Source organism: Neomonachus schauinslandi, chromosome 1 (genome assembly GCF_002201575.2).
Source record: "Neomonachus schauinslandi chromosome 1, ASM220157v2, whole genome shotgun sequence".
Lineage (NCBI taxonomy): Eukaryota > Metazoa > Chordata > Mammalia > Carnivora > Phocidae > Neomonachus > Neomonachus schauinslandi.
The window spans coordinates 53,435,760-53,507,848 of record NC_058403.1 but is presented as its reverse complement, the minus strand read 5'-3'; the positions used below and the strand labels follow the sequence as shown (position 1 = coordinate 53,507,848).

Sequence of the window (72,089 nt, the reverse complement as noted above, 5' to 3'; positions counted from 1 at the left end):
ATCAAGAGGTAGACCAGATGAAAAGTGGTGGGCAGCAAAGCAAAGTTTATTGTGCTATAGTAAAGTTTATTGAGCTCCCAAAGAGGGAGGAGACCCGAGAGAGTTGCCAGGGGAGGTTCTAAGTCTAGGGGTTTTTATGGGCTTGTTGGTGGGCTGTTTTAATCTGATTAGCCCTCCCTGCTCCTGTCATCCAATCAGGTTTTTGTCATCTATCTATCATGTGGGAAAAGGTGGAGGCTCCTTTCCTCTTAGGGCGGGGCTCCTGTCCCTGCCTGCCTTTTTTTCTAACTATCAGAGTCTTCCTAGCTGAGTCCCTAAGCATTACAAAGACAAGCCGTGCTTAATATGCTGTATTTGAGTTCCTGGCTCATAGAATCTACTATCAAAAGAAAATTCAAAGAGTTTTACTTGATGTGAATATTTTATTGAGTGAGAAACACACTGTTCGCAAACAGGAGACTTTAAAACTGAAAGTGGTATTGTTAGGTAGAAGCTAGATCTGTGCAGTGGAAGGAACACCCTGAGGAGCTTCATTCATTGACCTGAAAGATGAGAGAGCCCCAAGTCCTTGAGGGGAGAATGATTAGAGTAGGCATTTGGTTAGACAGAAGCTGGAGGCAAGGACAAAGATAAACAGGTTACACATTAGAAGCCTGAGGGCACAACATCCTGACCTTGTAGTTTCCCAGACCTTGGAGCTGACACATCAGGAGCCATGGGTGCAAAGCATGCACTCTCCCCTTCCACCTCTGCCCCAGCGTAACTCCTAGACTCATTATAATACAGTTACTTTGTGGTTACAGCTCCCTCCCCCATCCCATGGGAAAAGGCTGCCATGACAGTTCTGGTATAAACGTTATAGGGTCAAAAACTACCCTCCCAACCTGTGGGAAGAGTTCCCCAAATGCTTGGAAGAAGCCTCCATTAGAGACCACCCTGTCCACGATGAAAGACCCCACTCACGTAAAAGAAAAGGATCCCTGTAGCCTCAGGACAGTCGCCACCTCTGAGCCTACCTGCTCTCTCCTACCTTGAAGTGTACTTCCTTAATAAACTGCTTTGTGCTTGCTACTTTCCTTTTGGCTGTCTTTATTCGAATGTGGATCTTCATGTAAATCTTTCCTGGCAAATCCAAGAACTGAGACCTCCATTCACACAATGCAGTAACAGTATGAAGCTCAGGTCTCAGAGTTACAGCTCAGTTTACAAAGCGTGAATGAGAAAGTACATTGTTTTCTGTTGTGATTGGTTACTAGCAACTTACATTCCATTTAGGGTAGAAGCACTGTATAATCTTACTTATCTATAGCTCTTTGGAAGCTTAAGTTCTGTTAGAAAGCTTAAGGTCAGAGTCAGTGATATGGGAAATGAAGGCAGAAGGAAATGTTAAATGTCCTTATCCCTGCAGCCCACTGACAAATACTTGAGATAGGCAGATTATAACCTTCCTCCTGGATCCTGTGAGTCTTATTTAGCATATGAAAGTCTTTTTGGAACTTCCCTTTAATAAAACCATCATTTTGCTCCTCAGCACCACACTGTCATTCGGAAACTACATCATTTGGTGCCATGTTGGGTGCCACATTGGGCCACACTGGGCACCAAATGATGTAGTTTTTGAATGTCAGTGTGTTGGTGAGGTTGGTGGGGTCTGGAGCCAACAGCCAAGAAAAACTTCTTGAGATGTCTTCAGTTGGTGGTTTTATTAAAGCCCGGGGGACAGGACCTGTGGGCAGAAAGAGCTGCTGTCTGCTGTTCCTTGCTGCCTCAGGATTATGAGGAGCAAGTGATTACATACCTTGGGGTTGGGAGAAGTCATATTAAGGGCCACACCTGCTGCCTTTCTTGTTTGTCAGGACAACAATTAGCATTAAATCTCAGCTTAACACAGCTGGAGATGTGCTGAGCCCTACAAGGGAGGAAAGAGACTATACCCTAAAGAATTATATGAATGAACTGGCATATGATAGGAAGAATCAGGATATTACTCCCGAAGTAGATTTTGAAAGTTCTTTTTTTTTTAAAGATTTATTTGAGAGAGAGAGAGGGTGTGCATGTGCCAATGAGGGGAGGAGCAGAGGGGGGACGGAGAGGAAGAGGGAAAGAATCCTAAGTGGACTCCACACTGAGCACAGAGCCCAACCCTGGGCTTGATCCCACAACCGATGAGATCATGACCTGAGCCAACCAAGAGTTGGACGCTCAACCAATTGAGCCACCCAGGTGCCCTGATTTTGAAAGTTCTTGATTGGTTGGGACAGAATGTACAACTGAAAAAGCCAGAATTCATTGACTTGGGGACACTTTATTAAGACTCAGGATTGAATAGCCCAGCAAGGACCCAGAGGATATGTAAACTCACAACTGGGGTAGCTCCTAGAAGCTCGGGTAGCTCTAAGTAAAGTAGAAATGTCCAAATTTTCCTAGCAGAAAACAAATGAAGGAATTAAGTAGCTAAAGGAAATGAACATGTGGTATGGATACATAAGGCCAGAAGACCCACCAGAAGATTATGTTCCAGAGGAGGGCCCAGATAGCACACAGTTCACTTAGACCATCAGGAAGGCACTGGTAAGAAGGAAACCAGCACCACTGAGAAATTCTGTGATGACTTTCCTCTACAGGCCAGAAATGCTGGTACTAGAAACAGTTGTATAAACTGGGCTGGTTAGTATCCCTGGAGATGATGGGGCCTTGAAGTAATAGAGGCCAGATGGCAGCACTTGTCCATCAGGAGCTAGGAGGCTGTAATTACCATAATGACTGGCAAGACCGCGGGGCAGCCAAGGCTGCTTGACCCACAGGGAGTTATAGAGATGGCTAATAGAGCATAGTGTCTCTTGGGGCAAAACAGATGGACAGCTAACAAGGGTGTTGCTTAACATTACAACCAAATAAGAACAGAGGAGCAGGATGCTGAGACTTGTTGCCCAACAAAGTCACAATCACTTAAATAGATGTTTCAACCAGGTAGTTAAGGATTAGTGAAGGAAGTTAGTTACTGCCAGGTCGAGAGGTACAATCTTAAATCACAGGGAAATAATTTAATTAACTTTATTTAATTTAGTAATTTAAGACTCAAACTTGAACCTAATCACAAACAACCTAGTCTGAAAACTATGGGCTTAATATACTCCTTATTGTGATGACTATAGGGCTCACCATGTCTGTCTCATGTTAGGAAGAACCATCCTGGCCACAGGCAGCCAACCTAGTTTTGAGTTCTAGTCAGAGATCTGTAGGCTGTAGGTGATCAGAATATGACACACAAAAATACGTGACTTTGGCATAAGGATTATTTTGAACCGAAGACAACTGAGAAATAGCAGAGGCCAAAAAAAGGCTCTCTGCCTTCCCTCACATTTCCCTAAAATCAAATTGAGACTTTCAATCACTGAAGACTCTTACAAGCCCAGAAAGAGCACTGAGAGAAATTGGTATGACATGCCTTACCAAAACAACCCTTATCTGCCATCAGTTTCCCCCATATATTTACCTTGGAAGCCTAAAACCCTTTTCCTTTGTTTTGTCACTTCCTTACAAATTTGTTGTTCTTTATTAGGATGTTATGTAAGCCCAAGTTCTAATCACCTCTTTGAGTTACTCATTACTGAGTTTCTCTCGCATGGATGCTCATGACACATGTTAATAAACTGTTTTTCTCTTGTTAATCTGCCTTTTGTCAGTCTAATTTGTAGGGCCACAGCCAAAGAATCTAGAAGGGTAGAGGAAAAAGTTTTTTTTCAACTTCAACTTGTCAGATGCTTTATTTGGGTCATAATTTATTGAGCCAATAACCTCAACTTGTTTGAGATGATAAAATAATTCCCTTAGTAGAAGCAGATATACCAGGAAATGAGTGAAATTATGCTCAGGGAACCTCACTTGCATTGCCCCTTTTAAGGTCCCATAGCTGATTTGGAAATCAAAATTTCATATTTTTCACTCCCCACAAATTGCATAAACTTCAGGCCCCACAAAGCCTGGAACTGTCCCAGCAGGCTTGTATGGCAGGCTGAGAAATTTGGATACTGTCACAAATGCGAATCCACATACAGATATCGGGTAAGACAGCAACATGTCCATATTTGCATTTTAGAAAGATTACTCTGAGAACAATGTAGACAAAAGTGTGAAAATGGACCAGATCTGCAGGGAAAACTATAAGGAAGCCATCATTGTATTCCAAGCAAGAATAAAGACCTTTTTCTTCTTACTTTATAAAAGGACTTGGTGTTTCCTTTGAAAGAACAAGATCCTCTGGGGCATTTCTAATTTTACTTATAAAAGCTTCTGCTTCCCATTTCAGAAGTATTATTCTTCCTCCAAGAAGCTGAGGAGATTCAAATCTATTGCAGTGTAACAGTCTGTCCTTGCCTTCAGAAAGTAAAATATGGTATTTTCATACTCAACAGTGCTAAATTACTAGCATAAGGAAAATAGCAAGAATTTGTGTTTTAAAATTGACTGTCAGTTTAAAAATTGAAAATAGAACAGTTTTCAGAAACCTGTTTAATCTAATAAGAGATTCAAATAGAGCATACGCTATATCACTGGATGGTAAACTATTATTAAAAATATCCTAAGAGTACACATTTTAACATTAAACAATATTCTTCATCCAGAAGAATAAATACATGATAATCAAGGTTGAGAAAGGTGACTTGTTCTATTAGAGAGTAAATCTTATTTTAAAGCTATGAAAACAAAAACAGTTTAGAGGCATGAGAATAAGCAAAGAGAAGTCTGTTCAAAGTTTGAACTCTGGAAATGGACCAATTAAGCATAAACATGTCACAATAAGGAAAAAAATGGGCTGGTAAGTGAATAGTCATTTTTTCACAGCACTATGAATGAAGGGGAAATCATCAAGTCCACTCCATGGGGGAACTATGGGAAAGATCTCCCCTTCTTCCTTGGGGCCAGACAACCACACAGTCTATGTACCATCAATTGTCTACTCTTCCTCAGAAAGATACTATGAAAAATCCTACTCTGCCTTGGAGTACTGGGGAGAAGGAAGAAAAGTTTTACACTAACTTTATGAGTATTCCTTTGAATTCTGCAGCTATAGATAACACACACACACTGGGTGTGTAGATCAAGCACAAAGACTTACTGAAAATTATAAGCTGCTAAAAAGTCATAGAAATAGTCTTTAGTATATGCTCTTGATTCAGGACTATTTGGGGATGATTTCTTTGGGATTTACTTAAACACATTCCAATTTGAATTCTTAGCAAATGGGCCACAGGTGCATATTCTTCTCCAGATTCTGAAAATATCTGATTATATATGACAGACTCCTTGCTAAAGTTCCTAGGCAAAGAGAGTTAGCTCATGCCCCTGCACATGTAAGCAAAAGGCCAACAGGCATCAGCCCCCACGTTAGACACAAAGGAGAGGAGCCATCACCTTTGCTCTGTGGTTTGGCTCCCCAGGCCAGAGATCCATCACAGTCATATTGGTTCTCCTACTAGTGTCCCCTTACTAACGCTTCCCAACCCTTCAGATCCTAGGAGAAAAATGGTATTAGAGAGAAAGAGAAAGTATCATTGGCTATGGGGGGTACAGAGGAGGCCAACCCAACTCTGTCTTGTGGAGGGGTAGAATGAAAGAAGTCTAGAGAGCCTTTTTTGAAAACACACTCCTCTATATCGTAGGTTGCACCTGTCAATTGACATGTGTATCCTGCTTTAGGGTAGGAGATATTTCAGCACAGACACCAGGCTTGTAAGCCTGTGTATCGCTATGCCCACACATAGTGCCTAACACATTATATGTACTCAAATATTTGCCATGCAAAAAAATTCTAGAAAACACTCTCTGTGGCTGTCAAAAGCAAAACACTGATCTTTGGATCTATTAGTTTGGGCTGTCACATTCACACCTTCAGAAAGAAAAAAAAAATGTTCTCTCATTATCAAAATCTTACTAGATGCAAAGACAGAATGGATTTCTTGTTACATTCATGAAGCCAAACATGTAGATACAGAGTAGAAATGATCTCTACTAAATAGCTAGGAATAAAAATAAGGCAATTGGATTCAATGTTTTATTATCATGTAATGGTTTGGGCACCAGGTTCCAAAAACCCATGACAATAACCATTTGAGAAACTGGTTGTCAGAAAAGCTGGTGTACTATGCATTGAGAGGCGGAGTTGTACCATGAAGGTGTAGCATTTGGCAGATTTTGCTTTTATTAGGCTCTAGAGAGCCCCATTAAGAAAGCTTGTTGTGGGCGCCTGGGTGGCTCAGTTGGTTAAGCGACTGCCTTCAGCTCAGGTCATGATCCTGGAGTCCGGGGATTGAGTCCCACATCTGGCTCCCTGCTCGGCAGGGAGCCTGCTTCTCCCTCTGACCCTCCCCCCTCTCATGTGCTCTCTCTCTCTCATTCTCTCTGTCTCAAATAAATAAATAAAATCTTTAAAAAAAAAAAAAGAAAGCTTGTTGTTAGGACATTTATTGTTTACTCTCTGCTTGAGTTTAATTTTTACTTGGGGGAAAATGCCATCTCAGCCTGTAAAATAAATGGACTTTTCTTAATCTAGCCCTTAAAGAATAAACATTTCTATTTAACCTTCAAAATTCTGAAAAATCAGATCAATCCTTCTTGTTGGTACCCAGTATGTATCATTTTACTATCGTATACGATGGAATAGGACACTTATTTAAAAACTAGTCTGTTTCAATATTTTCAGTTACTTATCTGCCATTTTCCTATCTGACCGTTTATACTACAGCTGGTCAATAAGTTATACCTTTAGCAGCCTTACTTTTTTGAAAACCTTAAGACCATCTTCACTACTTCAGTTTATATTCCACATAAATAAATTCTAAAGTGTTGCATTTTAATGTCAGCTATTGTAGTAAAAGCTGCTGGTGCCTACCCAGATCCTTTTTTACCAGGATGATGTTCCCATCCCCCAGTCGCTATAAACACTGACCACTCAGTCTTCACAACTGTATCCTTCTCCAGAAAATTACCTTTGGCCAAAAGAAGCTACCTCACCCAGAGATGTCTGGGAGAGCCCATAGCCAATGACACAGTAAGACAGGCATATAAAGGCATTTTCTTGCCTTAAAGTGGGGCATCTTTGTGGTGCCATTCATGCCCTAGAGAACATCTCATGGTACCTGTTACAAAGTTCTGTTGAATTTCTCTTCTAATATCTAAGTATCATTTTTTAACTATTTCAATTTTCACTCATCTCAGTTCAGGACCATCTCTCATCTGACTATTCAAATTGCCTTCTGAATCAATATTCACCTTCCTATAGTCCCTTCTCTACAATATTGCTGGAACATTCCAAGATATGAATCTAATCTTCTGCTCCCCCTCTTCCAACACACACACCCCTACTTATACCCTTCATTAACTATCCCCATCACTTACACAGAGGTAATAAACTGAACTCAGTTCATACATGCACTATGTTTCTCTCTCAAGAAAATGAGACCATGAAGCAAAGCAAAGCCTTGAAATGTGTACAATATAATTGTGTGGCATTTATTTACCTTGAGAACCAAAGTTAGCTAAAGCAGTTAACTATGATCTTAATGGAGTTAGAAGACTTCCATCAGTACAGAAGAACTAGAAAATGAAGTAAACCCCAGGGAATGGGTTACAAAACCACTTCCCTTTCTAGGTTAGGGAGTCTGTTATAGCAACTTAGGACTTAGTGTGTCCCACTGGTGTTTTGGGCAAGAATGTCTTCTACCTCTATCCCAGGAATCTCTTGGTACATTGCATGGGAAACTTCACAGGTTCTGGTTGGGATGATGATTGGTTCCCAGGTGGGTGAGTATATTTTAATCCTGGAAAACTGCAACACTAAATACACTAAGGATGAAAGTCAAACCCACAATAATAATAATTATGCTAAAGAATAATTTGTACCTGTTTGATACTTAAGTATCTAATGTCTGAAAATTTAGCCCATCAGAGAAACAGACTGATTTGTGATCCCAGTTTATAATATGCAATTGTGTAACTGATTTAGACTTGGTTTTACATTGAAATCGGTTTACAAACAGTACTGGAATACTTAACAGAATATATTTCCCTCCCCTCCCACCATTTTTTTTAAACTTTAAATTCAGTAGATTTTACAGTATCTGGAATGGTTTGTCAGACAATGTTAAAACAAATATAAGTTTATGAACAGTTTAAAAACCTTTATAGAAATTTAAGTTGTAAATGCCCCCCCAACTTGACTATAACAAATTTCCTACATTTATAAATTGAATAAGATTGAAAATCAAAATAAAAGTTAAGAACGAGGCTTCTCAATTTTGAACTTCAATGCATTAATATCTTTAACAACTAAAGTAGCCCCTGAAGTAATATTTGTGTGTAGAGAGGTCATCCTCAAGGGGGCCTCACATTGACATACAAATCCAGGTTTAGATCCTTGCAACATAATACATGACAAAATTGGGTCAAATTCCTAAATGACAAAAATGCCCCCTCCTTGAGATGGTACATGAGTTTTCTAGGTGACCACAGTCTTCCCCACTGCTCCCCACCCCACCCCACCTGACCCCCGACATCGCTTAGTCACTCATTTACCCTTACATTCCTGGTCCTTATAAAATCATTTCCCATTTCAACCCATGCATCTAGAGAAGTGGTTCTCAACCAGGGGTGATATTGTCCCCCAAGACCCAGTTGGCAAAGTCTGGAGACATTTTTTTTGAAGATTTATGTATTTATTTATTTGAGAGAGAAAGAGAGCATGCAAGCAGGGGTGGGGACGGGGGGGGAGGAACAGAGGGAAAGGGAGAGAGAGAATTCTCAAGCAGACTCCCCACCGAGCACGGAGCCCAACATGGGGCTCGATCCCAGGACCCTGAGATCATGACCTGAGCCAAAACCAAGAGTCAGATGCTCAACCAACTGAGCCACCAAAGCACCCCTGGAGACATTTTTGTTACAACTATGGGTGGATGCTACTAGTATCTAGAGGGTAGAGGCCAGGGATGCCGTGAAACATCCTACAATGTATAGAGCAGTACCCAACCAGAAAGAATTATCCAGCCTAAAATGCCAATAGTGTTAAAGGCCAAGAAATCCTGACCTAGAAGAAAATATCTAAAATCCTTCAACATGGCCCAGAGGATTTACGATGACCTTTGTATATTCTGGAGACTAATCCATTGACATTAAATGGGTCACAAATATCTTTTTTCTTCATTGTTTATATAGTTCTCTTTTTTATCTAAGTTCATAAATTTAATGAGTTTCTCTTTCCTTTAAAATTTGTTTTTTATTTCCTTCAAGGTATCCTTCCCTACATTAAGGTTAAAGATACTCTTTTGTTCCCTTCTAAACATCCTTTAAGTATTTCACGTTTACATCTTCAATCCAACTGGAATTTATGTGTTGGAATTCAGAGATGTAATTCTGTTTCCATATGGATAACCCATAAATTCAAGAGCATTTACTGACTAGCTCATCCTTCTCCACTAACTGGTAACACCAATTTTGTCATATACTGAATTTCCAAATAAATTCTCACCTGTTTCCAGACTTTCTATTTTCTATTTATTACTGTGATCTCATTATTTTAAGTTACACTTTGATTAGGAGACCGCTATCTGATATCATGGTTCCTTCCCCAGTCTTCTTCAAATTTACTTTTACATATGATTTTCAGTATCAGCCCTCTTGTAATTTTATTGAAAATTGCATTGAGTTTAAAGATTGGGCAAAGATAATTTTTCTCATTCATGAACATCTTATCCGTATTTGGATTTTTCTATGACTTTCAGTAAAGTTTAATGATTTCTCCATAATGATAACGATAGACTTATTCCTGTGTTCTATATATGGCTTATTTTTGAGGTTTTTGTTTTTCTAGTAACTTTTCTTTAGTTTGGATCTCGTTGTAGAAGGCAAACTTGCTGTCTCTTGGAATTTTTTACTTAATCACATCACCTGCAACACTTTCTTCTGCAATACTTACTAATTTTTATCCAGTGTACTGGCTCTGATCTCTAGTACAGTTTAGAAGAGTGAGTGTCTTCATCTTGGTCTTGACTTTAAAAGACATTTCCTCTAATGCTTCACATTTAAACATGACTTTTTCTTTTTAGATACTTGGCAGATACTTTCTATTAGGCTAAGAAAGTTTTTTCAATTAGTGGTTTTCTAAGTTTTTAACATCTTGAAGCCATTTATAACACAAAGCAGGTTTGTTCTTTAAGCATGCCCAGTCTTGAAGGACTTATTCTTATATTTGGAGTTGCAGCTGGAAAGCCTTCCTCCATCTTTGAACCTGCCTCCTTTTTACTGCTGGCCTTGCTCAGCGTCTTTCGGGAAATCCATTTAGTTTAAATCTCCCTTTGATCAGAATACTGTTCAGTTTCCAGAGATTAGCCCATTCACTCACAAAAAGAACTTAAGGGCCTTTATTACCTCCAATCATTTCACAGTTTGCAAGAGTTAAAAGTCCAAGTCAGAAGCCTGGCTATTAATTGTGGTCAACACATAGAGCCAGAGATAAATCTCTTAAGATTCTTAAAAGGAAGAATGCACATGCCTCAACATTCCTTTCTCTTCAAGACCTTCTCTAACTCCCTGGTCAATATAGGAGCTAGTCCGGCAAAACTACTAACAAAAATGTACCCCAGAGCTTCCAAGGGGCTGAAACAGCTGGAAGAGGATTTAGTGTACATTCTCACATATATGAAGGAAATACTTCCAGCAGGGAAAGAGAAGTGTTATCAACTATGATGGGTAACAAAGATTCAGTAAAATTCATGGGCCTTATAAAAATGAAATGACATTTCAGTGCTGTTTCCCATCTTTTTTTCTATGGGAAAACACAAAATGTTGAACAGTTGGCTTTTCCTTTGTTTCATTCTTTCTGTGCCACAGTTACTGCGGCACACTTTATATTTTATTTTAGTCTTTTTTCTTCTTCACAACAATGAAGGGGAGAAATAATTCTTCAAACTGCTTTCAAGCCAGGATGCATCAGTATCGTACCTGGGAAGAAAACGGCTAGGTTCTGGGACAGGTGGGTTTTTCTTTTTTTTTTTTTTCTCTCTAGTCAAAATAAGTATGTTGTTAGAGATTTTCTCAGCCAAAATACAATGTTTGGCTATTTCATCTTGAGTGCCATATATAACTTTCTGAAAATGTCAGAACATCTTATGCAGGCAGCATGCCTGGAGTGAACATCTACGTCCCTGGGTGGAACCAATTTACCTAGAAAGTCTGAAACCTTTTTGAGTGTCATTTAAACAGCCACAGGTTGCTTGCTGACTAACCAAGCATCTCAAAGCATGTATCTGAGCTTTCATTTTTCTTTTCCAATTGTAAAAAGCTATGCATCTATCTTGTACTCTGAAAGTTAGACAGACGTACCACAATATCCCTCACCCACAAATGTGGTGGCTGGGGTGGCGATGTGTGGGTGAGAAACACTCTTCTGAGGAAGCAAAGAAAAAGACCAAATCTGCAGTAGGGTACAATCAAATCCAATTTTCCAACCTATCTTTATTAAAAGCAGGTGGCTGATGACTTGCAGTAGAAAAGCAACATTATTTATTTAAAAAGCAATTCTCTGTGGCCCTTCCCTTTGGTTACTTTCTAAATTATTTTATGTATTTCCTTTCTCTGGTAAATGGAAAAAGATATTTGCCTTTTTGATTTTTCACTTTAATAACTTTATTAGTATCAGAAAGAAGTTAGGCCTAGACTGATATTAAAATGAAAAGTGCTCCTCCACCCATTTTCTAACAAAAACAAAAATATATTAGATAAATTTCAAAACTTCAGTTATGTCAAAAAAAAATGTGACTCTTCTGTTCTCTAGTAGCAGGTATGATACATCAGAGATCTCCCCCAAATCACATCATAAACAAACACAAATACATTTTCAACCTCTTCCCACACATTCTCTTCTCCCGTGAAACCTTCACACATCTACCACTTACCTCATATTTTATGCAGCTTTTTGGAAAACTGCTTGATACACAAGCCTGTTTTGAGAACTGTAAAGCTGTGGTCAGTTAAGTCACCTTTCCTGTTTTCCTAAGAGCTGCAGAGTACGGTAGTACCTCTCTTTAGCCACACGTAGAGCTGTCGTGCAGAGAAATTCAAGATAATCCCCTTTATTTTGTTGATTTTAACAAGGAACCCTCAAATTTTATGCCACATGTAATGGGCTTGAAACAGATTAATTAGCAGGATGTGAATTTAGAATTCTCGTCTCGGAGGTAGAACAAATCCTTCCTAGTGCCTCCTTTTTGCTCATCCTCCGCCCTTCTTTTCCCCACCCCTTTCCTTTTCCAGCGCGGGAGTAACAGGGGGGAATTATAATACTTCAAGGTTTATAATATTCTGTTAAATCAAATACAGCAAATACAGAAACCTCTTGTTGGAAAGTTCCTGAGGTAAAGGGAAACTACGATATCGACTATTTTTGCAACCGTGAAAACTTTCAATTTTGAGAAGAATAGTGAAAATACAGCACTGGGCTAGCGTAGCCTCCAAGACTGCGCGCGTCTTCCTTCCCCCTTAATTTTTTCAACGCTAACCGCGGACTCCGATACCCCTGCGGTCGGTAACCACCAGGCCCAACACGCCCCCAGCCAGCTACCAGCCACCGGGAGCGCTCGCAGAGACGCACTCGGCCCCTCCTCCGCCAGGAGGCGTGGCCCGGCGTGGAGGCGGGGCGCCACGCCCCCAGGAAGGGGCGGGACGGCCTCCCAGCCACCCTCTCTCCAGAGGCGGGGGAGGGGTGCGGGTCCGGAGGGACGTCGTCCAGAAAGCCCGCCCTGGTTGGAGGGAATTTAGAAGACACCCGGGCGGGAAGGAGGCGGAGTCTAGTTTCCCTGGTGACGGGTTGCCCGGCGGTCGCCTGGTAACCAGTCGCGGCGGTCCTAGGTGCGGCGGCTCTGGCGGCGGAGGCCGCGGAGGTCTGTGGGCCGGAGCCCACGCCGGGCGCTTTCCGCCTGCTTTGTGATGGCGGCCGCGGCCGCAGTGGTCACGCCGTCGGGTTTGGAGGATGGAGTGTCTCGGTCCCGCGGCGAAGGGTCAGGGGAGGTGGTCGTGGAGCGGGGGCCCGGCGCGGCCTACCACATGTTCGTGGTGATGGAGGACCTGGTGGAGAAGCTGAAGCTGCTCCACTACGAGGAGGAACTCCTCCGGAAGAACAACCTGAAGCCCCCGTCCAGGTGGGTGCCCCCGTCCTCCAGCGCCTGGGTGCCGGCTGGACCCCGGGGAGCTGCCTCTTCTGGCCTCCTGGGGAACCTTGAACGCGAATTAGCGCTTGCCTCCATCTTCCTAGCCAGGAAAGGGCACTTCACCCCAAACTTGGCGACAGAGGCCACGGAGCTCACAGAGTTTAGCTTTGGTATTTTTTAGAGAGTAAAGTTTCAGAATCGCTGAAAGGACCGGAAGACGGCTTGGCTTTCTTAGTCTTTAAAGCACACACAAACCTCCACAAAACACAAACTTTTTTTCTGATTATAAAAGTTATAAAAGTACCTATTGTAGAGGACTCAGAAAAACACAAGTAAGTATGTAGAAAATACTGATATTACCCATAATCTCATCCCCAAAGATGAATACTGTTATCATATTAGCTCTATTTCTAGTTTTTGTTTTCCTCTGCGATAATTTGTCCCTACAACTGGTAACTGTGGGTACCTAGGACCTTGCTTGACTTTATATGAAGTTAGTAAACTTGTTGACTAATTGCTGTGGTTTAAAAGACTTCTACCTTTGCAGTAAGAGTACTCTCAGAAACTGAGAAGTGGAAAAGACAAATGAAATGACAACAATGGGAACTGTGTCTATCGTACAACCTCAAGTTCTGCCTTGTTCTGATGGGGAAAAGTCCATTGTATCCTGAAGTCAGTGCCATTAGTTGTTGAGGGCAATGCACAGCTAGCACTTTTTCTCACAATCAGTGTAGCTTAGTGACAGCCAGATAAATAAGTTAATACTTATATTTGTTTATTGTGTAAAATGCAATTTAGATAAAAAATCTGTAATACTTTCTTTTAATGGCTATACCTTGGCTTAAATAATTTCCCTTGACAGTTTTTTTTTTTTATTTTTTTTTTTATTTGACTGAGAGAGAGAGAACAAGCGGGGGAGCGGCCAGCAGAGGGAGAGGGAGAAGCAGGCTCCCCGCTGAGCAGGGAGACTGATGTGGGGCTGGATCCCAGGACCCCGGAATCATGATCCAAGCCGAAGGCAGACGCTTAACCATCTGAGCCACCCAGGCGCCCCTCCCTTGACAGTTTTGATTTCATTCCTCGCTCTCTTCCAGTAACTTGAATTTTAAGATATATAGGCTCTATGTAAACTGCCCATACTGCTAAGTCAGTCCCTAAAAGGAGAAAAGTTAGAGGAAAAAGTAGTGTTGCTTGATCTATGATACGAATTTTGGGATTGGGAGTTATTACTTCAGTAAGTCATTAAGGATAGTATAAACAACCAACATTTTCTATGATAAAAATGCATTTTTGTCCCCAAGTATATTTTTCAAACTAAAAGAAAATGGCCTTAAGATTCTAGTGGTATAAGCACTGTACTATTTCCTCAGGAGTTCAGCAGGATATTTTGAATCATGGATTTGCGTGGCAATATCCTAATTTAATGGTTCCCAGACTGTGGTCATCAGATCAGCAGCAGCATCGCTTGGGAATTTATTAGAAATGCAATGCCACAGGCCCTTTTCCAGGTATACTGCATCAGAAATTCTAGGGGTGGAGCCTAGAAGTCTGTTTAACAAGCCTTTTCAGTGATTCTGATGCATGCTTAAGTTTGAGAACCACTGTCCTACATCTGGAGGATCTGTCGGTATCCAGTCCTCTGTTCTGGAGTTGATATCAGCCTGGAAGGAAAAGATGAGTTTTCAGTAGTTTTAGTGGGTATATTGAAAGTGTTGTGAACATATACCTGGAAGGACTTCCTGACCTTTTTCTTCCCAGCTGTTATCTTTCAGAACATTTGTACTACCCTGCAGGAAAAAGTTTGGGAAACATGAGAGTGGACTGCTGATTCTTATGAAAAATAGTTATAATAGCCATAAATACAATTATAAACTGCACATAAAATTAATAACTGCACATAAAACAAAGATCTTTGATCAAACTGACTTGAATATTATTAGCAAGTTTTATTCTTAACCTATTTAAGTATAAATCATATATTGATCTTCGTAGGACTGTTTTTAGTAGGCTAGGGATTTAGCAAAAGTCAACAAATGTTTGTTAGACTGTGGATGTGATGATTTGTTTTGAAACATACTTGTACTGGGGCTTTACTCCCAGAAGTTCTGATTTAATTCATAAGGGAAGAAGCAACGTTTGGTCCAGGAGCAATAGTTTGACGAGCTCCGTCAGGTGCTTCAAATATGCAGCCAAGATGAGAACAACTGTTTAACATACTTGATAGGTTAGGAACAGTATGTAAAGATACCAGTGACATTGTAAAAATGCATAGTGAATAATCATTAAAGTCTTTTAAACTCTGAAATTCTCTTAATTCCCAATTACCATTTTCAAGAGGTACTCTCTTATTCATTATTCCTGACATATAAATGATATTGGCAAAGTTGTACATGATAAGTTTTTTAACATGCCCTGCATTTAGTGGGTGTAAGATCTTTGATCTAATATTTTGTGTATAGTAGCAATTACTCTAGTCCTGTTGATTAAAAACTTTAATATGAGTGTTTTGGATTACCAGAAACTTCAGAGTGAATTATAAATGTCTTGATTTTAAAGCCATTAAAAATAAAAAAGTTCTTTAGCAATTTTGGACTTAGTCCCTTTAGTTACTATAGGCTTGTTGCAATATTTTATATTCCATCCTCCCTGCTTTGTTTTGAAACAGACACTATTTCGCACTGCCTACCAACCCTGGTGAACAGTTCTACATGTTTTGCACTCTTGCTGCTTGGTTGATTAACAGAGCAGGACGCCCCTTTGAGCAACCTCAAGAATATGATGACCCTAATGCCACTATATCTAACATATTATCTGAGCTTCGATCATTTGTAAGTGTAAACAACTCTCTTCTTTCAGAATATTGTCAAGTTATGAATTTTAATATTGGTTATTCAATGTAGATGCTACCCTTTTAGATGAATTTTCTGTGAATAACTATGTGCACACACATACATACATAAAATTATATCTGGATTTTTCAGATAAAACCTCAGAATGGTTGATATTATAATATTAATGCTACTTCTAAAAATGTTCAATGTATTCTTTATAGCCCAAAGTAATAATATTTTTTCTTAATCTTGTTATGTCTCAGAGGTAAATTTATGGATACTTAGTTCTCCTTCTAAAAAATGCTAGTAGGAAGCTGAAACACTGTATTTTGAAAGGGAGCTTTGATTTAATATACCATGATAGCAGTTGTACTTTTCATTTCTGACTTTTCCTGGGGGACAGGCAGTAAGAATTTTTGGCACACATGTTATTAACTTTTGACAAGTGATTCACTCTGTCCTTCCTATGGTTGTTTAACATTAGGATACCTAGCTAGTAGTTTTACTAGTTTTTTCTTTCCACCCTAACAGGATCTATTACTTGTTCTGTCATGAGGTTATTACCTTTCAATTTGATACCTTTGACAATAAAATGTCTTCATTTTCCTTTAGTTTTTTTATGTATCAATGGATTGAGAAGATGAATTTCTAAGAAGCAATATAATTACAGTTATTTTAAATCCTATTTGAAAAGTAGAGAAGTGATACATTTATTCAGCAGTACTTTGCTTAAAATATTTTGACATTTGGAATATAAATTACAAGTAATACCCTGTTTATCTTTTGTATTTCAGGGCAGAACTGCAGATTTTCCTCCTTCAAAATTAAAGTCAGGTTATGGAGAACATGTATGCTATGTTCTTGACTGTTTAGCAGAAGAAGCATTAAAATATATTGGTTTCACCTGGAAAAGGTAAAAAATTACCCAACCTTGCAATAGGAATTTTATGTGGATAGCTTTTTTCTCTATGGGTTTGGAGCTATTTAATTGAACTGACAAGAAATATTTCCTCTTGACTCCTCTAAACTGAAAATGCCACAGGTGATTACAAATGTCTGCATAGACAAAATTGGAATATCTGGTATAGTCACAACCAGTTCTGATTTTATCATGCCCCTTCCTAGTTCAAATATATAATATTAAAGGTTTAACTATAACTGAGTCTCTTTATCAATGTAGGAAATTTCTTCAAGATCTCTTTATTTATACACACAAAAATAGTATATACATGGGGGTAATTGATAGCTGTAGATTTAAGGAAAAAAATGGAAGTTAATATAATACTTTAAAGGGGATATTCTCTTTTGCTTATAGATACTGGGCAAGAATAATAGCCACCTGAAGAAGCCACCTGACACTCTCTTAGGCATTGTTCATTGCTTCTTTCTCTGACCTGAAAGTGATTTGTTTATATTTCTATGATTGTATTTATCCCTTGGTATTAAAACATTTGTTTACAGGTCTGGCTTTCTTGCAAGAAACTATGAACTCTTCATATGTACTTTATGGAAGTTAGCATAGTACTTTGTATATCATAGATGCTCAATAAATGTTGGTCACATGGATAAGAGAATAAAATATTCAGAAACTGTCAACTTATATAAGATATAGTTAGGAAATACATAAATTTGGTTCTTTGAAGATTGGAATTATTGACTGGTTAGAGATTGTGGAAAGCATTATTTAGGTAAAACATGAGCAAGCAGTGCTTTGGGATGAGAAAAAATTTCTTTGGAAAGGTGTATATATTGTTCCCTGTTAATATCTTAATGTTTATTCAATTATATTCTCTTATAAATAATCTATTCCCTTATTAATAAGTACTTTAAAAAAATGTACTTGACTTAGGTCATCATCAACTTGAACCATATGAAATTACTGATATTCACCTATTATTGAACTAAAAAATGGCAATTTCATATGCTTCAACCTAAGTATTAACACCAGTTAGTGCAATATAAGGAATAACTATATGATTCACATTACTTCTTTATTAGACTCCGAGACAAGTTATGAAATGTGCTTTTGAGATATTATCTAATTCTAATTAATAAAATAGAAAGTTTATTTCTTAAGACTGATTTGGTTCTCAGTACTTTCTTTCCTTAATATTAAATGTTGATTTTCATATTTTGTTAATCTGTCTGAGTTACAGATTTTTAAATAAGTTTCTAGAAATAAACCTAAATACTTTCGGGTATTTTTAATATGGGAAATACATGTCATTAATCTTGTTGGAGAAATGGTCGTTCAATACTTAGTGTGAGGACCACTGATTAGATTTTGAAAGTAAGAAAACTGGAACCTGGGGCGCCTGGGTGGCTCAGTCGTTAAGTGTCTGCCTTCAGCTCAGGTCATGATCCCAGGGTCCAGGGATCGAGCCCCTCATTGGGCTCCCTGCTCAGTGGGAAGCCTGCTTCTCGCTCTCCCACTCCCCCTGCTTGTGTTCCCTCTCTCGCTGTCAAATAAATAAATAAAATCTTAAAAAAAAAAAAAAACTGGAACCCTTCTTATTCTATCAAAATAAATTTCAGATTGGTCAAAGATATAAATGTGAAAAATGAAACTGTAGGAGTACTAAAAGGTCAAAGAGGGGTGGGGATGTGTCATGTGAAGGAAAAGCCATGTATATATGATGTTAAAGCTGCTAGGATCCACACAAGGAAAGGTTGCCAAGTCTATGTAATAAGAATTGTAACAGTCCTGAATAGCCAAGATTATAGTGATAAACTAGGAAAAATATTTTTGACACAAGCTAGGCAAAGCATTAATTTTCTTAATATACAAAAGGGCAAAGGCCATAAATAGGCATTTCACTGAAAAAGAAACACCAATAACCAATTAAAACATGAAAAGATGTTCACTCACTCTCTTAAAGAAATGCAATTAAAATGAGATTTTTCACTTATATGATTGGCAAAGATTAAAGTTTGTTTGCAGTATTTGTGAACATATAGAAATAGAGTCATTGTTGTTGAGGGTGTGAATTAGAGTAACATTTTGGAAATTGGTTTTTGGTAACATACAGAAAAACAATAATATGTACAAAGTTGTTGACCCAGCTATTATATAAATTTATTCTAAATGATAGACATAATGATGAATGTACAAGGATGATCTCTGTAATATTGTTTAGTAAAAAAACTAGAAACCACCTCAGTGTTCAGCCTCAGTTTCTAATTAAATTAGTTATGGTGCTGTTCAGTGGAATACAGTGCAGGTATGGGGAAAAAAAGAGAAAAATGTATATGTACTTAAATGTGGTAAATTATTAAGTGAAAAAGTATGTTGGATAACAATATGCATTATATCATCCCAATTGTGTATATTTATTCTTTAAATTTGGAGATAAACATTTTTGCTTCTTTACATAGAAAGTTTCAAAAAGAATACATCAAACATGTAACAGTGATTATGGAAAGGGGGTAAAAAAGGACAAGATCTGGTTGTAGAGGGGATTCTTAAAATTCACATTATACCTTTCTGTCTTGCTAAAATGTTTTGTTTTTAACTCTCATCACATACTAAGCCTTATTATTTTAGACCAACATACCCAGTGGAAGAGTTAGAAGAAGAAACTGTCCCAGAAGATGATGCAGAATTAACATTAAATAAAGTGGATGAAGAATTTGTGGTATGTGTGCTGCTGAACTTTTTGTTTTTTACCTTTGAATTCCTTTCCCCTCTCTTAATTCCCCTAGACTTCATTTTTAGGAACATATTTCATTTCATTGTTTCTAGAGAAGAAAAGCTTTTAAATAGAGTACCAAGAATCAGTTATTTAGACCTTTGATTAAGTTAATGCTCATGTTTTCTAATGATTGAAGTCTGAATTATAGCAGAGGTTCTTAAACTGTAGACAGGAAATAGTGGACTGCTAGTTATAAGAGTAAATATTTTATTAGTAACCATTCATGATTTGAAATAGGCCATAAATAATAAAGAACTTGAAAAAGAATAGTAGGGTTTAGGATTAATCTATTCTACTTCGTAAGAACACTGTTCATTTCTCAGCAACTTTTCTTTGCTTCTAAAATTAGGATAAGTACTACCCTTTAGGAATTTTTAAAAATACTTATAAATACCAGCGTTATTTAAATTGTTTGGCAGCATATGGGCCTTTACCATTCTTAACATTCCATTCATATTGTGAAACTAAATGATTAAGTCTCTATAACAGATTAAACTAGTAAAATGGTAGAGAAAGAGAGCACTTTCTCAGAACCAGAGATGGATTGACCGTGGTGTTTTAGGAAGTATACCTATGATCTGAAATTGAAATAGCAGGGGAAAAACCCTTTTTTTAAAGTGTATGTTATTGTCATAAGCCAATTACATTTTCCAAGTGAATTTTTAAATCATTAGATAAGGGGTGCCTGGGTGGCTTAGTCTGTTAAGCATCTGCCTTTGGCTCAGGTCGTAATCTCAGGGTCCTGGGATTGAGCCCCACATTGGGCTTCATGCTCAGCCAGGAGCCTGCTTCTCTCTCTCTCCCTCTGCCGCTCTCCCTGCTTGTACCTCTCTCTCAAATAAATAAATAAAATCTTTAAAAAGTAAATAAATCATTAGATAATAAGTATATTCTATATTTCAGCTTAATTTATTAAACTATTATATGCCACAAAGAATCACTTCATCGTTTTTTAGCAAATGCTGAAACTAACCATTAAATAGACTATATCCTAATAGTAGAATATTATGTAGCCATTAAAATTATTTACAAAGAAATGTTAGTGATACGGGGATGATAATTTCTGCTGTACATAAACTCAAGTATGTAAAATATACAAAAAAGAAAAAATAATATGTTAACATTAGTTATATATGGGTAGAAAGATTATGGATGATTATTTCCTTTTTTTTTTTTAAGATTTTATTTATTTATTGGAGAGCGAGTGAGAGAGAGAGAGCACAAGCAGGAGAGGGAGCAGCAGACTCCCTACTGAGCAGGAAGCCTGACACGGGGCTCAATCCCAGGATTCCGGGATTATGACCTGAGCTGAAGGCAGATGCTCAACTGACTGAGCCACCCAGGCACCCTAATTATTTCCTTTTCTATGCTTCTTTGTATTGTCAAAGTTTTTAACATGTATTTTATCAGCAGTATAAATATTTTAAACCATAAATAGAAAAAAGCTGATTCTGTTATTTACAGAAGAAAAAGGCCATTGTAAAATTAATCAATTTAAAAGATATCTTTTAAAAATATGATTACATTTTAAAAGTGAAGGTAAATATATGTTCATTCATTCTGCATGTGTTTTATTGAGCACCTTTTGGGCAAGACCCTGGTGGAACTGCATGTACAAAAGCTCTGAGTCAGGAAGGAGCTTAGCTTGATCAAGGAGCTGAGAGAAGACCACCGGGGCCAGATTTCCTAAGTAAGGCAGGTGTATGCATGTGTGTGGTTTACGATTCACAGGAAAGATAGACCAGGTCCAGATCATTTTGGCCATTTTAAGGAGTTTCAACTTTATTCCTTGTGTAATAGGTCTTTCCATTCAGGCTCAGGAAATGTTAAGTTCTCACATATTCCCATTCGTTGACCTCATTTATTTTACTCAGGTATTTTCCTCATCTTCTCTTTTTAGTAACTTTATTAGTTAATGGTTTATTGATAGAAATCTGGTCCTAGTACATTAACATTTAGCTTCAGAGACATAACTCAAAACTGCCAGTCAGGGGAAAAAAAGTACAAAAACCTACTAGTCAGAAAGAAGACTCTATAGGGATGGAAACCAATTTTGCACTTTTTTTCTATCTCCAGGTTACTAGTGCAAAGTGGGTATTCATTCAATATTGGACTCAAAATCAGCTTGTCAGCAAATTGCTATGTAACTTTTAGAAATTATAGCTGATTTTTTTCTGAGAACCCTTTAAAATCCAAAGCAGCATCATTAGGTGTGTAAATTAGAGAAACAAACTAGGAAGCTGCCTCTTTGCATATTTTATCCCAACTGTAAGGTAAAGACCTTCTACTGTCATTAGACCAAACGGAAGGTCTTCCTCAAAGGGTTGCCTCTGAGGCTGCTGGTTCCCTTACTTAAAAAGTCTCTTGAATTTTTTCCTTTTCTTTCTTTCTTATTGTCATCATGTTATTCTGAGTAGCCCTCCATTACCTCTTCATCCCTCTTGCTAAGGAGATGAGTGCCAAAAAGTGTTTGGATTGTGGGATGTTACATTATTTTGTTGCCAGAGTTTGCGTGGTGGCTCAAGCATCGAAAAAATTATTTCTGACAAAGTTCTACTATAATCATCTAGAAATTAGAATCCTTCAGATTTAGACTTGTCAAGTCAAGATAGGACACACTGATAACTCTTTTAAAAAAAGATAAAAGAAGTATTGGTCACAAAACAATTTTTTCACCTGCTATGTATAATCATATACTTAGTAATTGGCAGAGAATTAAGAGGGCACATAGTACATATTAGGCAAAGAAATGGTAGGAAATTGTTGAGTGTCTTCTATATTAATGAAATCAGAATCCTCTTAGTTTATTTTAAAACTTTTTTTAAGTCTGTTTATATTTGAATTCCTTTTGAATGCTCTCTTAGTAATATTTAGTAACTTAAATCCTTTTTTTGACTGCCTACTATTAAAGCTTTTTACCTATTAGCATTTAATCCAGTACTAATTCAACAAGTATTTATTGATTTCCTATGTAAACAGTACTAATTAGGTTATTGTAAAAGCATAATAAACTTGTCTCTTCTCCCATGGGCATTGAGTCATTGGCATTTCAATCATTTACTCTGGTTGTTAAGTAGGTCATCATCAATGCAAACACAGAATAAACTGAGCTGGATCTCAAAGGTGTGCATCTGCATTTATGGTTAAGATTTAAGATGTAAACAGTCACATCAATTTTGTCTACACCTCTGTGCTCCACTGTCCCTCCTCCCTGAATGTAAAAAAATGTAAACATAAAATAAATAAATGTCACTTGAGTGTATTTATACTCTGCATTTATATTGCTTCATATTTTATAAAATCTTTCCAATTCCCCAAAGTTTAGCATAGTTCTCATAGCTTACCTTAGTATCCCCACCCCCAGAGTTTCAGAGTAGATCTGAGATAGAACCTTAGAATCTGCATCCTAACAAGCTCCCGGGTGATGCTGATGCTGATGCTGCAGATCTCAGAACCACATTTTGAGAACCACTGTCTTACATCCTTCTAAGTTCTTGAAGATGAGGATTATCTTTGAAATCTTCCATTGCAGCTTTGTAGAACTGTACATGTGGAAGTGTCCACCAAATAACACACACTTACTGTTTGTTTTTTTTTTCTTTGAGGACCAAGTTCCATTCACTGTCTTACCATGTCCTTAAGTCTCTTGTTAAATTTTTTCACCCACTACATCACTTGTCACCACGAAGACCTTTAAAGAGAAAGGGGAGCTATTTTTTTTGTTCCACATGCTTTAGAACCTGCTCAGACTCCATTTTTGCTGTATATTGGGAAAGGAATTGCCTCTCAAAGGGTCACTTCTGACCCTACCCCCTATACCAGTTGGCCCAGGGATCAGGACCGACTTGGAATCTACTCGAACTATCCTTTAAGATAGTTAATATCTAAGATACATGGTTAGTATCTTAAATATATATTTCATATCTTTAAATAGATTTAATATTTTAATATCTTTAAATAGTTTTAGGGGCCATGAGCCAAGCAGTACTAATGACTAATCTTATTAATTTATTAAACTTGAGCATATAAGAGATGAGATGTCAAAAATATGCATTAATGGGATTGGTCCCTGGAGCAGGTGAAAATATTCTGTGTCTGTCAACCTCATTTTTGTCCGTTTTAGTCATGTTCTCAAAGTTGTCATTAACTCCTTCCATTATCTCTCTCTTTTAGATATGCCATTCTGCAGTGTTTCTTGTTTTATTCTTATGTTTATTTTTCCCTAGTTTTACAGCAATGGCCCTTCTCCTGTTTTTTTCTTTTTTCAGTGACTATAAAAAGGCCCTATTTTAAAAGGTACCATCAAAACCTCAAAAAACAGATGAGCTGCTAATAACATTATGCCCTACTTTATGCACACCACTAGGCTTTTAAATACCTTTTCATGCATTAGTCTTTGTGTTGAGCTTAGTATGTTATGCATGTAAAAACTTGGAAATACATTCTTTAAATTATAACTTTTTATAATTATTAACTTTTAAAACTCTTTTTTTCTAAGGAAGAGGAGACAGACAGTGAAGAAAACTTTATTGATCTCAACGTCTTAAAGGCCCAGACATATCGCTTGGTAAGTTGCATGGGATACACACAGGACCAACAAGCAATCAGTACACTTGTTCTGCTGGAAATTGAAACAAGTAGAAACCACTGTTTGCCATTGTTTTGTGTGTCATGTGAAAAGTAGCTCTCAAAAAATTGTTTCCTGTATATAAAATGTTACAATTGTAGCAAATATAAAAATCCAGAGGGACAAGTGGGACAGCCTCATGTCTGCCCCATGGAAAATCAACACAGTGCTTCTCACATAAGCTGAAAATAATTTGTCATTTTTTTATTATAGAAAGACATTATTTGATTTCAAGTTATTTTCCATTGTATTTGGCTAGCATTGAATGGTCTTGATTACAGGAAAATATTTAAGTGGTTACTGTTTGAAATAAAATGGATTATTTTAAGACTGGTGTATGATAGGTAGTTAGACATTGCTTTAAGTTAATGTTTGCTCTGTTTTAATTAGGAAATCTAGTCTATAAACGAGAACCCACTCAATGAGATATTTCAAAAGTACATAAGGGATTTTTGTATTTTCCTGTATGTATATTTCAATAAAGGGATACCTATTGCTTGCTCAAAAAGGTATATATAGAATATAATATTCTCATTTGCCCTTTATTTTTCTTGTCTAAAGTCTACAAACAAGTTTGGATATAGCTTTGGGCGCATATCATGAAGACTTCGGCGGCCATTCTATCCCAGGATGATCTCTTCATTTGTCATTTACTGCCTTAGTAATGTTAGTCAGCGTTATTTGTTACTGTTAATGATACATTTCTTGTTTTCTGCCCAACTTGAGGTGCAATAAAACATAACGAGTAACATTGTAGCTAACTTGCCTGAATGTGTGAGTTGACTTTAATACATTTAATACTTACTAGATGTCTGACCTTGGGCAGGTTTCCAAAAATTCTTGTGCCATATCTTCCTCATCTGTAAAATGAGGATAAAAATATTACTTTTTCATAGGGTTTTTAAAGATTAAAAGAGTTACTACATATAAAGCATTTATAATGATGTCTGGCACATAGAAAGTGCTCAATAAGTGTTGGCAGAAACCAAAACCACATCTTCCCACATTCGCCTTCTCAAACCTGATTTGTATAAACTCCTTGATTATAGGAGATAACTATCATTTTTTATAGTCTCCATAGTGTAACACAGAAGATGCCCAATAAATAAATGTATTTTTATTGCTCAATTGAATTTTGAGAATATAATATAATCTGATACAGTATATCATTTTAAATCCAAACAGATAAACTCCAGTTGTAACAGTACATTTGCAGATCACTCTGTAGTTTTCAAAGTACAGCTGACCCTTGAACAACATGGGTTTGAACTGCACAGGTGCACTTACACATGGATTTTTTTCCGATAAATACAATACTGGAAATGTATTTTCCTTATGATTTTTTTCAGTAACATTTTCTTTTGTCTTTATTGTAAGAATACAATATATAATACATATAGCATACAAAATATGTATTAATTAATCAGAAAGCCTTCCAGTCAATGGTAGGCTATTAGAAGTTAAGTGTTTGAAGGGCACCTGGGTGGATCAGTCAGTTGAGAGCATCTGACTCTTGATTTTGGCTCAGGTCATAATCTCGGGGTCATGAGAGCGAGCCCTATGTTGGGCTCTGTGCTCAGTGGGAAGTCTTCTTGAGATTCTCTCTCTCCTTCCTCTGCCCACCCCCAACTCGCACATGCACACTCTCTCTCAAAAAAAATTTTTTTTAATTTAAAAAAATAAAGAAGTTAAATTTTGGGGGAGTCAAAAGTTATATCCAGGTTTTCGGTTATTGGGGGTCCACACCCCTAACTCCCACATTGCTCAAGGGTCAATTGTACTTTAAAACACATCCTTTACTGACCTTGTAAAGTATTTGGGTAGATGTTATTATCTCCCTTTTACAGATACAAAAACTGAAATTTATAACCTTGGGACAATATACTCTTAAAAAACTTAATAAAACTACAGTAGCTGAATTTGAACTAAGTTTGCTTTAAACTTCAGCAGGGTAGGTATGGTTTGATTCCTATGTTAAGCAAGGATACTGTGGTGCTCAGTGTTCCTATATGTGTTGAAAATGACAGCAAAGTTCTAAAGTATAAGGGAAGAAAACAAAAGAGATGAATATGCAGTTATTCTCAGAACAAAACTGTCATTTGTGTTATTTATTCTTCCATTGATAGTATAAATAGAGACCTCTAAAGGCCACCTGAGATTCCCTCTGGACAATGTAGTTTGAGAATTGGGAAGGACTTAAAGTAATTTAATTTGCCTATACCACTACTCTTAAGTTCCTGTAGGTTCTGATTTCAATTTTTCACCTTAATTGAACTATGTAAGTTTTGCCCTACCTGTGCCTTTATAAATTTTCTAGGTATTAGATCCTTTGGACAAAGATTATATAACATAAACCCCTTTGAGCTAAGACTATATATGGTTGCATTTTCACAAGAGGAAAAAGTCTGAACACCAGGTGTTTGTAGATGGTCAGCCATGAAGTACTAATGAGGGAGAAAACCCTTTCATATTTTAAAAAATCTGGCAGGCTTATGATGTTGCCCACTAAAGCCATCTGCCTGAGACAGCTGTATCTGACTCTAGCTTATGATGGCTTAGACTGCTCTTTCCCTAAGACAGAACTGCTATATAGGTTAGTAACATAGATCGAAGATTTTATGTTTCATGCAGCAGGTGGACTCACAATGCAGAGGAAATATTGTTTTCGCAATTGCACGCAATGAGTTTTTCACTAGAACAAAAATGTTATGTACTATCTAGGAAATTGATATACAAAATGTAGATGTGACTGTGCCACCCCAGCCGTTTATGGATTACAGCAGTCCCTCTCTAGCTGCGGTTTTGAAACAACAGATGCTTCTCCAGTCATTCTCTACTCTCTCACCTTGCTTTATTTTTCTTTACAGACCCTGGCAATGTATTAATTTCTGTCTATTGTCTATCTCAATTTCTATCTGTTGTCTATCTCAGTCACTAGAATGCACTCTCCTCTAGAGTGGGAACTTTCTTCAGTACTTTTTCATTTGTGCCTGGTGTGTAGAAAGTGCTCAGTATGGAATAATATTGAATGAATACATGCTTAAATGAATGCTATATAGGCAAGGTATAGTTTAATCTTCATAGAGAAAAGAATTGTTCAACAATAATTATGACCTCTTCTATGTACCAAGTAGGATGATGCCGGGAGGAATCTAATATATTCCTTTCTTTCATTAAATAAATTGATGTCTAGATCCTTAAAAAGTGTGCTTGCTCTTAAGTATCATAATAATGCAAGAAGATGAGTGTACACAGAATTTTCTTGAGATTTGTGGTAAATGGAGTGAGAGAGAATGTACATGGAAAAGACATGCTGCAGATTACGTTCTCTGGAATTGGACAGTGAGACCAGAGTTTGGGGTGCAGGATGTTCATTTTGAAAGGAAGGGGGAAGAAATTGGGCTGAGGGAGAAGTGTACCTGTGATTCAGGCCTGACAAAGCTTTGGGCAACCTGCTGAAGCAAGTGTTGCCTGCTTGGCTCAGTCACTGGAGGCAGGCTGCCCTGGAGGGGACATACTGCCAGGTGGCTTCTGCAGGTAAGACAGCCTGAGGTAGCCAGCAGCAGGAAGCTGTCTGCTGGCCACATGGCCTGCAGCGAGGCAGCACATCTTTCCTTGGAAGGAGACCTGGTGGTCGATCTTCCTGACTACCACAACATATTTGAATCCTGTAACTGCTAATTTGAAGAATTTGTAAAGAGCTACCAGGTGCCCACTGACTAAACTTTGAAGTGTCTGCCTACTCGGATCATGACATAGCAATAGTGTTTCATGAACATTGACAATGACATTCTAAGAATATGGTTTCTCCAATCAATGTTGAATGCTTACAGGGATGAAATTGGTTTATATTGGAAGCAGTTGTTTTTCAGAATATTTATTTACTCTGAGGTTTAAAAAGTACATTTTAATGCTCTTTTATTTATCTCTTACTGCAATTACGGTTTTGCCAAATATAATATTTTCAAAGAAAACAACTTTTGCAGTTAGTAAGGGATTACTTTATCTTCCAAAATTTTATTTGTAGGTTAGCTATTTGAATTTTGATAGAGCTTTTCTTAGAAGAGAAAAAAGTGGATAAATATTAGTCTTCAAGGCTAGCCCACAAACTTCCACATTCTCTCTGTCCCTCTGATTCCTGAATATTCTTGAAATCCAAAATTTAGCCAAAGGCTCCTTGAGAGTGGTCATGGGGGAAGACACTGGTGCTGTATTAAAGCTCTCACAGTTGGGCAGAGCCCCTGATGGGTAGGGGTACAGTAGAATGTCAGAGATGTGAGGGGTGGGAGCAGGGGAGGAAGGCGCTGGTGGTGAGGTGTTTGGCAGTTGTTCAGGCCATTTCTGGTTCTACCTCAAGTATGTTAACTGGAAACTGCCTGCATGGTTGTGGCAGCTACACCGTAACTACAAGTGGTCTTTGTAGCTCCCCTCCATTTGGAAGCTCAGAATCATAGCAGTGTTGTGGCAGCGTAACGCAGATGTGTCCTTCTCCCCCCCCACAGTGAAGAAAAGATGGGAGGGAAGCTGTGCGCTCTGAGTTCTATTTTTAAATGTCCATCACTTCGTTTCAAAACATTTTTTTCAAACATGCCATAGATACCATTCTTCCTTGAGATGCTAAATTTGAGGTTTTAGAAACCAAATTCTGAGTTAGACAGCATAAAACCAACTATCTCAAAAGGTTTAAACACAATTGGTTTTTAATTACTTAGCAAAAAATTCATTGTACCAAAAATGAGAGAATTTTTAGCTTAAAAAGCAAAAGCTGTAAGGAAGCAAAAATCTGGGCTTAGAAAAAAAATGTCATCTCAGTTTTAGAGTGTCATTGTGGCAATTCTGCAAGATTATAATCAAAAAAGGGAAGAAGATGGATCTACTTTGGCTGATATCTTAAATACTTTAAATTTTCATCATTTTACATTTGATTTACATTTCACTTCTTGACAAAACGTCATTTCTGAGTAATATGGGGGGGGAAGTACTGTTCTGTACTGCAATATAGCTTGCCCCCTCGGTTATCACTGGTTCTGATTCCTGCTTGAGGAAAATGGTTTTCCTCTCCTTTCCTAAAACATTTGTTTGTACTCCTGTGTTGTGACTGAGAAGTCTGCGGTTGGTATTTCACAGGAGAAACAATTAAAGCACCACATGTCTGAGCGTGATGGAACACATTATGATTGAGTAAATGCTTTTATTTCTCTGGTAACTAACCTGTACCACCCCATCAGTTTTACATCTGGAGGTGAATAGAAAATGTAGGTTAGAGAAAAAAAGATGTACTCTGCATTGCTCAGAAGAAGCTCAAATGGCAGTTCTTGCTGGGTGTAAAAGAGAGTTTTGCTTGATCTTTAGTGTAGCTTTTGAATCCACGCTTGGAATAGGAAAGATCCTTATTTCCGTCCTGGTTTTATTGTGAGCCTAAAAAGAAGTAGGAAGCAAGGACTTCTCAAGGTCCTTTCCAGATCTGAGTCCATACCTTCGACGTCGACACCATGGTGGAAAATAATCCTTGAATCATATTGGGACTGCACATCACTAGACACTTAGCCTTAGTAAATTAACTGTGACTCTGCTTATTCTGTACAATGGTGACACAATTCTTCACAGGGTTGTTCTGATATTAATATAACCTAACTTGTGGACAGCACATAGCTTGATGCATTTCTTATTTTGTATAATTTTTCACCTTTCCTAGAGTTTGGAACTAAGGGATTGGGATTAGAATGTTACCAACATTCTTATGTGCTGTAGGAGAGTAGAAAAAGCCCCAATCTCTCTCTCTCTCTCTCTCTCTCTATATATATATATACACACACACACACATATATATATATATGCCATGAGTATTTTTGAGTAAGAAGCTTACATAGGATATAAGTTATCAAGAAGCTTGCATTTTTATATAAATTAGGAAGTCTTGGTGATATCATGTCTTTATTTTCATAATATGTCATATGGATTCTTACTGAAGGCCCACTAGACTAAATCTGCTATCACCTAAGGTCTCCCCTACAGAAATGACTAAGGGGAATTTGATGAAAAGTAATATGATCTTTTTCAGGATTCATTTGAGAGCTGTCATATAAATGGATAGATTATATTTCCTGAATCCATGCCAATAGCAGATATTTATTATGTAATTCCATATATTAGATGGGTACCCAGAATGTGTGCTTTTCTCAGTCTTATAGAAACCTATATTCTTTAAATCCACCCAACCCTACCCATCCACCTCTAGCAGTGTTAGTGCTTTGAATATTTGTCTAATGATTCATTTTAATCCAGGACATCTAGTTGGTCACAAAGACCTGCAGATGCTGCTTTTGAAATATCTCTCATATGTATCCCTTCAGCTATCTTTCAAGGTCATGTCCGCTTCATCTCCTGTCTGGATTATGTAACAATAATGGCCTGAGTGGTCTTTGATCCTCCTCTTTCAATTCCACCCTCACCTTTTGCACAATATTTTTCACTACTCTTTTATCTTACTTACCAAACGACTTTTAAAAGGTCATTCTGAGTTCCGTAACTTTTGATGGCTTTTCACTGTTTACAGGTCAGTTTATATAGATTATAAAACAATAATATTTTGGTCTGAATTTCCAGACTCTTAACAATTTGACAAGTTGTCCATATAGCCAACCTTATTTTCTTCTGCTGGAATAACTTTATTCTAGATAAATGGATCCTCTCACAGGTTTTCAAACACCTTATGAGCGTATCTGTTCTCATCTTTGCCTCCTATCTAAAATGTCTTCCCATCATCTCTCTACCTGACTTTTAAGCCTTCAAAGTTCAACTCAAATTCTGCCTTTTTAGTGACACCTTCCCAATTACCCCAGCCCCATTGAATTCTATGACCCACAAATCTATAACCCATAAATCTTCATAAAACGTAATTAGAATGTTCTTTCATAGGGATTTTTAACATTTTATTAACTGTCCCTGGTATTGAATAGTACCTCGCATATAGTAGGTGCTAAAGAAAGATTTCTTGGATAAATAAAGTCATTTTACCTTGCTTGTAACTCTTCTTGACTTCCTTTCTAGCTTAGAGGACAAAATTTGTATTCCTCAGCTTAGCTTCTGAGGTCTTTCAAAAAGTATTTAACTCTTTTTTTGCTCCCCGGTATTTGCCTTTCTAAGCCCCTAGTTGCTCTTGATAAGATCTTCACAAGCCATGTGCATTTCTATTTCAGTATCTTGGCTTATGGTGCTTTCCTGACTATAAACACTTGGCTTGTCTCTTTTCTGCCTATTTGCATTCCATACATCCTTATAAGGTTAAACTTAGATCTCATCATCTCCATTAAAACACACTTCTCTCTCTCATTCAAATTCCTAAAGCATTTACACCCATACCAGCTAGTTTCTGGAAGTTAATCAAACTTATTATTTTTACCTGCTTTTATTGAAAATACTTTATTCTTTTTTAAAGTGAAATATATTCCTTGTTTTTTTTAAACAAAGGCACAAAAAAGTATAAAGAAAAATTTGAAAATATCCCCAAATCTCAGCACTATACTATAAACACTATATCACTTTATGCATAATTGCCCTGAGGTTATGTAAGATACCAATGTTTGGTGAATGTAGATGAGGGCATATGGGAATTCTTTGTACTATTTGTGTAATTTTTTCATAAGTCTGAAAAAAAATTATACACAGAAATAGATTGATGAAGTAGTGCAGAGTTCATAAAATCATCCAAAGATATAGTGGTATTAATAATGTAGGAAGCAGTACAAATAAGTGGGGAAAACTGGACTGGGAAAGGGTGATGGAATAATAGGCTGTCCATCTGGCAAAAAAAGATAGGCTATTCCCTCATATTGTACACCCAAATAAACCCCACATGGATCAACAAATTAGAAAATGATGAGGTACAAAAACAAAAACATGAGTGACAAGCGTTATACGCACGGGTTGAAATTGGCATGATAAAGCCTGGCAAGAAAACTAAAAACCGCAAAAGAAAAGCACTGATAAATCTGAATGCATAAAAATTAAAGCCTATATACAAAAGGTTGGAATGGGGAACACCATGAAGTTAAAAAGACAAGTGATAAACTGGGGGAACATAGTTGTAACCTATATAACAAGGATTGATAGGCATTTGGTAAGGTATCTAAGAGCTTGTGTTCTAGAGTAACATTGCCTGGGCCCTAAACTCTACTAATGATGAGACGTACGGAAAATTAGCTAACTGCTCTATACCTCACTTTTCTCATTTGCAAAATGGGAATAAGTCTCCCTTGATTCATGGTGCTATTATGGGCATTTAACATAGGTGAAAACATCTAGTACCATGCTTGGCATATAATAATAGTATTAGTAACTGCTAAAATACATTGGGGCTTACTGTGTGCCAGGTGCTGTGCAAGCCTTTTAAAATACATCATATAATTTAATCCTCACCACAACCCTTCCAATGAGGTGGGGGTACCATTATCCCCATTTTACAGACGGGAACCCTGAGATTTAGAGAGGTTATGTAACTTGGCCAATGGCTAATAAGTGATAGAGGTAGGATTTGAACAGAGATGGGATTCCAGACCCACCCTCTTGACATTTTACACCACACCATGGCAGTTCTCAAGACAATTTAGTTGCCTTTTCCTTGAGTCTTGGGACTATGTAATCTTGACAGTTAATTGGATTTTCATGTCCCTCACAGTAGGTATATGAATTGAGCTCTTCAAATGTATTTGGGCACTGGTATATCCATAGGTTGCCATCTCAGAGAAAAGATGCCTTATAGATATTCATTCCATAAGGAATTAAACTTACTTTTGTATACTCTATAACACCAACTATAGTGTCTATGGTAGTTTTTCCATACATACTTCTTGGGGGGCTTTCTTTTGGTTTTTATCTTGAGAAAATTAAAAATCAGGGATGATTTTACCTTAGCACTCTGTACATTAAAATAGCTGAAATAGTAGCAAAGACAGGTGTTTGAGATATTAAACAGGAATAATTACTAGAAGTTGAATTCTCATTCAAAAATAATTTCAGATTTCTATTAGAAAATTAAATTGATTTTGTGTTTAGGGAGCTTTTTAACTTTTTTTATTTGTGAACATAATTTATTCAAATCTTAGTCCACATTATAACAGAATAAAATTTCTTCTGATAGTCTTAAAATTGAATTGAAAACTTTTATGAACTTCATATATTTAAAGACAGAGGTTACCATCTATCTATTTCTTTTGATGGATTATAGCCAGGGTTTAATTTAGCTATTCAGAACAAATCTGAAAATACTTTTTGTATGGTATTAAACATTTTTGTTCATAGTAATATAGTGTTAAATCATTTAAAACCTAATTTGAAAAGAAAATAGTGAATCAGACTCATGATTTATGCTTCTTTAATCATGAAGAAGAATTGACTTGTAGGGACATGAAAGGTTTTAACTCTGTGCCTTCAGTGTGATTTGTTAAAATCACTGGATTTCAAGGGAACACTTTTCTTGAATACCTTATTCTTTCTTTCTTGAATACCTCTTTCTTGAAATACCTTATTTATCCCTCTAGCTTTTTATTGATCAGTGATAAAGAAAGAGGGACATTAGATACCCTTAGGAAAAACCCTGTTTAATACATAGTAATGCCAGGGGCACCTCGGTGGCTCAGTTGGTCTGACTCTTGATTTTGGCTCAGGTCCTGATCTCAGGGTCCTGGGATTGAATCCCAAGTTGGCCTCCTCGCTCAGTGCAGAATCTGCTTGAAATTCTCTCCCTACCTCTCCCTCTGCCTTCCCCCCCCAACGCTTGCTCGCTCTCCCAAATAAATCTTTAAAAAATAATAGTAATGCCATATATAGTTAGTACTTAGCTTGTTGGCCACCTATCCTATTTCCTATATGGATCTAAGTGTCAAATTAGGAAGATTCCAAAAAGGCCTCTGAACAACCAAAATAAGTATAACCATTTCCATTAAAAAAATGTCTATGAAGGGGCATCTGGGTGGCTCAGTCTGTTGAGCATCAACCTCTTGGTTTAGGGAGAGGTCTTGATCTCAGGGTGGTGAGATGGAGCCCCAGTGTAGGGCTCCACACTCAGTGTGGAGTCTGTTTGTCCCTCTTCCTATTCCTCTGCCCCTCCCCCCGCTCACATGTGTGCATGCTCTCTCTCAAATAAACAAAATCTTAAAAAAAAAAAAAAAATCTGTGAAGAGTCCCAACGTTATCATCACCACCACCACTCTCACCAGCTCTCACATATTTCCCCTGTATTCTCACTTTGCCTAAATTCTAACAAACTTGGATACTAGGTTTCTAAGCCCATAGAAGTTTAGGAGGAGGAAGAGGTGCTACAGGCAATCAAGCAGACAACCAGAGGTGACCATTGGCATTTGATACCAAGAAAGGCTACAGGAAAACTTTAAAAGCAGACATAAGAACGCAAAATTATAGCTATCTGGGAACATTTAATGCAGGATCAGTCATATCCAGGTTTCTCAGTCCTGAGAGCATCATTGTATTACAGAATTAGTATAATAAGAGACATCATAAAAAGATTAAATTATGGTTAGTAAGTGTCAGCATTTACCAGTTTCCAGGATCCAGTCTGACAGTGGTATCTCATTCTTAGATAGGGATTTGGGCTTGTTAATTGAAGATTCAAGAGCCTCTACTTGCTCTTGCTTCATTAATTCATTGTTAGGATCTGCTGGTCCTCCCTTTTTCTCCCATTTTCACCAGAAAGTCTGTGAATCCAGTTTCTGCCCAGGCCCTCATGATCTATGTTTTCTTGGCCAGGCTCCTATCTGAATTTAAGATCTCTCTGTAACTTCTGATGCAGGGTCCCATTCCTGAGGAAACATCTTCTCATGGATGCCTGAGCCTTGAGCTTCACTCTTGGGTCTGCCCATGCAGCCATATATGTTCCCTTTACCAGGCAAGGTATTTCTCCCGCAGTAAGGGAAGTACTGTAGGGTATCCATGATTAGTCAAATTTTAGAAACTCTACTTCACCCTACTTCTAGCTTTCTTCTTCATTCCCAGTGGAATGTCTTAACCAGAGCTAAATGCCCAACCTGATTTGGACCCTTGGGATCAAAAAGATCCCAATATAATAACTAGATTTTTGTTATTATAGCAGAACTGAAATGAATAGGTAACTGTTGCTGGTATCAGGAAGTCATAGTCAACATTGCTTTGTCCAGTAATGTTTAGTCCCCTTTCCCTTATGGAGTTTTCCAATAATGAGTATGTACTACATACTAGAAATAGTTTCACTCCAAAGAGATTTTTTTTTTAATTCTTTGCTTAAGATAGTATTTCATCAGGTATACCAAAAATGTGACCAGTGCTTCTACTGTATCACTTGTGATGGTTTTCTGTATTAATACTTGTTAATGGTAATTGTCTTTTTATTTGATTGACTTATTTCGCTTAGCATAATACCCTTTAGTTCCATCCACATCATTGCAAATGGCAAGATTTCATTTTTTGATGGCTGAGTAATACCCCATTATATATATATATATATATATATATATATACCACATCTTCTTTATCCATTCAGTTACATGATTTCACTCATTTGTGGAATTTAAGAAACAAAACAGAGGATCATAGGGAAGGGAGGGAAAAATAAGACAAGATGAAATCAGAGAGGGAGATAAACCATAAGAGACTCTTAATCATAGGAAACAAACTGCAGGTTGCTGGAGGGGAGGTGAGGAAGGGGGTAACTGGGTGATGGACATTAAGGAGGGCATGTGATGTAATGAGCACTGGGTGTTATATAAGACTGATGAATCACTGAACTCTACCTCTGAAACTAATAATACACTATATGTTAATTAATTGAATTTAAATTTTAAAAAATATACTTGTTAATGGGCCAGTCTCCCTCTGTTAATATCAGATCCATTACTTCCCCTGCTGGTAGTCATGGCCTACCTGGAGTCCCCAGTGTTAATTAAGAGGTGAAGATATTTTGAAGGTGTATCAAATTTTGTACTGCGTTTAACCTAGTGTGACAGAACAGCTTCGCAGCACTCTGTAGGCTACCCAACAGCTCAGAGGCTGCAAAGGGCTTTATTTACCCTCCCTTGTTGATATATGAGGCCTTCCCTTATTCTACCTCTGTAACCATAAGACTGGCCACATCCAATTTTATATATATATACACACCTATGTACATTTATATACACACACACATCCAATTTTATGTGTTTATTATATATATATAAACAGATATACAGAATATAGTATTTCTTCAGATGCTTAACCATCCCATTAGTATTACCTGGAAAAGGGGAGATTACTTCCTTGAATGGACTTTGGTGGTATGCCCCACTATTTGAGCCTAGGTTTATGTTATAGGATGGTTTAGACTATCTTCACTTCTTCCTTTGGCAGTCTTAGAGTCAGTTTTCATAATTTTTTTTTCCTTTGGTCCATTTATTACCTCCATAAACTAGCCTGAGACTCTCCCTAATAGGCTATATACTCTTTGCAGGCAGGGATTAAATGCTTTTATCTTCCCATACCAAACACAGTGCCTGGATTCTTACCTTGCATGTTGTAGAAGCTTTACAAATGGCTTACTGGTAAATTAATTAATTATAAATGAGACTTCTGGATAGCTTGTGTCTTATTGAGCTTCTAATTGTTTCTTCAGCAGCATTAGCTAGAAAACTCAATTTCCCAGGAGCTATGCTTTATCTTAGTTAATGCTGTTTCAGAGAGGGACTGGGATTTTGTCATGCTGATATAAAATTTTGATTAAATGGAAACAGCAGTTTATTTCTCTTTTACTAATATCTCCACATAAAATACCATTTATTAAATGGAGGTACAATTGGAAAGGAAAGGTTTTCTCAAGTTATTATAACCAAGACATGATACAGTTTTAAAGTGATTTCTACTTCATATGTAGGGCTCACTCAGTTAATGTATCCACTTATTAGGCGTTAGGAAATTTTGACTGAGGAACGAAGTTAGGAAATAAAAGTGCAAACATGGAAACAGAAAGAGACTGTATAGTTTGAATAAGTTAATGCTGCTCTACCAAGCCTAATGTTCTCTTTTTGCCCTTCCTCATTTAGTAACGAGGCCATTTCCCCCCAATATATTAACTGTGGCCTAGGAGTGAGTGAAGACATTTGAGCTGCTATATTAAATCACTTTAGGACATTGGGAGTAGGAATTTGCAAATCATTGGTTAAGGGAACCAAATAAGAACTTAAGAAGAGTTCTTACTTACTAAAGGGCCAATATAAATGAAACTGGGATGTCTTAATTCAGTGTTTGATCTCCATGTACCTTAGTAACTCTTAGATTCTGAGCCTGATTCAGATAGGGCCACTACTAACCCATTTGCCTTTGGGAAAATTAGAAAAATGTGCCCTTCCTTGAGGAAAATCTTTGAGTATGTTATGTACAACTTGAACAATCCTATGAGTTGAGGCCTGAAGAAAGTGGGACTATGGATGAGTACCCTCTCCAGCCTTGTTTGGTGATTCTGGACTCCCCCCTCCTGTAGGGAAGGGAAAAAGAAGGAATGGGAATGAGGGGATGGAGTTGAGAATTGGCTTCGGTATTTAATCAGCAGTACCCAACTTCAGTTCACCCAAATGGTGGTTCCATAAGCAAAACTTATTTGTAAATCAGGGACCAGAACATCTACGTTCTATTAAGAATCATACAGAATTGCTGCTGAGAGGACATGCCCCTTTGTCTCAGTGGCAGAACAGAAAACGTTCCCTGTGGCTTTAGGTTTCAACTGGGAGACTGTCTCGCTTCTCCTGCTGTCACATTTGTCTCATAAAACTTCACAGGTGTCTACTTTGTGAATACTGCCCTCCCCCGCTCCTATGGTGCTCTTGTGCTACCCTGATTCACTTTATATAGATGCATGTAGCATTCTGTTAGTACTCAAAATAATACAATGTTTCTATATTAAAGTGAGCACCTTAATGTTTGAAGCAGAATCTTGAGCATTTTTCACTTAGAATTTCCACATTTTACTTATATTAATGCTTATTTTTTTTATACTTCTGGTTTTTTAAGTAGAACGTACCTGAATAAATTCAGACCATATATTGTAAAATGGGAAAGCATGTATTAGTTATCCATCCTCTAATTGTGTGGTAGAAGTATATAGCCCCCTGAATTTCTCCCATCCAAGTACTAACCAGGCCCGACCCTGCTTAGCTTCCGAGATCAGATGAGATCGGGTGCGTTCAGGGTGGTATGGCCGTAGACAGCCCCCTGAATTTCTGAACAAAAAGCAACATATGCTCCTTTTAGGGCTCTGAGTCTGTTCAGGACTTGCTAATATGAGCTAGGAGGTGGGAGAGAGAGGCTTTCTAATGCCAGCAGTGTTCTAGAGACTCAGTCGGGAGTTTAAAGCCCTTAAAGACCTCAATCTCCCACCAAAATACAAATCCTGATATAAGGTTATTCTTATACTTAGCGTTAGACTGGATTGTAAAGACTAGTCTAATAAGCCTTTGTATAGAAATGTCTTTTAGTGACATAAATTCACACTGAGAATGAAATTTCACCATGAGCTTTTTATATAATCTTTTATTTTTAAGTTTTGTATTATGGGAAATTTCAAACATAAACAGAAGTGGAAAGAACAAGATAATGAACTCTTAGGTAACATTACCCAGCTTCAGCAGTTAATAGTTTGTCAACCGTGTTTCCTCTAGAGGCCCCCTCTTTTTCCTTTGCCTTGTAGCATCTTAAATTTCAGACATCACGTCCATTTACCTGTAAATATTTCAGTATTTGTCTCTAATTTATAAGGCCTTGTTTTTAAACATAACCATCATGCCATTATAATACCTATAACATTAGTAGTAATTCCGTACATCATCTAATACTCTTCCACATTCAAATTTCCCTGATTGTCTCAAAAACATCTTTTTACAGATTGCTTGTTCAAACTGGAATCCATGTACATACGTATTTGGCTGTTTGTATCTCTCAGGTTTCATTTTTTCTATATTAATAAATTTTTATGTTTCTACATTTTCTTTCAATTTATCAAGGAAGCTTTAAGGAAAAATTGCTACCAAAATTAATGTGTTAGGCTTTATCTTTAAATCATCAACTTGTATATTCTTTACAGTTTCAGATCCATATATACTTAATGCTGAAATGTGAAAGACTGAGAAAATGAAAAAACAAAAAAACACACACAAAAAAAGGTTTTCCCTTTGTAATTGAAAAACAGGCATGGATTGATTTTATTACTCAACAGCAGAAACCAAATGCAGAAATGTGGCCCCCACCCTTTTTGAGTTCAAAGAGGTCTGTATTAAATCACATTTTAAAGCTATGTTATAGTTAGACCTAACCAAAATATCACTTTAATTATGAACAAAAAATTTCTAAGTAGTGACCCCTTGGCTTCTGGGATCTTATCTTTTTTGTCTTTCAGATTTGGGGTTTGTATTTCAGCATAGAAAATTCAAACTGAGACAATATTTTCTTACCAAATGTGTGAATGTTTGTACTCCTTTACTGTTACCAATTAACATAACTAAATGGCTTGTTCATTTGATAGTATTCCCATTGAGTTCACTCTGATATCTCAAAAGCATTGTTTTTTGTCAAAACGGTTGAATCATATATTTGCTTCTTTTTAAAAATGCTAATTTTGCCATTCTACCAGGTTTGTGCTTTGTTTTCTTGCAACATGGCTAGGAGGACAGAGAGGAACTTCTGCCACTGTAATTTTGACACTACCCTGCTTGATATAAATTGTGCAGTCCTGCTAAAATGCCTCAAAATTTTACTGTTTCTTTTTATAAACTCTCAATCTTGTGATATCTTTCCTTTCTTAGGATATGAACGAGTCTGCCAAACAAGAAGATATTTTGGAATCCACAACAGATGCTGCAGAATGGAGTCTCGAAGTAGAACGTGTACTACCACAACTGAAAGTCACGATTAGGACTGACAATAAGGTATAAAGGACAGAATACATTCTGTTCAAATAGAGCTTCATAAAGCAATTTCAGGGTCAGGGGTACTCCCAATTACATGAATGATTTAAGGTGGTAGGATTCAGCTTCCAGTGTTCTGTCTTAGCAGAGATTTAGCAGATTGTTGTTGAATGAATCAAGAGTGTAATATTAAAGAAGGAAACAGAAAGCAATAGATCTTTAAAGTCGTTTGGAACACTTGTCATGTTTCCTTGGGATTGAGGGGCATTTTCTCAATACATTTTGATGTATTTTCTTAGAAATCGTATTTTGTTTAAGTGAATAGTGAACAAAATTAGAATTTCATGACTATATACCAACTGATTATAGTTAGAAAATGGTTTTGGAACCCTGCTGGATGGCAGAACAGAAGACATCCTTGAAGTTGCCTTACATAATCTATTCAGTATATATGATTAAAAGTCAAGTAGTAAGCAAATAATCAAAGCATTTGCATTAAGATTTGGGGATTGGGCCCAGATGAACTGACCCATTTAATCAAGTTTCTGTTTCCTTTTTACCTACAATTTACGAGAACTTCAGAACAAACTAATAGGTGACTAGACAATACCATTCTCATTAATACTATAATAATGTCTACAGAAGGGACTAGAGAGACATCTAGGTAAAGAAACTAAAGGGGTTTTTATCCTTGGAGGTTGGAGAAAAGCACCAGCATTATGGAACAAGGTTCTAAGGAAGCTTGTTACTCTGAAACTATGGTTCTGTATCTACCCCCAAAGATTTGCTGTTTTCTGAGTGCCTAGGAAATGAATTCATTCTCGGAATGTCTGGATTTGAGCTTGTAAAGCTGTGTCCTAGAGAGGGTAAGAAGCAGCCTAGACTCCTCGGGCAGTCCTAGAATAGGATAAGGGCAGCAAAGGTCTTACTAGACTGAGCAGCTGTAAAGGTAAGTGGGCAAATCCTATAGCCTGTTTGCCATGTATTTACCCAAACATTATGGATAGCCATTATTTGACTACATTAGGGGTGAATTCTTTGTTTGCGTATCTCTTATATGTAAATACGTGTTAATACAGATTTCTTCACTGATTTGATCTCTGCTGGAAGCCATAATTTGCAAAAATGTGATTTTTTTGGTAAAAATGTAATTTCTAATTCTTTAATTTTATAAGAAGAAATCTGATAAAATTAAAAATCACTGTTATTGTGATTCTAGTTAGAATAACATGTTAAAATAACCATGTAGTGAGGAACTCTCAGGTACATCTTAGTCCCACAAGGAAGCAAGTTTAATTTATTTACTTTCAAGCTAAGTAAACTCTTGAAATCCAACATCTCATTTAGAGCCTAATAGGATCACACAAGAGTGTCTTTTTAAAGCATGGTCGTTGATCTCTATGTAATAGGAGTAACTGAATAAAGAAAGAGTATAAATGTAACTTCTAACACATACAGTTTTACAAAACTAAGTACAGGTCAAATTCTACTACAAACCAATATTACAGTAATCAGAATCCTGGGTTATTAGAGAGTCGATGATCTCCTGATTTGGGGAAGAATTAAGTAGGTGAAAGTTGGCCTCTTAGTCTCGTGCCATGTATTACCAGCCTTGATTTTATGAGGATATACTGTGCCAAATTAATTATACAGTCAAATTTTACAAGCAACCTCTGAAATGTCAGATAAAGTTTTGAAGGTTTTTTTTCTTTATATGAATAGCATTTTGAATTTAGATTTTTGTGGTAAAATATACTGACCTAAAGTAATATTTGAGTGCTTTTTAAGAATTCTTCTCTAGATCATTTGGCCTTTGTGTCTAGTATTTCACAAACTCTTAAGTATTTCAGAGGTATCAAGTGGGAAATACAGGTTTTGGGTCAATTCTTTATTCAGCTTTACTTAAGAAAAATAAAATTATACATTGATTTGAGAAAATAAGGGGCTAATGAATAAAGAGATGTTTTTCATGCCTCAGAAATAAAAATAATCTGGTCATGAATGAGGTTTCTCAGAGGCTCACTATCCTCCATCAGAAGAGGTTGACTCCTGCATCGTGGTAGATCGCATTCTTTCTCAACTCCTGACTCTACCAAAACCAAATTTGGTTTGGCCAAAACAATTATCTTTCATTCAACACAGGCTGTTTAGGACCATTTAGAGAATTCAACATTGTGTTTGAGGGAAAATGAGTTTTTTTCAGATCAATGTGCTTTACTGATCACTGTTAGATTAATTTTTAAGTAGCATAGAGATGTGGGAAATAAGTAATAAAGGGCCTCCATTATTTAAACTCATTATAAAGTTCTTGAAAATGACCTTGTGTTAGTAGTAAATAAGTCCCATATTTATTTAGCACTGGATCAAATGTTTGTTTTGCTTTTTCTCACAAATTCAGTTTATTCCTTGTATGCTTCCTGGCAGGTAATTGCAAAAAAAAAAAAAAAGTAAATCTCCTTTTCTGTTCTTTTTGCGTATTATAGTATGTATGCTTTGATGAGATCCTCTCATATACTAATATTTTATTTTATATTCTCCCTAATGTTGTAATTAGGTTTTTATTGCTGGGCTAGCTTATCCTTTTTTCTGGCACCACTTGTTACTGTTGACAGTTTTCAAAGAATGCAAACAAATTTTAATATTAGCTTAAACAAATTATCATTGGGAAAATACGTATGTTGCCAAAAATACAAATAATATGTTCCACAACTGAATGTGAAGGACTTCTATCATATGTTACCTTGAGTGGACCATATTAGTAGTTCCTTTTTTAGGGTTGGTTATAGAGAATGCTCCTGGTCATTACTTCTAGAGTGTGATATACCCAGCGACCAACTCAGATCTGCCCTAACTTGGAATAATGTGTCTAAACACACAGTCAGAAGTTCTGCCAAGAAAGTCAATAAATTCAGCCAAATCCTGGGTCATGCCATTCTAGTTAATGCCTCAGTTATGACCAAGTGAGTAAAGCTCTGGAGTCAGTTCCTTAGAAGGGCAGTCTGAGGACAGCTAAATTAGAGTAGATACCACTGCCACCTAATAAAATCATCTTTGAGTATTACTAGTGCACTGTGACTGTATATCTTGCACTTTTTGTTCTTTCCCTCCTTTTTTTCTCTTTACATCTCTTTCCCTTTCTTCTTGTGTGTTTTTATGTCTTTTTTATTGTTTTTTGTTAGACCAGCAGTTGGTGCCTACAAGTGTTACATCAGTACTCTGGTGAAATTTAGAACTAAGAGCAAACATCTGTGATTATAATCAGACTAGACTTAAATCTGTAACTGGTCAAGAATTATCCTAATCTGAGTTTTTTTTTTTTAAGATTTTATTTATTTATTTGACAGAAAGAGAGCGCGCATGCACAAGCAGGGGGAGCAGCAGGGAGAGGGAGAGGGAAAGCAGGCTCCCCCGCTGAGCAGGGAGCCTGACTCAGGGCTAGATCCCAGGACTCTGGGATCATGACCTGAGCCAAACGAAGGCAGATGCTTAACCGACTGAGCCACCCAGGCGCCCCTCTCTGAGTCTTTTTTAAAATGCACTTCTGTTTTTTAATTATAAAAATAATATGGAAGCAATTCAAGGGGAAGAGGGATGGGCAGTATGCTATGAATTAGAAGCTAGTGATCCCACATTTAGTTTCACTATCAATTCCTGATTTATTGGGCCAGAGTTTCAGAAACCTAGTGGAACTGTGGTAGCCACAAAGATCAAGGGAAGGTAGAGCCTATCTCACACATCTTCCCTTGGTACCCAGAATTCACATTTCTACCATTTATTAGATGTGTGATCCAGCGCAAGCTACTAAACCTCTCTGTCCCTCCTTCTCCGAATCTGTAAAATGGGACTAATTATATTACTTACACAGTTGTTGTAAAGCACCAACAACAGTGTCTGAGACATAATTAATGCCTAATAAATAAATGTTAATTATTGTTAAATTACAGTATTGTTATTATAATATTATTATGTTCTATCATGGCCCTCTTATATTCAGTGCCTATATCAGTTTTCAGGAAGAGTTTACAAAATTTCTGTACTAATACTTCCATCATTTAAGGGAATATTTTAAAACGTCAGCATTATAGTCTTACATGGGAATAGAATCAGACTCACATAAGGAATCAGGCTCAAAGTATTCACTTTGGTAAATCTTTCCAGTTTTTTTTCCCTAGTAAAGGTATATATGATGTGGTAATAATAACTGACATTCACTAAGTGTTTACTATGTGCCAAGTGCAGTTCTTAACACACTTCACATATTATTAATTCACTTCATCATTTCCACTGCCCTGTTAGATACAGATACTTTTTATTGCAGGGGTGGAGACTGAAACACAGTGAAGTAACTTGCTTTTGCCTAGCAAGTGACAGATACTTGAACCTACAACCCAGGTTCTTACCTATTCCATTAGTGACAATATCCCATACTGGTTAAAAGCACAAATTCTGAATCCAGGTTGCTTGAGTACAAATCCTGGCTGTAATACTTGCTAGCTGTTGGACCCTGTGTGCAAGTTTCAACCACTCTGTCTCAGTTTCCTCATCTGTACAATGGAGTTCATTATAAAACCTACCTCAAAGAGTTATTAAAGGGATTAAATGAATTGACTTATCTTAAGCACTTAGAATGGTGCCAGAAGAATCACTTAATATATGTTGACTACTATTTCTGTGTGCTTTTATGTGTATACAGTTGAGATTACACCTCTGTTTTTAAAAATATAGTAGTACATCATGAGCAGTTCCACACATCCTTAAAACTTACAAGCCATAACTTTAGCTGAGTGGTACATAGCAGAGATGGCTTAGCCAAGCTCAGCAGGTTGGGTCAAACCAGGAGGTCTAAGATCTTGGTGGAAAAATGGCCAGCCGGACAGAGTCATGCAACAATTGATGGTTAGAATATGGGCAAGCATAAGGACCCTAAGATCTGAGAATACAGACCAATAGCAAGAAATGAAACCCGCCAGTGAGTCATTTTAGAGAAACAAGTGGTTATTGAGGGTGGAAGTACTTGGTGACATTTATTGAAAGATAATATTTTCCTTCATGATTGAAATATCTTTAATTCCATAATAGTAATTTTTTAAAACTTTTAAGTGAACCAGTAGACAATTGCTGGCTGGAATAATAATGGTAGTTGAGACTGAGCTGCCAAAGAATTCTGTTCCATAATTTCTGAGGAAATAAAAGACGTGGTTGCATATTCATATAGATTTCACTTTCTGTATTTTTTATTAATTTTGAATCACTAAATACTGTTTCTCGAAGAAAATTAATCTATCTTTTTTAGTTTTCTTTTTATTATTAAAAAAACAAGCCTACATTTGACTTTGTGGAAATAAAGGAGATCACCTAAATGAGAACAAAGACTATGTATTTAGAGCTTGCTATAGCGAGGGAGTTAGCCACCATCGTCTGCATTTGACAGAGACTTAAAGGCAGGCAGGAGTATTTAAACGATTTATAGTGGGAGAAAGAGAAGCCTTCAGCAATGTTCAGTTATGACTGGAGATTTGGAGGCAGGCTAACGAGAAGCAGGGCCTCCTATGTGTCTGGTTCGGAGAGGATATGTGGCTTTGTCTGGCTGGTTGTACACTGGAAGCAGGTGGGTGAGGAGAAAAACTGGGGAAGCCAGCAGTTACTAAGTCCTGACCATTTTTTGGCCAATTTCACTCAGAGGTTATGGTTTGACTTCCTGGACTAGTTGCTACAGATTGTGGGTCAGAATTTTTTTTTTTTAAGATTTTATTTATTTATTTGTCAGAGAGCGCACAAGCAGGGGGAGTGGCAGGCGGAGGAAGAAACAGCCTCCCTGTTGAGCAAGGAGCCTGATGTGGGACTTGATCCCAGGACCCTGGGATCGTGACCTGAGCCTAAGGCAGACGCTTAACGGACTGAGCCACCCAGGCGTCCCAGTAGATCAGAATTCTATTTTATATAATGGCCTGGACATTGTTCTGCATTCGTATATTCAGTCTCTCAGCTTCATCCATTGAACCGAGGGAAAGTGGCTTCTTAAAATGATCAGTCTTATCAGTCTTTATCAGGAGAATGACTTTTTTTTTTCAAGTCAAGGGTTTTTACCATAATAGAAACCAAGTAAACATTAATAATATTTATCCCTGTTCTCCAGAAATAAGGAAGAGCAGAAAGTGTGAAATCAGTTTTCAACTAAACCTTACATAGACCCTTTTCCTCAATTATACAGTATTTATTCCTAAACAATTGTATATTATAATGATTTAATAGGAGGTGTTTAATGCAATGAACAAATGTTCTATCATGCTTTCATGCCCTGGATATTGTAATTAAAATTTTGATTAATGACTTAAATTGATTTTTTTTCCAAATTATAATTAAATGTTTCCTGCTCTGTTGTTTTAAAAGATAGTTGGCTAAGTACACCCCCTTCATTCCTCCAAAATGTCTCCTACTCATTTTGTAAATCTTGAGGTTCATTACAAGAATTTAGATAAAGAGATTATATATATTTTTTAAAGGCTTTGGAAGTACTACAGCATGTGTTTCTAATTATTTCAAGCCTTTGATTCACTGAACTGCTTTTTTACATCCTTACCTATTTTTCAGTGTCTAACTTTCTCAGGGTGCAGTTGTAAAAAGAACCCTAAACTTTAAATTTCAACTCCAAACTGGATTTTATTTTAACGTAAATAAACCATACAGGTATTGCCTTGGGTAATTCACAGCAAGAAACCTTTCTGCAAGAGTCATTGTGCTAAGGATGGAATCATTGCAATAGTCTTGAGCCCTTGGGCTCTCTAGTCACTGTGAGAGCTAAAACCTAAGAGGCAGAAGAGAGGCCTTTATTAATCAGCAGGTGGAATTCCATTTAAATGAACCTGGAGGGACCACAGAATTACTATATTAGATTTAAGTCTGTTCAAATTGGAAGCCAAATCCTGCAGAAAATGTACAATAGTAGGCTTTCTCTTTTTACTGTTATAGACAAATCTGTATCTGGAAGCAAGATGAGGGAGGGTATTTTTCTCATTCCAAAACAGTGCAGAGAGTAACTTGCTTTGACCTTCTGCCATTGCTGTGTTTGGATGCAGTATAAGAAGAATGTTAATAAAATTTAGCTTTCTAAGTATTTCTGACCTGTAAGGATTTATGAATTGTTATAGTTTGGAAATAAAGAGCATTTCTTAAGACTTGTACTCTGATTGTTGGATGGCTATATTGATAGGATTCTTGCATCCATGAGCAAAAAGGTATAATATATTCTGTGGGCTAGGATATAAGAATACAGCTTATGTATATATTAGTCATTAAAATGTGATTCTGCCTGTTATTTGAATAATGGAGAAACTACATTTATAATTTTTTAAGATTTTCTGGTAGACAGACCTTTTGTTGAGAAATATTCACATAAATAAAAAAAATAAGGCACCAAATAAAAAAAAAATCAGCTTTCACAATTACCAGTAACAAATGTAAATACAGGTGGCAATAAGTTGGTCTCCATGAGGCTCCATGCAGGAGTAATAGCTCCAATTACTGTCACAAATGTTTGTAATTGTATCTATTGCTGCCAGACAATAAATGCTTTGTAATATAGTAAGGCCATAAATGTACATGCTGCTGTTGTTTAAACAAAATACAATTTTCGGCAAATTTATCCTTGAAACACCTGCTATAATCAAAAAGAGGTGAATGCTATCAAAATAAACTGCCTAAATTAACTAGACACATACATTTTTAGAGCAGCCTGCATGATTACTCAACTGCCACGTTGTCTCAAAGAATGAGGGGAAATATTCACTGATGGACATTTACAGGCAAGCGTTCTTTAAAGGAGACTACAAAAAACAGAGTATTGCTTTGGATTTTTGTGTTATTTTTAAAGCATGGTGTTATTTTGTGGACTTAAAGTTTTATTCACTGTTTTTTTGTTTTTTTTTCTTAAGCTGGTCAACTATTTTTTTTTTTTTTCCTTTTTAGCATATGGGTCATGGACAGAGATCAGGATTGTGGAAAAGAATAGTGTGCTTAAAATTATATATGTAAAACTACTGCAAAGGTGTGGAGAAAAACCCAGCCATCCTTAAGCAACTGAAACGATTTTTAGCTGCTTCTGTCTCAGTCTTGTTGAACATTCAGGATATTCTGTTTAAAGATAGTTGATGATGTCTTCCTTCCTATTTACCCTGAGTGTGATAATGTTTCCACTGGATCGGGGAAAGGTTTCATTTATCACAGATCGAAATAGGAGAACAAGTGTTTTTGCTTTAGAGATTACCATCAACTCTAAGTAAAGAGCATCTACAGTGGTAGCAGATTTTAAGGAAATAACCAATAAAGAGCGCATGTTATAGAAACACTGCAGAGGGAAGTTACTAATGCCTCACAGCAGATATACCTCAAATAGACACTTGTGATTGAGAGCAGTGAATTAATATATATTGATTATAATTAAAATTTCTAGACTGCCTAAATATTTCATTATTGCAAAGTATGATTTAATGTTTCCTTTAAATCACTTAATGTAAAAGTATGAATTGAAACAGAAACCATTTGTCATATGGACCTTCCTATGAAATGTACTTTTTAATTGGTTTGATTCATTTTTCCAATCAATGATATTAGAGTAATTCTCACTATCACAGTGTTTTATTATTAAATTTCTTAATATGTGGACAAATTTTACTCCCATAGCCTTTATCCCATTATATTTGATTGTTTCCTTATGCCAAGGTAATGACTTACGTTTCTTGGTTCTTCAAATATGCAGATGGCTCTATTTATTTTTTCAGTTTTTTTTTTTTTTTTTTGAGTATTGTATGAGATCAAGGTTTTGTTTAGTAGATTCTTGAAGTTGAGCAGGACTGTCCAGGCTCTCTCTTCCGGCTATGCATCATGGTTACTCAGCATCCTGTGAAATAATTACATTCTCACTTGGCCTAAGAGTGCCCCTGCCTTCACAGAAGGGCCCCCACCCACTCCCCGTCTGCCTTGCCCGATCACTTCTCTGAGCTTGTAACTCCTTCTAAAGTCTAGAAACCCTCACTCAGGAGATTTCTGTGGCCATATAAAAGGGGTGTGGATGGAGTAAGCACGAATAATAAGTCAGAGTCAACATATGAAAACGCTTTAGTAACAGATGGTAGTCAGTAAAGGTCATCTTTTTGTTTTGTTGTTTTGTTTTAAAGATTTTATTTATCTGACAGAGAGAGACAGCGAGAGAGGGAACACAAGCAAGGGGAGTGGGAGAGGGAGAAGAAGGCCTCCTGCCGAGCAGGGAGCCCAGTGCGGGGCTCGATCCCAGGACCCTGGGATCATGACCTGAGCCGAAGGCAGACGCTTAACGACTGAGCCACCCAGGCGCCCCGTTATGATAGTCTTTGCTTACCCTCTATGCACACTGTCTTCTTCTCTACAACAAGGGGAATATCTAGAAAGCAAGAACTTTCCTGAGGAAACTCAAATTTCCAGCACTAGTGGATTCCCATACTCCCTGCAACAAATATACACATACAACATATACCACACACATACATACTCAGCCCCTCTTAAGTCGTATATTTAGTTCTTTGAACGCTTACAAAGAAAAATCCTGTTTTCACACCACAAGTGTGTACCACAGAAGACTTTAAGCTGCTGGCAATGAAAGAAAAAGGTCACATTAAAAAATTCAGAAAGCCACATTCTGTAATTACCTCACAACCTGATGGGCATTTTTCATTCAGAAAGTAATTCAATCTCATGAAAAAAATACTTGATGGACAATCTCTCTCACCTCTCTTCTCTTTCTCTCTCACACACACACACACAAACATGTGCACAAATGTGAGCCATGGTGAAGCTACAAATTAACAAGTAGAACAAGAAGAAGAGATTGCAAAACCACTTGTGCAAAGTGGCAAAAAGAGAATATAGATAATGTTCTATTATTAGGGAAAGGAGTGTTGTGGGTGGAGGAGGGAAATCCGCTGCTCTTCTCCTTGCATTGAAAGCATGATGAATTATCGACCTGTCCCAGCAACATTTGCTACAGTGAACTTAAGACATGCAGCCACTTCTATCAAGCTGTCTTCTCTGCTTTTTTCACTTAACCTGATTCCCTGCCATCAGATTTCCGAAGAATTTTATCATTGACCATGGATGGGGCATTAAACATGTTACACGAACATCAGTATTCCACACTGAAATCTTGAGACTGATCACTTTTGGACTGCCGCTCACATTTGGCCCTACCTCTCTAACACTGCAGCTGTAGTTATAATTTTAATAACTAAGTCTCTCTCCCTGTGGCTGAAACAGAGATGAACTGTCCAGATCCCCTTACAGTCAAGGACTTGCTGCCCAGCCACAGAGTGTGGTCAACAGACAACCCCTAGCTGTCTGCTCCTTTGATGGCAGAGAGCTTCCTAGCCCAGGACATGCCCTTCCAGAATAGCCCACATCTGGACTTATGTGAATTGTTTAAAGTATTATAAGTAATACTGCTTTGAAAATTCTTGTAAATGTCTTTTGGTGAACATCTGTACACATTTCTACCGGAATTTCTACTAGGGTGGAATTGCTAGGTCTTAGGGTCTTATGTTCAGCTTTAGCAGACCCTGCCAAATAGTGTTTGAAGGTGGTTATACAAATTTATACTCCTCCCAGCAGGGTATGAAAGTTCCAGTTGCTCCGCATCTTTATCAACATTAAGTATTGAATCTTTTTAAGTTTTGTCATAATAGATATGCTATGGTCTCATTGCCATTTTAATTTGCATTTCCCTGACGACTGCTGAAGTTGAACCCCTTTTCATATGTTCGACATTTGGATATTCTCTTGTCTTTTGCTATTGGGTTATCTGCGTTTTCTTTTGATTTATAGAAATTATTTTTATATACTCCGGATATGAGTCCTTTGTCAGGTATATGTATTGCAAATATGTACTCTTTAGCTTTTCTTTTCACTCTTATTGGTATATTATGATAAACAATTTATTTTTAATTTTAATATACTCAAATGATCGTTTTGGGGGAGAAGGGAATATGGCTAATATTTATGTTTTATTTAAGAATCATTGCTTACCCCAGTGCTATGAAGTTATTCTCCTATGTTTTCTTTTTGAAGCTTTATTGCTTTACTTTTTGAATTGAGTTCTGTGATTCATCTAGCATTGATTCTTATGTATGGTGTGAGGTAGAACTCAAGATTTATTTGGTATACATACGTGTGTGTGTGTGTATGCAGCTGACCCAGTTTATTGAAAAGGTTATTTTTTCACCAGTGCACTGCTTTGTCATAAAAAATGAGCATGTATGTGTGGGTCTGTATTTGGACACTCTGTTTTATTGCACTAGTCTATTTGTTGTTCTTTCATACTACTGAAAATGGTATCTTTTTAGATTTTATTTTCTGTCTATTGCTGGTATATAAAAATAATTATGGGGGTACCTGGTGGCTCAGTCGGTTGAGCGTCTGACTCTTGATTTTAGTTCAGGTCATGATCTCAGGGTCATAGGATCGAACCCCGCATTGGGTTCCGTGTTGGAGATTCTCTCTCTCTCTCCTTCAAATACATAAAATCTTAAAAAATATACAGTTCTGTGTATATACAAACACACATCTCCAGGAAACATGCTAAATTCACTTATTCATTCTAACAATAGGCCTATAGGTTGTTTTGCATTCTCGGTGTATATAATTATATCATCTGCAAATAACATCAATCTTCTTTCTTTCTTTACAAGCCTTATCCCTTTTATTTCTTTTATGTTGCCTTATATAGTGGTTAAGAACTCTATGTTGGATATAAGTGGTATTAGCAGGGAGAAAGCTGTCAATATTTCAGTTTTACCATTAAGTATGATGTTAACTTTTTACTTTTATAAATATCCTTTACTAGGTTAAGGAGCTTCCTTTTTGTTCCTAGTTTGCTAAGAGTTACTACGAATGGATGTTACATTTTTTTCAAATGATTTTTTTTCTTCCTCTATTAAGAGGATCATATGATTTGTTTCCTCTTTTTTTCCCTCTCTTGCTATGGTGGATTATATTGATTGATTTTTGAATATTAAACTAACCTTGCATTTTGGAATAAATGCAACTTAATCGTGATATATTATCCTTTTTATATATTACTGGATTCGATTTGCTGGTATTTTGTTGAGAATTTTTATATCTATGTTTACAAAAGATACTGATTTGTAATTTTTCTTGTTTTTTAGGTGTCTTTTTCAGGTTTTAGTGTAATGCTATCTAGGCCTCATAAAACAAGTTGGCAATTGCTCTCCTTTTTTTTTTTTCTTTTCTGTTCTCTGGTATTTGTATAAAGTTGTTGTTATTCCTTAAATATTTGAGAAAAATTCACCGATGAAGCCATCTGGGTCTGGCTATTTCTTTGTGAGAAAGTTTTTAATTGCATGTGTTTATCCTAAAACTTTTAAATTCATTTTTTTAATTATACAATTGATATATAAATATATTCTTGGAAATATTCAAATATTACAGATGAAACTAAAGTCTCCTTTAACCATTACCCCCTTAAAATGTTTAGTTATACTTCACTGCATTTCATCAGGGAAATGATAAGTCATGATATCATGGTCTCTGCCAGTTTACGCTCTACTACTGACTTGCCTGTAAGCTTGGGCAGTCTACTTTAAAGGAGCTATGTCTCAATTTCCTCATCTAATGAGAGTTTTTTTAAAAGAATTGTATGTGATGATGTTTGGATAGAGCTTAACATAGTGCCTGACACATACTAGACATTCCTTGAATGTTAACATTGAAGCTATCATTAGATGTAAGAGGATCTCAGAATGGATGTGACTATTGGGGAACTACTCTATACCAAGGAAGGAAATAGAAAAGGTTTCTAAGTAGCCAAAATAGGAATCACAAAAAACTATGTACTAAAGCTCATGCATTTTATTTATAGGAGAGTCTGATAAATCCTTCTTTGGAACTTACATATAGTTGTTTCAGAGATTATTCTAACAAGGTTGGTAAAACAGACTGTTCATCCACAGCAGATTAGAAGCAGCAAACCTCCTGTAGCATCTAAGCTTTAGCAAAACAACTGAGCTAAGAAACATTTATTTAATGTGCAAACTCGCATTGAAAATCGTCAGTTTCTTGTATTCCTTATTAAAATTGGGTGACAAAGCAAGGAAATGAAAGAAGCAGGTCGGTGTAATGGAAGATCTGTAAGTGAGAGAAAGGACATTTGGCTTTTTGTAATTGACGTGGTAAAAAATCATACCACCTCAATTTGTTACCCAATCGGTGAAATGGAGGCACGAGATTTCCTCCCCAGAGTAATCTTGAAAACCCACAGAGAAAGTGAATTCAGGGGTAGAACAGAGGCCTGATGAGAAAAATGCAGGGAGCCCACAAAAACCCTCGTAAATATTGTCATATTCACTAAAGCACAACTGCAAAAACAGAACATTAAATTAAGATTCCATTAGTAATTATTCATGACACAGTTGGGGGAGAACCAGTAAGAATAGAGGGAAAAGGGAGGGTAGATGGCAGAAGTAACATTTTTGTGATAGAGAGCAATTCAAATTACATCCGAGCCTTGGGGCCCTGCTCCCACTCTTGGGGGCTGGAGCAAAGGTGCCACTAGATCCACGGACTATGAGACTCAGCTGTGCTCTGGCAGGGACTTTTCCTGAGCCCAGAAAAAAACATCCCCGCATACACCAATGTGCCTTCCTCAGCTTTGTTCTCTCAAGAGTCCTTTGGCTCTCCTCCTCTCCACACATAAAGAAGCTCAAACTTGGGGAAAAAAACCGAGAGTTTGACATTTTACAAGTTGTAAATTAGTGAAACGTATACACAGATAAAAGTTCCATTTGCCATCCCTAGCTTGTGTTTCGGTCTCTCCCTCCGCAGCAGTTTCAGAGAGGACCTTGAAGCATTGAGTTGGAGATCCGGACAAACCAAGTGTCTCTGCATCATATGTAAAGTTAATCATTCAGGGGTTGTGCTGTTGAAGTAAAACCCAGAGCTCCATGTAGTCTTGCTGGTCACCCTAACGGCTGCAGCTGGATCTCCTACATTTTGACGTTATGGTATGCTGTGAATCACCATCTGCAGATATGCATCGCAATTCTTCAGTTTTTGAAAAGGGGAGAGATATACTTTGGCACTAAAGAATTTGGAGTGGGGAGGAGTACCTTTGCTGGCCACCTCAAAAGTGACAGAATTATACGAGATTTTGTATGAAAGGATTTTTAAAAATAGAAAGTCTAAAGAAATGATATACTGCATCATTATTAGTCTTCTCATTTCCTCGGAGAGAGGAAATGTGCTGGATTAGTGAAAAACTCAACTGCAATAGAGAGGAGAAATGAGCTTAATGAACACACTTAGAGCACTTTGGAACAGGTGACCAGTAAACTCCAGAGGCCTGTGTGGTCTCACTTGATATGTAACAAAAAAAAATTTTGGTTTACCTTAGATACTCTGCGGTATTTCATTTTATCATAAAGAAAAGCAGTCTATGGTATGTGGAAAATGCACTGGTTTGGGAGTGCTTTCCATTTTCCAGACATGAAACTTGAGAAAGGTCACTTAACTTACTTGATTTTTCGTTTTCCTCCTATACAATCTGTATACATAGTCAGTTTTTCTGTATTGAAAACAAGCCCAAATCACAGTGGTTTATAATCGTAATAACAACACATTTACTCTCACTCAGGACACAGGTCTGCTGATGTGTGATTCAGGGGCAGCTCTACTCCTGCTGTGTTCCATGTTTCTTAGTCCCAGACTCAGGCCGAAAGTATAACCCCGATATGGGGCATGCCTATTATCATGGCTGAGAGAAAGGGAAAGCGGGCTGATGGATGCCTCTTACAGCATGTGCACAGGCCTGGCCTAGGCCATGCCCACTGCTATTCCACTGGCCAGAGAGAATCACATGGCCAAGGCCAGCATCACTGGGGCAGGGAAGTACACTCCTCCCACAGCTGGCCTGCAAATCACATAACCCTCTTACAGGGAAGGGTAGAAGTGAAAAAGAAGGGCTGAGAAATCGACTTAGCACTCCAAACCTTTGTGAATCTCTAATAAGGAAAGGTGTATAAAAGTGTGTTGTAACCTAATGGATTCTTTACCAATATAAGGATTGCTAGCATTGTTGGACAGTTCCTTTTACTGTTTTATTTTGGGGATCAAGTCCTTCATCACTTCTTCATTCTTACCACAAACCTTTGTAAACTTTTTAACCATCTCCATTGTAGTTTTTTAAAAGCTATGTATTTTGCCTTTTTATATTCATGTTTTTAAAATGTTACAAGTATGATCACTTATATTTTCTGCTGTAACTGTATTAAACGCCTTTCAAGAACTACTTGGGCATCCAGGAGGTTTTTGACTTTTTTTCCCCCTGATGATTAAAGTGACGATTAAAAATTACCTTGTAGGAAATTTGGAAAATTTTGGAAGGATAAGAAATTCTAAACATCGGTATCCAAATTCCTGGCTTAATATATGCATACACATACAAATATACACAAATACTAGTTTTTACTAAATTGGACAAATAATAGTGTATTCCTTGGGGAATGTTTTTCCACTTTACTGTATGTTGTTCACGTGCATTTTTGCTGGGTAAGTTTTTATTGAAAACATGAATTTAACATTTCGATAGGCAATACATATATATTATGAAGCCCAATAATAAAACAAACACTCATGAACCCACTCCTCAAGTTGAGAACTAGACCATTACGTGCCCTTGAAATTACCTGTGTAATTCTGCTGCTGCCCTTGGCCTCCCGTGGGGAACCACTGTCCTCACGTTTGCATATTATATATTGTCATTAGCTGCTGCTGCTGCTTCCTCTTCCTCTTCCTCTGCTTCTTCCTCCTCCTCTCCCCCCTCCTCCTCCTCTTCCTCTTCCTTTTTTGTTTTAGTGTTTCCGTATATGTGTATATCTCCAAACAACGTATCATTGAGCTGTGCTTCATTGTGAGCTTTATAAAAATGGTATCATACTGCATTATTTTTAGTAGTGAAATGGATATTACAAAATTAGTTTAAACTGTCCTCTACTGTTAAATATTTAGAGGGTTAAATATTTACAGAGATGTTTTACCAAGAACTTGTACATTCGTCTTTGTGTGTATCCCCAAATGTTTCCTTGAGAATAACTTCTAGAGGTGAAATTGCTGGGTTAAAAGGTTAGAACGTTTTTAAGCCTTTTTTTTTTTTTTATAACTGTACATCAGGAAATGTGTCCATCTAGATTTTAATTAAACAAACATTCAGGTTTATGTGGCAGATAATTATAAATCATTATTAGCTTTCCACTTCAAAAGGCAATAAGAATACATAAATATGTCCCGGTGGGTTATCATATTAAAAAGTTCCAAACTAAATTCCTCAGTATTTCTGGCTCCCTGAAATCTGTTCTTCTCACACTGATAATACTAATATCTTAGTTCCTAAGGCTAGAAACCTTAAAGACAACTTCTCTCTGCTACCCCACCTCCACTTCAGCCAGCCCGCACTTGCCCTTAGTCCTCAAGTCCTGCGAGTTCTGTGTCCCCGATGTCCCTTGAGCCCATGCCTTCTCTTTCATCCTCACAGGCACTGCTCTACCGCAAACCCTGCTCATGTACCACGCGGACCATTACACAGCCTCGTAACTGGTTGCCTACCTGCCTTCAGTCTCTTGCCTTTCTAATTCTTTCTGGCCTTCTAGTCCTTCTCTGTTAACTTTCTCAAAACACAAATTTATCCTAAAACTGAAACCAAAAATCTTGAATAGCTCTCCATTGTCCACATGATAAAATGCACATTCCTCAGTGAAAGCCCTCCGTCTAACTTAACCTACCTCTCCAGCTTTGCTTCTTCATGATTCATCCTCTCCACCCCACCCCTCCCCGCCCTGCCCCACCCCACCCTACCCCACCCCAAGAACTTTGTGTTTTATATTCCAGCCAGCCTGGGCTCTTGTTCCCTATATATTCTCCGGTTTTTTTCTTGTTCCTGTTACTCCCTCAGCCTAAAATACCCTTCCTCTCCCACTCCCTTCCAGCCTGTTGAAATGCCACTCATGCTTCAAGCTTGCACTGCAGTGCCAGTTCCTCCGAGTTTAACATCAATGTAAGTTATCATAGTTATACATAGATGAGTCAGGCATGTTTAATTCTCTAGAAATACTTTATCAGAACATGAAAAAGTAGAGTTTTTACATTTGCTGGGTAAAGGATAATGCTGGGTAGAAAAAAGCAGAACACAAACTATATTAAAACACCAATTACTATAAATAAAAGGATATCTATATAAAGTATATGTATATATAATGTGTGTATTTATACATGCATATATCTACAGACACAGAGACTGTAGAAATACTTGGTGTTTATTAAGCTTATAAAATTTTTTTTGGAATCAGGCTGGACGAGTACTGTTTTGGAAAAATTACTAATATAATGATACCTATTACGTTCATTTTCTTTCATAAAGATGCTTGCTTGGGCTTAAACAGGTTTCCATTTTGAGGCTTAACCATATTTGGTCCAGTTGCAGCAGGCCAGCCAGTCACCTCTCCTCCCCGTTCCAGTGTTGACTGGCTGAGTTGGAGAGGCCTATTTCCTTGCCAAATCTGTCTAGTCATAGTCACAGGTGATGCACAGTCCCCTCAACTGTAAAATGAAAATGTTGCACCAGATGACTGTTAAATGGATGAGTAGATGATCTTTAAGGTCCTTCCCAGCTCTCATATTCTGAGATATTTTTTGCTCATGAGACAGGAAAAATGCTTATGGACAAAGGGAAGTGCTGATTTGTTCTCTGCTCTAGCACCTTTCCTGGTGTCAAGTAGCAGGTTGCTCCTTTTATTAACTCTGACCTGCCAGAATCTATTCTGTGGGAATTAATACGTTTGGCTTCTGATCCAGGTGCACCACTACCAGAGTGGCTTTGAGTGTGCCCCTTTCTGTCACTGGGCCTCTTTTTGCTTATCTGTGAAATGATAAAGGTGAGACTAGATGCTCTTTGAGGTTCTTTAATATATTGTAATTTTATCATTGGTATGTGTGATGTACCCCAGGATTTTTTTCCCCTATAGTCACTAGCCCATGTTTCAAAGTTAAGAAATCGGTAGAAGAGGACAATTCACAGTATATTTTTGTCTTCACAGAATAGTGTAGATAGCAAAGTAGAGCATCAGGGTATGCAAACAGATATGTATAATTGAGGAATATCCTGCTTCCATCACTTCAACTTACCATAATATTTTTTCTCATCGTGGGTATTTCTCCAGTCTTAAAATTGTTACCTTTAGTAATGTAAACCAAAAGATTTTGAAGATATCTTGTAAGAAATTAAAATGTTGGCATAGATTTCAAATATGCACACTGATTTGGGTCAGCCTAATAGTAATGCGATATATCTCAAAATATATGAACTCTAATAATCCATATAGATTTCTTTTTTTAAGAAGGAGACATCTTCCGAAAAAAAGGGCCCCATCTTAATTTTCAGGGGACAAACTAATACTTGATATATGATACTTGATTCCAGAGTTGCTTCTGGCGATTGTTACTATTTAAACAAGTATTTCTTTTCTAGTAATTAGATTTTTTTTTTTTCATTTTGATGGGTAGTCATAAATATTAACCACCCGCAATGCAGGAATAATTTATATTCAAATTGTCAGACATCACTCTGTGAACACATAAAATAATTTACATTTATTTAGAACCTTTAATCCTAAAGTGCTCTACACATATTTCTTTATAATCTGATTGCAAGCTATATATAGGACTTTCCTACCTGAAATAGGGCAGCAACCAAAGTAATTAAAATAAAGGATACAACTTCAAAAAAGTAGAGGAAAGAAGGAAATGTATATTTTACTTGTTCCTATATGCTCTTATGCCTATAGGATTGGAGAATCCACGTTGACCAAATGCACCAACACAAAAGTGGAATAGAATCTGCTCTAAAGGAGACCAAGGTATGTGAATTACTTCAGGTGAATCAATGTACATTTACCCATCTGTTGAACACCTGTTAAAGGAGAACATTAAAAAAAAAAGATGCAATCCTTGCCTTTGAGGAACTTACAGATTGAATGTACCGTATTATATTTCAACAGCCCTAACACTTTAACTAAAGAAGGGTAACTTTCTAATCAAAGCAGTATAATATATACCTAATATATAGAGAGATATATATCTCTAATATACATACTATACAGTTGTATAGTATGTATATGTATACAAATTATACAATATACAAATTGTATACATTATGTATATTGTATAATATATATACAGTTGTATGTATACATATGTATATTGTTTAATATATATGCAATATATATATAATTATACAATATATTCAGAAAGGAAATAATGATGAAATATTTCTCTAATATATATATAGATAGATAATCTAATGTATCTATATATATTATGTTTCTCTAATATATTACATGTTACATATTAGAGAAACATTTCATCATTCTTTTCTTTCTGAATCCCAAGGGATAAAAGAGTACCAGGCCAGCAAGGCTTAGAACCTACAACTTCTCCAAGCTTGCTGCTCTGACAGAAATAAGGACTTTTTGGAGGATGCCACAAGGAAGCAAAGTTGGAATGAGAAGTTACAGGTCCCAGGCTAGAGCTATAAATTTAATGACTTACCTCCAATGGGAATATTCTAGTCATCTTTGAACTGTGCTACAAGAAAGTCATGTTATTCTGTTACCTACTTTGATTCCGAACTTTATATAAAGCAAATTCCACTCATATACAATTTGGATATGCATAAGGACTAATGAATTGACTAACACTACCAGGTGCTTTTTTTATTTTAACATTCTGCCAAGTGTGACTAAAATATTTCTCATTACAGACTTCTTTTGCTATTGAAAATTTCAAGCTATCTTCTTTTTCACAAGTGGTTGAGAATTTGTGGGATGAATTGAAGGAGATTTAGCCCGTTTTAGACTATTTTTGAAAAATATATTTGTGAATTCTTTTACCTACTAAAGTCCTATGGAATTTCTAGGGATTTTTGGATAAACTTCATAATGAAATTAGTAGGACTCTGGAAAAGATCGGCAGCCGAGAAAAGTACATCAACAACCAGCTTGAGCACTTGGTTCAAGAATATCGTGCAGCTCAAGCCCAACTGAGTGAGGTAACTTAGGAATGATATCCAGGGATTTTTTTCAGTTAATGACCCTAATTCCCAAACATGACACAGCACTTTGCATTTGAGAATCATGAAGTGCTTTTCACAAACAGCAACACATGGATTCTCTGCCCACTTGAGGAAGCCACGTGAGGCGGTAGAACTTGCCATCTCCATGTTACATGTAATAGAAATTATCCTCTAGAAGTCTTGAAATGCATTTCTTCTTTTGATTTAAATAAATGAAGGCCTGTACTGTTGGGGAACATTGCTTAGAACAGGAACAGAGTGTCAGGACACCTGGTTTTGTTTCTAAGGCTGCTGTTAATTTACCCTATGAGTAGGAGGAAAAAGAATAGTATGCATTTACATGTGTCAGAGGGAAAAGACATCATTGCCTTAATGGCTTACAGCCACATAATAAGGAATATGAAAGCAAGACACGTTCAAAGACAAGCAGTTTAATTAATTTAATGCACAAATTTTTTAATCCTTTCAAGGTTTTAGAATTTCAACAACAAAAAAATAAAACCTTCAGCCTTTGAAAGCAGCAGTTCTTTGTACCCCAGTAGGGATCTAAAGGCTTTCCTTGGGAGTTATGCCCCCTCTCTCCTGATGCTGAGGAAGACTAGTAAGAACACTTGCAAATGTCACTTGAAGACTTTTTTTTTTCTTTTAGCGAACAAGGTTGCAAGAACAGAAAAAAATGGAAATAAACTTGAGACTCCTCTGTACTTCCAGAAGTTCTCAAAGACCAAACAGAACATAATCTTCACTTTTTTATTATGTCATTTATTTAACAAATTATCCCCTCATATACACATCTACTCGTGGATGTTTTTACTCTCAAAATGCTGTAAAAGTCTCTGATGAAAACCACTGTGTATCTGTCATTGATATTAAATAATTGTTAGATTAGTTCCCAAGAACATATTCCATACTGTCATACCCATTTGTTAATCCTTATTAATTACTCATCCTGATGCTCTATTATGATTGATTTTTTAGAACTGGTTTTCTCTGCATAGCATGCAAATTAGATCGACCAAGAGCTACTCTCCTAAACCGTGTAGGAACAGCTGAGGACAGTTTTTATTGTGAACCATGCCCATGTGAGTTACACAGTCAGTATATGAAGGTTAAGGTAGTTTATCATTTTATAGTGCCTTCGTTTAAATACATGGTACCTATTAGGGACATAAAACAGCTACAGTTAAATGTCACTTTCACAAATGTATTCACAAATGAGGAGGGGGGGTTGTCATAAAATGATACGCAGAAACTGCAAACACAAAGAGGTCACATTTAAGTAATCTGCTTCTGTTTTGAATTTGTCATTAAACAAAATGTTTCCTCCCTTAGGCGAGGGAGCGCTACCAGCAGGGTAATGGCGGAGTGACGGAGAGGACCAGGCTCCTGTCTGAGGTACACGCTGTGCTCTTACTCTTTCTCTCGATGTGGGCTGAGCCCGGGCTGCGCCGAGCCATGGGCGGCTCAATACAGCTACAGCCGGGCCTTGTTGACCTCAGTCACCACTCCCCAGTGAATTGAATTTACGTGCTTTTCCCTAGGAGGCAGTCCCTAGTTTTCTTATCAATGAACCAATTATGTATGTATATACTGTTTGTGTCCATAAAATGCCTGAAGTTGTTTTATTAAATTCAACATAGAACCTGCTGATAATATTAGCACATTTATAACTTTCCTTAATCTTTTTAAAAACCTAATAATTATGATTAATATATAGAAGAGAAGGTAAAGCACTGGCTTAAATGTCTTATACAAATTTTAATGTTAGTCTGTAAGATGTAAGATTTGTTTTTCGTGATTGCTGCTGATGTATGTGAGCCTGAGTATTTCTCTGTCCACAAACTGGAAGTGGCTTGTAACCCTTTCCCTCTGGGAACTTCTGAAATATTTGCATATAGTGTATTGATTTTCATCATCAGGCAAGAGGGTAAGATCTAATATATATTCCAATTTTTTACTGAAGAGCTGAGAGAAAAAATCTTACAACAAGGTCAATAGCCAATGTACAAGATTATCTTCGGTAATTGTCCCAGACTTTTTCTATATAATAGAATTAAGCTTCTTTTATAGAGATTATTTGAGGCATAGTTATTTTAGAATACTGAAAGTTTAACTTCAGAAATATTTAGACCCTAACCCTGTGGTGCTTCTAGGCAAATAGAATGTTATGTAGAAGTAAAGTGCTCACTTACGTTAGGTAAATTAACACTTGAAGGGAGTCCAGGGACCCCTTTAGTTCTTTTGGAGGAGGTCGTTATCCCCAGTTGTAACATTGCAGGTGCCTAAAAAAAATTAATTTGCTTTACTTGGATGAGCACTTTATTCCCAAGGAAGTTTTTACTCACCAGTATGATAAAAATAAAGCCTACTAAGTTATGATAATTATGGCTTAGTTCTAGGTCATATAAAAATTTTTTGATTTTTCAAAGATAATATGCTAGGTTGGAATTTTGCTAATAGAGGCTGTAGTAGTGTAATTTTGAGTATGACGTAGAGTACAGACAGGAGCCAATGTGACAGCACAATATGCCTCTTGGAGTTCATGGTTTGGATAGAGCAGTTGGAATATTTTTATATACAGCCATATGGTATAAACATTATTTTTAGCATCCTATAGAGGAAAAGATGGTTTCTCTTATAAAACTATAATATTATAGTTTCTCTTATAAAACTATAATATTAAGAAAGATACCTAGTAAGCCTTAGAAATCCAAAATCTTCTCAGGATGTGTATATTGTTTTAATTAATGACTCATTATTAAAGACTGGCATGGTTGGGGCACCCGGGTGGCTCCATCGGTTGAGCGGCCTCCTCTTGATTTCGGCTCAGGTCATGATCACAGGGTGGTGAGATGGAGCCCCGCATCAGGCGTGGAGTCTGCTTAAGATTCTCTCCCTCCCTGTCTGCCCCTCCCCACCCCCAGCCCCACTCGCCCTTCTGTAAAAAAACCAGAAAGGACCGGCATGGTAACTGCTAGGAGGTAACTGCAAGGTTTGCGTGTCTGGGGCCTAAAACCACAACTTAGATCGTTTTTTTTTATTGTCATGTGACAGCCTGAGAACATCATTTGGTGAAGTTTAATGTTAGGAGCACTCTCAGAAGATAAAAACCTTTGTGTATCTGCCTACTTTATCTTATTATTCAGATTATGTCCAGAACACTCCTAATATTTTTGTGTCCCTTTACAGATGTATTATATAAATTTTCTTACTACATCATTCAATAATTGTGAAAGTTTATTAAAATCCAGAGCTCATGAAAACTTTTTTTTTTTTTAAATTAAAGGTGACAGAAGAACTAGAGAAGGTAAAGCAAGAAATGGAAGAAAAAGGCAGCAGCATGACTGATGGTGGTGAGTACACACTTCTCCCAAGGGGAAAATGAGCAAGAGGAGAGTATTTCTCAAGAAATCTATTTAACAAAATACTATTAATAAATTGGGAGTCTGCTTTTTAAAATGAATTTGAGGAGAGGTAGGTACATGGTGCAAAAATGATGTCTGATAATCCATATACTGTTTTCCTCATCAGTCAGCTGAGGAGAGTCATACTTTTTTTACCCTTATTTAGGATTTTTTGATTCAAACTGAGTTGATTCAGAGATAGAGTGGGAAATACTTAAATATACACTTTGTTATTCCAATTTTCAAAAAATAGTATTTTCCGTTTTCATCAAAGGAGCTTCATTATTCCATTTTATGTGCAAAAGAGCACTAAGTGTGTGCCCAAATGGCATGAAGACAGCGATGGGATGACCTTTGTTTTTCTTCCTCTCCCCACAGTGGGCCTGACCGGGCAGAGGGGTCAAATAGAGAAGAATTACTAATTCTCTAGTAATCATGCTCCATTGTGAGCTAGTTACTTTGGCAGGGCCCTGGTTTACTGTCTAAGGCCCTTCTGTGTTCTAGAAAGATTTTCCAGAGTTCTGATGATATATACTGAGTGATCGTTCAAAAGAGGGCGTTTAGAGGTTTTGCAGTATGTTTGAATGAGCCCATTATCTCTACCTCTCAGGTAATTCTTTCTTCCTTCTTTTCTCACATTGTATCCCCTTTCCTTCAGACAAATATTCTAGCCCATAAAACTTATTAAAGACATCCTTAAATACCCCTTTAGTAACTCTTCCCCAAGAAAAAGAAGGAAATTCAACCTCAGTATCAAATGCTGCGTCATTTCCCATCCTAAATCTCAGGTGTTTAAAATACCACAGCAAAACTGTGTGAATGTCAGTATGTTGTTGGCTGTGTTTTTAACCCTATTTTTGGCTTAAGACAAAGTGAGGAGAATGTCATACAATTCTGTAATACACCGATACTCCAAATGAACATTTTTATTGCATGTTATTTTCATTCTGCAGCTCCCTTGGTAAAGATTAAACAGAGCTTAACAAAGCTGAAGCAAGAAACCGTTCAGATGGACATCAGAATTGGTGTTGTGGAACACACATTACTCCAATCAAAACTGAAGGAGAAGTCCAACATGACTAGGGACATGCATGCAACAATCATTCCAGAATCTGCAATAGGCTCTTATTAAAACATACTGTTTTTCATGCTTCTGATTAGTTGTTTTTTTATATCAAAGTATATTTCATGTGGCAAGATTTCAAAACACAATTATACCTCTTAAAGCATGTTCAGTGGGTATTTTTTTACATATATACACATACATATTGTATCATGGTGTTTATGGATGGTTAAAGCCTTTAAATTGAATCTAATATACAATAAAGTAATTAAAAACTCTCACTTTCAAAGAAGTTTTCACTAATCATTGCAGATGTTAAAACCCCCACCCGGTGGCATATTTTTCTTATTGTTCCTTGTGCAAGCCAGCGTGTACGACCCATGCTTTCTGCAGGGACTCCTGCTGCTGGGTCTCACAAGCGACACGGACCTTTGACACAAGCCTGGCACCTTCAGTTTGATCCACCTCCGCAGTGAGCACAAGTGCTTCTGCACCCGGCGGCAGCTAATGAGGGCTGGGGATTCTTTTTAAGAACCCAAACTACCTTTGCCTCAGCTTTATGGTTACCTAAAATTACATTTCTTTTAAAAAGCATACGAAAAAACTTCAGTGTCCTTATTAACATTTGAAGTTTATTATTTATCAGGAGTATTTCATGACCAGAATGATTTTATATCTTCTCTGATCTAAGGCCACCTAATAAACAAACAAACAAACATTTCAGTCATGTTTGACTCTGTAGTGACAAAAAAGGCATAATTATATGTCTTAGTTCTACTTTTTTCTGTACTAAAGCAGCAGAACGGGAGATAGCAAGACATGTGAAGATCAGGCTCCTGGTTCTGGTGATCTTTACTTGCACATCATACTGAGCAACTTTCTAGTCTGGGACTTCTAAATTGGTGAAATAAACAATATTAGAGTGAGCAGACTTAACAACTGGGGAAACTGGCAAAGAGAGCACAAACCAGAAGATAGCCCCCATTTATGTTTTAAAAAGAAGAAGAAGAAATCTAGAGGTAAATTTGATAAGAATACTATATATATGACAACAAAAATAATAAAATCCTTCTCAATTTTTATCCTAATATTTTCTCTCCCCAATTTTCTGCCTCTGACTTTACTTCGTAGATGACACATGCACACAAATCTTCTTCTCTCCTTCATCCTCTTCTTGAATTTAAGTTTAGATAGAAGAAAGTCAGGATGTGTAAACCATTCTCTGGCTCAAGAAGGTGACAATAAATGTAATGGCAAATAAGTCAGTTCATTTAGTTTGGGATATAGGCAGTTGAAAAAATCAAAACTTACTCTTCCCTTATTTTATGGCCATTGAGTGGGGCCTGGAAGAAAGAGGGGAAACCCCAACTTGGGTGTCACAAGCGAACACTGATTCCCTTGGAACTTACCTGCCTAGATATTGTCATGGCTGCAGATTTTTGATGAATTCAATCAGTGCAGAGAACTCTTCTAGATAAATTAGAGCTCTCCATAAAGTGTACTTTTGCTCAGAAGAAAAGTACACTCTTCACTTTGTGTAAACATGCAGTAATCTAAGAACTCTTCCAGCAAGTAGTGTGGGTGACCTATTTTTATTTTCTTCTCTGAAGCAATCTAGTTTACTCAGTTTGGCCTAGGTACCCCCCTTCTCTGTTCCCATAGAACATTGAATACCTCTAATACAGAATTTATTGCACTGCATGGTAATTATCTATTTTCTCCTACCCTCTCTCATAGACTGAGCTGCTTGAGAAAAGGGAGAAAGTCTTTTTCATTTCCATATTTCTAGCCAAGTACCTAGCGCACCGAGCATGAGTTTCTAAGATGATGGGTGGATGACTGGCATTACCCAGTTCCAGAATGTCTCATAGTTCCTATTGTACAGCATGGCAAATTTAATGACTTCAAGTCTATGAGTTTTGATGCAGTTTCAAGATAGTAATTGTAAATGATGTTTTTCCCCCTCTGTGGTACTGGGTTGGAATTGGAAGCATCAGTAGACACATGGTTTTTTAATACATACGGATTAACAGAAATAAGTATGTAGAAACCCACGTACACACCCACGCATGTATTTACTCTTTCTGTCCTCTAAGAGGGCCTAGAAGTGATGACAGCGCAGTAACAGTGAGAATGCCTCACATTCAGTTCTTGGTTTTAAAATTTTCTACTTAAAACAAAAACAGGCTTCTTAGAAGAATGACTGATTCCTGGGCTGGGGCAGGAAAAGCACAATATGAGCAGGAATATCCCTTTCTGCCAGAAAGCAAAGAAGTGCTCAAAGAATGATGGGAAAATGGCTAAAGGACACAGGCAGATTGAGGGGCGTCCCACCAGCCCATCTGGGACAACTGAACATTAAAATAAATAATGATAGTAATGAATAAAACAAGAAACCGTGAGTCCATACAGATAGAAATTGTGAAAATTAATGAAGGAAACCTCACTTAAAATAATGGAGTCAGCCTGAGGGGGAGCACTCACACACGTACCACTTGTTGCAGCCTGCATAACCAGCAGAGAGAAGGAAGATAAGAATTATCTTGACAAGGAAAGACATTTTTCACATAGAATTTCATTTTCTGCTTTTCAGAAAAAAAGGAAGCTCCCTCCCCGCCGCAACAAAGCACTAACCGTCGCTTGCAGCCAATGAGAAACTGCCACAACCTTAAACTCTTGCGCTTCTCCCATGAACTTTTGTTCAAAACAACCCTCCCCAATTTCCTCCTCAAACCTAATAAAAGCTGACTTTCCCTTTGTCCCTTCTGATTTGCCTATGGTTCACCATAGTTTGCGTGTCCCATATTGCAATGCCTCTGCTATTTCTGAATAAACTAATTTGCTAGTAAAATAACTGCGTATTTTATTTTTAATGTTGACAAAATAAGTGAATCAGGGGAAGAAGAGCGAGGTCTTCCTTACAAGAGAATGACAGCTAATATAAAAAGAATATTGCATTTAGAAATTGCCATCTGGCAATTACCATAGTAGTAATTGTTTCGGGCAAGAATCATCAAAGGATATGTGAAAGGATTTCAGTCTAAAATGGAACCAGAGGATAGGAAATGGGGACTCTCATCCATGTGCCCTCAGAACAGAATTTAGGAACGGAGAGACTGATTTCTCATAAATGCCTAATTTCTAGAAGACTCACATTTATCTCCTGACCAATGAACATATCCTCAATCCAATGAACTTACTGCCTGGACTCTGGCTGGTCTGGCTGGTCTTCCTGTCTGCACTCCTTGTTCAAAACTATGGCCCATCCTGAAATCTCAACAGATTCACCTATAGCTTGAGTGTGTTTCCTGAATTGTAGTTCCTCTGCTATTCCTGAATAAACTCAATTTCCAGTAATTTGAGTTTGCCTCAATTTACCTCTTTATTTAGGTTGACAAATGCTAAAACTACTAGGTGAGAATTTAATGAAAATCTGAATATTTACATAGTCTCAAACTAGGTAAAATATTCCATGAAGAGTAAAGATGGTAACTTTACAGAAGAAAAACCTGGCAGACACCACTTTAAGTGATCGAGAGTTAACCCCACTAGTAGTGGGACAAGTCGGTATCATGTGTCTCCTGAGAAGGGCAAACATTGATGGGGTTCCTTCTGAAAATGCATAGCTTGAATCCAGTCATGAGGAAACATCAGGCGAATCCAGTGGAGGGACATTGTACAAAATGACCTATATTCTTCAAAAATGATAAGGTCATGAAAAACAAGAAATATTGAGGAACTGCTCCAAATTAGAGACTAAAGAGACATAATTAAAATGCAACAAGTGATTCCAGTTTGGATCCTGGACCAGGAAAGACATTTTGTTGTTGTTGTTGTTAGAAAAGGACATTATTGAGATAGGTAAATTTTGAATAAACTCTGTAAATTGCATAATAGTATTATTGTTAATTTTGGGAGCACCTGTGTGGTTCAGTCGGTTAAGCATCTGCCTTCAGCTCAGGTCATGATCCCAGGGTCCTGGGATCAAGTCCCACTTCAGGCTCCCTGCTCAGTGGGGAGCCTGCTTCTCCCTCTCCGGCCCCCACCCCATATTTGTGCATGCTCTCTCTCTCTCTCAAATAAATAAAATCTTTTAAAAAATAAAATAATGTTAATTTTTTTATATTTATACTATGGTTATGTAAGGGAATATCCTTGTTTTTGCTAAAACACACAAATATTTGGAGGTAAAGGAATATCATGTCAGCACCTTGCTCTCAAATGATTCTCAAAAAAAAAATGCGGGGGTGTTTGTGTGTGTTGTGTATTCACGTATATATAAAGAGGAGGATGATGAAAAAAATATGGTGAATTGTTAACATTTTGGAAATCTTGTATTTTTTAAGGAGGTGCAGCTTTTTTTATTGCAGTATAGTTAACGTACAGTGTTATATTAGTTGCAGGTGTACAACATAATGATTCAACAATTCTATACATTACTTAGTGCTTATCAAGATAAGTGCTCTTAAACCCATTTATGTATTTCACCCATTCCTTCTCCCTACCTCCCCGCTGGCAACCAACAGTTCTCTGTATTTGAGAGTATGTTTTTTAGTCTGTCCCTTCTTTTCTTTCTTTTTTCATTTGTTGTTGTTTCTTAAATTCCACATATGAGTGAAATCCTAGGTATTTGTCTTTCTCTGACTTATTTCATTTCGCATGATACCCTCTAGGTCCATCCATGTTGTGGCACATGGCAAGATCTCATTCATTTGTATGGCTGAGTGATATTCCATTGCATATATATATATGTATATATATACATATACACACACACACACACACACACACCATATCTTTTTTATCCACTCATTGATCTATGGATACTTGGATTGCTTCCATATCTTGCCTATTGTAAATACTGCTGCAATAAACGTAAGCATGCATATATCTTTTCAAATTAGTGATTTTGTATTCTTTGGGTAAATATCCAGTAGTGGAATTACTGGGATCATATGGTAATTTTATTTTTGACTTTTTGAGGAACCTCTGTACTGTTTTCCACAGTGGCTGTACCAATTTGCATTCCCACCAACAGTGCACATGGGTTCCTTTTTATCCATTTCCTCACTAACACTTGTTATTCCATATGTTTTTGATTTTAGGCATTCTGACAGGTGGTGGTATCTCATGTTAATTTTTTTGGTGATTAGTGATGTTGAGCATCTTTTCATATGTCTGTTGGCTATCTGTATGTCTTCTTTGGAAAAATGTCTATTCAGGTCCTCCGCCCATTTTTAATCAGATTACTTGTGGGTTTTTTTGGTGTTGAGTTGTTTAAGTTCTTTATAGATTTTGGATATTAACCCCTTTCCATTGTATTTTTTATTAATTTTTCTATAACCCTGAAATTATTTCAAAATATAAAGCTTAAGAAGTGATGGTTCTTGGAAATTATATGCTCTATATAGAAGCTAGCCTCCCTCTGAATCAAATAGAAAATCAACTTGTTAAAATAATATGACCTCCCCAATAAAATTATATGGCCCACTGAACACATCTTATATTTTTATAATCATTCATTCACTGATCAAATAGGAACAAGTTTTTGACACTTCTAAGGGAGTTTTTTTTTTTTTTCCTACTGCCCTCTAGCTTAGCTAGGTCAGCATTTCCCATGAGTTTTACCCCAAAACAAACTTCTGTAACCAGTACATTTGAAAATGTTAAGCTTCATTTTCTTTAGGACTTCTCATCTGCATTGTGATTCTGCAAATAGTGAATACAGTTTCTTTCTTTTTTTTTTTTTTTTTACAAATATGTAATCACAGATCCTTTTCATCCAAGAACACACTTTGAGAATGCAGATTTAGGTAAATGAGCATGTGAAAATCAGTGTACAAATTTGAGATTATTTTCAACCTTTTATTAGAACCAGGGATCTGCCAGGGATCTGGGTAGGAAGATGAGACACATGTCACTCTGGTTCATAACTCTCCTGCATGGATGATTAACATGCACGTGATGTTCTTTGAATGTCAGTAGACTTTGAGGATTTGGGAGACTTTGTGGAGAACCTAGGATGACATGGCCAAATGCTTTTCTTCTTAAAACTCTTCTATGCCTGCCGAAAAGGCTTTTTGTTTTTCCTTTAAAGCAGTCTTTAATAATAACGTTAATTACAGTCGTTAGAATGTACTGTCTTATTTTGTGATCAAATAGCAACCATTGTCATAGCTTTACCTTTTTCAAAACTTAATGTGCCTAACAACCAAGTCATAAATCCTAAAACTTTATATTTTAAAAGCAGAAATGACATTTTAAAGAGTAAGAACAAGTTTGGATTCACTAGTCTATTTGTTTGGGTTTTTTGACAAGCCATTTTTAAAATACAAGAGAGGAGGACAAGAACCATGCTCATCTAAATGTGTCCTAAATAACATGTCTCAAGTGTTAGACTTACGTAATTGTGTGCATTTGATATAGACATGCAAAGTTCAAACTTAGGATTTGCTGATTCACCATCAACGCCTTATATCAGGACTGTGTCAGACCCCTTCCACACTTTGTCCTCATGCTGCCAAGTACTACAAGGACACTTTCCAGCTGACCATCAGACAGTAGTCTGGAACCTATCACCTGCTCCTTCCTATCCCCCACTTGAAATGCTATCGCATAGGCTTAAAGCCCCTGTGCATAGCCCCTTCTCTGTGGGTCAGCAGTTAGCAACAAGTTACCACTTTCTTACCCTGCAAGACATTCTCTAGGCTAGCAACGTCTGACACTCCTAACTCTGCTTGGACATCAAAGTCGAATAGGCAACTTCAACGACAACAACAAAACAACAATTTCCTAGCCCTCTAACCCTTCAATTCTTACTTGATAGTTCTTGGGTGGGACTGAGAGGCTAGAAATATAAAAAAGCTGTTCAGATGACTGATACAGCTAATTGAAGACTACTTCAGGGAGTTACCACTCTAGAAACTGTCCTTGCTTGCCAGTAAACAGATAAAGCACCTTGGATCTGTAGAGCTCTTTAAAAAGGATCTAAACTAGTTTTCTTAAAGTTTGGCCTGTGGACCATCTTAACATTAGCCCCATCTGGGGTGATTTTTACTAAGTATCCTAAATTATTTAATACCCACTAGGGTTTGAGACATACTAATATTAAAAATTGTCACTTAAAAAAAATCATAAAGCCAATGTCCAAAAAGGTCAAGCGGCCTGCCCATTTTCAAACCAGGATTACAAACTTCAG

The 72,089-nt window shown here is 37.1% G+C and overlaps 1 protein-coding gene and 1 pseudogene across 1 annotated transcript; one reads left to right on the top strand and one right to left on the bottom strand.

Moving 5' to 3' along the window:
* Positions 1–12,698: 12,698 nt before the first annotated feature.
* On the top strand, positions 12,699–65,289 carry IFT57 (intraflagellar transport 57). Its single transcript, XM_021692445.1, has 11 exons — positions 12,699–13,190; positions 15,865–16,027; positions 16,825–16,943; positions 19,575–19,665; positions 24,221–24,289; positions 40,165–40,287; positions 59,139–59,210; positions 60,269–60,400; positions 61,757–61,819; positions 63,711–63,777; positions 64,782–65,289. Exons 1-11 carry the CDS (start codon positions 12,979–12,981, stop codon positions 64,958–64,960), a joined length of 1,290 nt encoding a protein of 429 aa, XP_021548120.1. The 5' UTR covers positions 12,699–12,978; the 3' UTR covers positions 64,961–65,289.
* On the bottom strand, positions 38,463–38,572 carry LOC123326969 (annotated as a pseudogene).
* Positions 65,290–72,089: the final 6,800 nt, after the last annotated feature.

Bases quoted from the DNA above. Each gene is read 5' to 3' on its own strand.
- IFT57 (XM_021692445.1), top strand. From the start codon at position 12,979: ATGGCGGCCGCGGCCGCAGTGGTCACGCCGTCGGGTTTGGAGGATGGA. The intron at 61,820-63,710 runs GTACACGCTGTG...TTTAAATTAAAG, and splicing joins GGACCAGGCTCCTGTCTGAG to GTGACAGAAGAACTAGAGAA. The intron at 63,778-64,781 runs GTGAGTACACAC...TTCATTCTGCAG, and splicing joins CAGCAGCATGACTGATGGTG to CTCCCTTGGTAAAGATTAAA.